Here is a 70973-nt window from a genome sequence, read left to right on the forward strand (position 1 = left end):
CGATCACAGAATGAAGTCTTTTGGAGGAGTTAATCTGCCTAATCTCGCCCTAACGTCGCAGCTGCAACCTCTCCCTATACTGATCATAGCAGAGTGACGTGCGGCGCTACGTGACTCCAGCTTAAATAGAGGCTGGGTCACATGGTGCACTGGCCAATCACAGCCATGCCAATAGTAGGCATGGCTGTGATGGCCTCTTGGGCCAAGTAGTATGACGCCTGTTGATTGGCTGCTTTGCAGCCTTTCAAAAAGCGCCAAGAAAGCGCCGAACACCGAACCCGAACCCGGACTTTTACGAAAATGTTCGGGTTCGGGTCCGTGTCACTGACACCCCAAAATTCGGTACGAACCCGAACTATACAGTTCGGGTTCGCTCATCCCTAGTCATAACAAATGTTACTATTATAACATATACTTCATATGTATGTTTTACATTTTTCTCAATAAAAAAGAATTAAGACAAGGGGAATCCGAAGGCAAAGAAAAGGCCCATTCCTGGGGGTCCCCTTAAAGCAGGGAGATGATAATACCAACCCTCTGTGGATCAGGACCAGAGGAATGAGGACGTAGTCGAAAATAAAGTTTACAGCTTTCCTTGAAAGCTAAAAAACTTTGGCGGTCACCCGAAAACCGATCGGGTAATTTAATGTGTGGTTCCACCTGAATGGTGGCGGGAGCAATAATAGGGGGAGTTCGGACGGTCTCTTGAACCTGTAGTCTCTCCCCAAGTTCCTGTACTATTTCAGCAAGACCCTGCACATGTTCGGTGAGACTCTGTAGAGAGTCCATGCTACATTAAGGCCTGTGATTCTGTCACGGGGTAGCGTTACGGGTATAAAGATAGAGCGGAGGTGCACCCCCTGAGCTGCCACCCGGTCCCCTGTCCCTGCCTACTTGCACCACCCGCCCTAGGTGACGGGGCGCAACTGGGCGACAGTCCCTGACCTGAGTAAGTGCAAGCAGAGAGATAGAGACAGCAGGGAAGCGGACAGCCAATGAGAGGTAGCACTCGAGCGGACAGAGAGGTGGAACAAGCAAGGTACCACCAAAAACGGAAGGGCGAGGCGGGTCAACAAGCCGGGGTCAGTCCAGAAGGTCACGTCAGTACGAGGGAGGAGACAGAGACAGATACGAGAGCGGGCCGAGGTCAAAATCCGAGAGGTAGCGTCAAGGTTCAGGGAGCAGGCAGAAGAGGTGTCAGGAAGCAGATCAAGGGTCAAATCCAAAGGTAAGCTTAATAACAATAATAATACACAGCCTAAGGGACCAAAATCACAGGCAACCTGTAGCCAGCAGGTTGCCTGTATTTATAGTGGGGAGTGAGGGTCATGTGACGTGGCCAGCGTCACATGACCGACAGACAGACAAGTCGAGCACCGAGTGATCAGCTCAGCGCTCAAGGCAGACCTAGGAGCAGGGAGTCTCCCAGCTAGCAAAAGCCGCCCTGGGAACGAGGCCGAACACAGATCCTCGCTCCCGAAGCTAAGCAGCAGGTCTGTGGCTGATGGGAGACAGAGTGCGCTTTTGGCGTGGTTCTGGGGAGATTGGGGGGCGCAGCGGAAGAGGCGGTAGCAGTGAAAGAGGAGGAGTCAGCCGAGGAGGAGACGGAGGATGGAGTAGAAGGAGGAGAAGAAGAAGCAGCAATTTGTGGCGGTAACACCAAATCCACACGGGTGCCACGGGTTGCATGCTTGACGGCCATCAGAAGGTTCACCCTGTGGGCAGTAAAAGTTATGTACCTTCCCTGCCCGTGTTTGCTAGACCACGTGTCTGTGGTCAGATGTATCTTGGCACAGACACTGTGTGCTGGAGATACATTCACTTGCCGCTGAACGTGGCCATATAGCTCTGGGATGCCCTACTGGGAGAAATATTTCCTTCCGGGTACCTTCCATTGCGGTGTGCCAATGGCCACAAATTTTCTAAAGGCCTCCTAGTCCACCAGTTTATATGGCAGTAGCTGGCTAGCAGTTCTGACAAGCCAGCAGTTAGCCGTTGGGCAAGAGGGTTATCTAGCGTCATCTTTTTTCGCTCGAACATTTGGGCCATGGAAGCCTGCCTTTTGCCAGATGAACACGACAACGGCATGGTGGAAGGTGGAATGGAGGACAAATGGGAGGAGAGAGGAGAAGGGGAAGGAGAAGAGGCAGGACGTGGAGCACCAGGAGTGTGTCTTTGTGGGTTCTGACGGTGTTGCTCACACTGGGCTCGGTGATAGGAGACCAGGTGCCTTCTTAAGGCGGGCGTCCCAAGGTGAGTGTTGGGCTTACCGCGACCTATGCGTTGACAGCACAGGCTGCAGATGGCAACATTATTGTCAGCAGCGGACACGTTAAAAAAAAGCCCACACTGCGGAGCCATGTGTCGGTGTCCTGGGAGCGCCAGATGTGACCGTGCATGGTGGATGGCTCATTTCAGATACACTAGCAGTCTGCTTTTTGCCTCCTGTGCACTGTAAGTTCTGCCTGCTTCTCCTCCCTCTCTGCTTCTCCGTCTCTCCATCTGAACTCCCCTCCGCTTCCTCTCTTGTGGGCACCCACGTGACGTCCATAGACACGTCATCATTGTCCCCTTCACCACCACTAACATTAGAGATCTCGGAGTAGGCAGCAACAGCGGGGACCACCCTCCTTGGGCTGATCTGGGTACTGTCGTCAGACTGCTGGGTGGCGACCGTTGATACCTCCACTTCCTGATCCGATGCCAAGAATGGCTGCGCATTGGTAAGGTCTTGGAATGGATGGGAAAATAATTCCTCTGACTCGAGCGGAGGGGATATGGTGGTGGTGGTGGTGTCTTTGGGGGTGCACACAGCATAGAGTGAAGAGGGTGCAGATAGAGAGGATGAGGAGGGTACAGAAGCGGAAGGCTGAGTGAGTCACTAAACCAAGTCTGGTGCGTCCTTTGACGTAATAGCACGCACCTTCTGCAACTTCCCACTTAGGCACCAGCCTGGTGCACCTGCCTGACCCCTACCACCCCTGTGGAATGGCCTGCCTCTTCCTCTGCCTGTCATTTTCAAAATGACCCTGTGACAAAAGTACTTATAGAAGAGCAGTATTTGTGGAAGAAGGTATATCACACCCCTGCTTCAATCACTTTTTTTGGGGGAAACTGGTATATTACACCAGTAGAAATTATTTGTTCCAATGTGGTTTGTCACTATCTGTAGCTGAGGTAACGCAGCTAAACCACAAACAAATGCTGCACTACCCAACTGCTTTATATAGAAAGTATATAATTGGTATATAACACCCCTGCTTCAATCACTGTTTTGGGGGGGCAACTGGTATTTGGAATCGCTGGAGTGGAAAGAGGTTTGGTTGTTGGGCACTCTTGATGTGAGCTCGCTTTATGCGGTGATTGAACACAAATTGGGTCTAGAGGCCCTAAAGAAACAATTTCAGGCGAGTAACACACTGACGAACGAACAACTTTCGTTCCTTTTGGAAGGAGTGGATTACATTCTTTCGCACAATTATTTCTCATATGAGCGGGACTTCTATGTGCAACTTTCCGGCACTGCCATGGGCACCAGTTTCGCCCCCAGCTATTCCAACTTATTTTTGGCATAGTGGGAATCCGAGACCATATGGCCGAGGCTGGGGGCAGGTCTGGTGTTATGGCGCCGGTACATAGACGACAATTCGAGGAAGAGGCTAGGACCCTGAGTCAGCAATTTTTAGAGGAAGAGGAAGTAATGAGGATGATTCTACCCTATCACTCCCAACATCGACAGGTAGAGAGAATCATCAGAAAATATTGTCATCTCCTCCTAAAGTTATAGGATCCTCTCTTACCAAAGACCCTAAGATCACCTACACAAAAGCGGTGAATTTGGCAGCAAAGGTGGCACCTACACTGAAAATGGACAGAATGGGCAAACAAGAAGGTCACAATTGGTTGACATCAGGGGGCTTTCATAGATGTGGCCGGTGTGGAAATTGTAGATCCACCAGTTTTCCAAGAAAAACAACGAGGGCCACTTCTACTCAAAATGCTTTTAGGATAGACATAAAAGAGTGTCTGACCTGCGATTCGACGGATGTGATCTATTTGTTACAATGTAGCTGTTGAAAGCAATACATAGGGAGGACAAAGAGAATGTTAAAAAAGAGGGTGGCAGAGCATGTTGCTGATATCGGGAAGGGATACATGTTACATTCACTCTCCAAACATTTTAAAGAAGTGCATAATTGCGATCCTTCCTCCCTAAAGTACATTGCATTGGAACGGGTTAAGAGACCTTGGAGGGGTAGGAATCATATAGCTTCCATGTCCAGACAAGAGTCTCGTTGCATTTTTGAGTTTGATTCCCTCATTCCAAGGGGCCTCAATGCCGAATTGGAGTTATTTGGGATTCTATGAATCATGGGGGGTGAGCCAGGTGGTGACGTAGGATCAGAGTCTGGCTGTCTATCAGCACTCTGTTCCTTCCTCCCTGTCTGGTTCTCCTCCCCCATTTATCAGATATCTCTATCTAATTTTATGACGGTGGACCACTACCAACGCTTTGATGCCTTTGAGGCAAGAGACCTGAACCCCTTAGGGGCCATTTGGGTGTTTTTGATAGAAAACGCATCAAAAACACAGTGAAAAAGCATCAACAACGCAGCTGCGTTTTTTATGTTTTTTGTATATTTTGCCATATTTGGTTGCATATTTACATATGTTAGCCCAGATTATGTGTCTAGACATAGATGTAGGAGTATTGTTTGATAGCCTGTAGCTGCATATAAATCTGGGCAGAGCAATGGTGACAATCTATCTAGAATTGTGATGGCACTTTGATTTGTCTGATTTGAGTACTGAAATGTATACAGAGTTCCATGAAAACGCAATTGCGTTTCTTCCGAGCTGGTTTTCGCTCCATTGGAGTTCATATAGTAAAGAGATCCGGATTCCAGACCAAGCCTTCTATCTCTCCAATTAGCTCAGTCCCACCCAAACTTTGCCTTATAAAAGGTACAAAAAGGTACTAAGTGCTCACTGTTACCACCACTGAGGAAGGGGTGTATACCCTGAAACGTGATTGGTTCTTTGGGACAGTGAGCTCGATTTACATTTAAGGATTCGCATACAGGATTTACCCACTTTGTCATCAATTGCACCTTTATGGACTAAAAGATTCATATACAGGATTTATCATTGACTGCCTTCAAACCGGATGCGCTGGAGTACGATATCCAGGACAGTAGAAAGTGCTCGACACCGTACCTCTGAATAGCTGAGGAGTCACGTGAAACGTCACGTGGAGACTCCATACCACGTGGGATGCCGCGTTGGGCAGAGCGGCAGGAGAGGCGAGCGGACTGTCCGGCGGGTGACGAAGAGTGGTAAAGTATCACCTGCCACTGTCATTGCATTTGGGTGTCCTGCTGGGACAGATATACACACCAATGTTTGCCACAGCTGTGTTGGGCCATTGGATAGCACTGCTGGAAAGAGGCAGGAAGTGTCAGTCTTTTCATCCAGACACACCGGAGTATATTGCTCGGTCAGATATATGGGATTGTGACACACGCAGTACCATTATCCCTTGCAAAGATTTGCGGTCATTATATGCTATAGAGGCTGTACCGGGACTTTCATCACTTGGTGTCCAGATGTCCATCTGGGATATGGTTTTATTGCATATTTGATTTTATTTACTTACAGTTGTTTTTATTGTATTGGTTTTATCCATATTTCATTTTATAAAATATTTGGCTCATCCGCCTAGTGCTGTCTACAATTTCCTAGATTTGGAGTGCCCCTCATTCTTCTTCTTCAGTTTTTACTCCCTGTCGGTTTGGGTGGACCGAGAGGTGAGCACCCTGTATCTATTTGTTCTATAGAAGCAGCCGCTATTTACATTTCAACTGGTATATCACACCAGTAGAAATTATTTGTTCCAATGGCGTTTGTCACTATCTGTAGCTGAGGTAACGCAACAAACCCGCAAACAAATGCTGCACTACTCAACTGCACTATATAGAAAGTATATAATTGGTATATAACACCCCTGCTTCAATCACTTTTTTTTGGGGGGGGGGGGGGGGAGAAGGTATATCACACCCCTGCTTCAATCACTTTTTTTGGGGGGGCAACTGGTATATCACACCAGTAGAAATTATTTGTTCCAATGTGGTTTGTCACTATCTGTAGCTGAGGTAACGCAGCAAAACCGCAAACCAATGCTGCACTACCCAACTGCACTATATAGAAAGTATATTATTGGTATATCTCACCCCTGCTTCAGTTTTTTTGGGGGGCAACTGGTATTTCACATCAGTAGAAATTATTTGTTCCAATAGCGTTTGGCACTCTATGTAGCCGCAGTATCGCAGCAGAACCGCACACAACTTCTGCACAATTCAAATGCACTATAATATACTTTCCATGTTAGAAAGTATATTATAAGTATATTACACCCCTCTGTAAGTCATACCTATCTATAGCACACCTATACCAGTTCTTAAAAGGACTTTTGTGGCCCTATTAGCTAGCGTTTGGTGTCCCTAACAGTCTGTCCCTGCTCCACAAAGCAACCTCTCCCTACACTGGCAAAAGACAGAATGTAAAATGGCGGCCAGATCAGGTTTATTTATAAGGTAGGGGGTATTTCCATGTGCTGAAACGTCTCAATTGGCTGTCCTGTATCACCTGATTGATGTGTCATGGGTCAAAGTTCTTCACAATGTAAAAGTATATGGCGCCAGCGGACATCGCCATATGTTCACCCGTTCGGCCAACCGCGAACAAGCAAAGTTCGCTGTGAAACGACCGCCGGGCAAACAGCAAGGCCATCTAAGCCTCAGCCTCTGTTGTCACCAGACGAGCCTTTGGTGGTGGTGGTGTTACAGTTTGGGCAGGTGTGTCTAGTCAATACAGAACTGCACCACTGTGAATGGTACTACTTGAATAACATCATTAATACAGTCATTGTGTCTCTGCATGAACAACACAGGCCTAATTTCATCTTCATGGATGACAATGCGTCAGCTCATCGAGGTCGCATCTTTAGGGAATGGCCGCTGGAGACTGGGGGACCTCAAATCGAGTGGCCTTCAATTTCTCCAGACCTGAATCCCATTGAAAACCTATAGGATCAGGTGAGTCGTCGTGTAGAGGCTCGTAACTCTGTACCCCAGAACCTCAATGACCTTCCTTCAAGAAGAGCGGGATTCCATGCCTCAGCAGACAATAAGTCGACTTGTGAACAGCTTGAGACGTCGTTGTCAAGCTGTAATTGATGCTCAAGGCCGCATGACAAGTTATTGAGACATTGCCATTTTTGTGGGGTAGCCACTGTTGTTGGCTTTTGCTTTAATAAATTGTTTGAGATGAGGAAATCATCATTGTTGCTTCTACTTAAATGCCTGACTTTCATGATATAATATCACTGGAGCGTGAACTTTACATTTTCCATAAATTTTACCTGAAAGCCAAATATCCCTAACTTTTTGTGAATAGTGCATATCTAACATCTCTAGTTACTGAATTGGATAAAAATGATGTGCAAGTGGTTTTCATGCAGTAAGATTAGTTACGTACTAATTTACTGTCTGTAGCCGAGAGGCCCATGTAAGCCCATGCTCCCCATTTGTTTATTTTCTGATTCTCTGACCTCCATTACACTCAACACATTATCTCCCCTCTCAACCTTACGAGAAGTTACACTTCACATGCGTCTCATCGCCACTGCTCCCTTGCTCTCCCTCTCTGTATCTGAAGTGATCACATTTTACATGTTGGCAGCAGATTGTGCACTGAGCAACAGAACAGCGTAGCTGCAGTGATGTGTGTGATGCACCAATTACAGCACTGCCTCTCACTTTAATAGAGGGACTTGTGTAACACCCCAGAGTTGTGTTATGAAACTCTTCTACCCCGCTGCAATCTGTTAAGAGCTTTCAATTTGTCATCTGATGTAATTTTACATTATATCTTCACAGATGTGCATAAAACCTTGTTAACTCTAATAATTGCTGTAATTTCCATGTTCACCAGCAGGTGGCAGCAATGTGTTGGTAAGAACTTAGGTTCAGTTTAGTACATCTAAGATGGAATAGTTTGTTCCAGCTTAGATCCCCCTCTGTGAGCAGAGTGGGCTGTGCCCACATCCTGCAGCACGGGGAGAGAAGGAAATTAGAAGTAGTGTAGCCCACCCCCTGCTAGGGGTAGGGTGTGCATGTTTGGAGCTCCCTGAGATAGAGAAGAAAGCCAGGATCTTGTCTCAGCTGAGACATTGATCAAATCCCCAGCTTAAGCCCTGCGGCCTCAGCTGGATGAAGCAAGCAGACAAACTCCAGTTCCAGGAAGAAAGCATACCCTGAGAAGATAACTGTGAGTAAAGTCCAGAGATCCAGGAGAAGCCATATTCCTCCTCAGCTAGTCAGTCCCCATACAGCAGAAGATAGAAAGTGCAGAAGCCAAATTCCTGCCACATGTTTATAGCTACAAAGCAGACTTCCTTTCCTGCAAGCTCCAGGTTGATAGAGTAGAAGATAAATTCCTGCCAAACATTGCCAATACCTGCTGGGACCAAAGACTAAAGCTGTATCTTGCCTGGATGAAAGTTACAATCAGTAAAGACAAGTTTGAACTTTACCAAAGGTCTGGATCTCAATTTCTGCTGCAAAATTCCTCTATTACTCCTACTAGCACTACACTCAATTTATTGCTAGTGAGCCAGGAGCCAGGAGTCCAGCCGTACCCATGTAGGAGACACCGTTGACACCATTATCACCACCATACAGAGACATTTCACCACTCTGGCATTCCTAACCTGGGGTGTGAGTTATAACACCTTGGAGGGCCCTGTGACAATACCCTGCGCACGCTTCAATTGGCGTCACGACAAATACAGAACATTAAACAACCCATATCCTGATCCATTGCTTAAGTGGCGTCAGCGTACCCGTTCCTGGTCACGGCACTTGCAGGCAGCTGTAATAGCGGCAATGTCTGTGAGAGGAATCATGGGAATTGTAGTCAGTTATATGGTAATCCCATCCGCCACATGCCCTGGAGCATCAAAACCAAAAGGTGTGGCACAGGGCTGTACAAAAGTGATAAAAGTACAAAATAAAAAATAACTACTACATCACCTAAGTGAGTATTCAGCACACATAACTGTATTATTCTATATTTTAATGGCATGAAAAAATTTTTTTAAGTGTAGTAAGTAGATAATATAGTAGATCATATTTATACATAGTATAGTTTCCCTGATACACTGACCAGTGCAATTTCACTGTTTAGATGATCATCAATCTATTAACTGCTTGATGGAGTAAAAGCATAATAATTATTTAGGATACATGCCTAATGCTGCCATATCCCTGTACGTTAATATCACTAATGGTTTCGGTCATACCTGACCATTAAGATGTACTGGCTATTTAAAGGAGATGTACTGTAATTTCTGTAAGAGGATTTCAGTGGCTTTTTTATGAAGTCATTTGTCCTGGATAAAGACGACAAACACCCCGGTGCCTGTATAATCCATAGTGGTTTATTAGAAATTGTACCATACAACGTGCAAAACAGAATGTAGCATGTATATCATGGGCGATGTTCACTGAGGATACAAGAACACAGTTCAATACATTGTTATAAACATGAAAAACAACACAGAAGCAAATGCCAATATAAATACCCACTCTGATGCTGTACAATCCACAGGCAAGCACATACGTTAACTGCACTGCAACCATGCTGCATGTGTGCTTAATGTATAACAGATACAAGATGTGGTCTGACTACTTTCAATACTGTGCAAGCGGATGGAATAACCTCTCATGCTCCTGTGAACTTCTGTCGCATTCGGCCCAATGCTAAAAGAATATATCTATATCTGCAAATGCAGAGAGAAGAACAGCTACACGATCAAGTTCCTGCATGCAGTTTTGGAAGCTAAAACCAGAAGTGAATTAAAAAACAGAGAAGTTGTATTAGACTTTCTTTACTATTATGATCCTCTGCTGATTGTCTTCCAAAACTGCATGCAGAAACCTGATCATGTGGCCGTACTCTTGTTCCTGCATGATATTGGCAGTATTGAGCTCACACTCTGGATACATATATGAATCATGCAAAATCTTGACTGCCTATATAGATAATGTAGTGTAATTCATCTATACAGATTTTTGGAACCAATTTTTTATTTTAGAAATAGCAGTGTCTTACAAAATATTACAAAAGGTAGCAATGAAGTACCCTGCCAGCAACGTTTAAGTAGAGTCAGACTAACTCCATGGCCCAGAATCGTCAGTAAACCTTATTGTAGTTTCTTTTTACAAAGCCCTAACTCTTTATTGGAATGCATTAGCAAAGTCAGTGCGATTTTGTTAAACTGTATATCAATTTTAGTGAATATACAACAATGTGCAACAATTTTAGGAGTTGTTTCACCTTGAAAGCCAAGCTGCGCTTTACTTATTGGTACAGTAAAAATATGGATATACAGCCAGGTGAAGAAAGGAGTAAATCAAAGCAGCCTGTCAGATGTCCAGTATGTTTTCATGATTTATTAATGGAAGTGAGACTATAGCTTTAAAACATTTTAAAATGCCATCAATTCAGGATATTGAGGCAGCTTTATTAAGCAAAATGCAGCTTTTAAAACACTTTTTGGGCCTTGTTCGATAAGAGGTGTTTTTTTTTTTAGCACTAATGGGGTGTTTCAGTGGAAAGTGGTGTAACTTAAGATGCAACACCATGTGGCAAAATTGCAACAACATTTTGGCATAAAGTAAGCCAACCAAAAGGTGACAGAGCTAGACAAAACTGTGTAAAGATGTATCTTATGTATCATACAGCCTGAGTCACACTGTCTGTTAAATAGGATTAGTAAATCTGCCCCGTTGTCCGCTTTAGTCCTAGTCTTTAATGTGAACTATTAGACCATGCTGAGATTCCTTACTCCTTTACATCTCTGCTCTGGATGATTATATAAATTTATAGAAAGTAATGGGTAAACATTAAAGTTCAAAAGGCATTCTGCAATAGTTACACCAAAGCTCTTCTAGACAAAAACTAACAGAAGGTCCTATCCGTGGCCTAGGTCACCACATATGTAAAAGATGTATTAAATTACACTAAAGATACAAGATTTCCAGGGAAGTAGGGTAAACCTTTTCTATTATTAAATGTATATTAAAACTTGTATCGTTCTAGATAAAGACAAAAAAAATGTATCCGTCAAATACATCCCTATTTTCTTTACAATCTCCCAATAGGAAATTGGGAAGGTCAACTATTGCCTACCAAGAGATTAGCCATGAAACCATTGTGGTCAACAAACTTGATGAGGCACACAACTGCAATATAAGTGTGCCTTTTACATACTGTAATACCATAATCTTGGTTTAGAGGTGGAGTTTCCTTGCTGAAGACCTGGATAAGCTACTATTCTCAGGGGTTGGGGGTGGTCCTCATTGAAGAAGCAATTTTCTCATATTCTCCGTGGTTAGGGGGTTCTCACTGAAGACCTGGACAAGCAATTATCATATTCTTCAGGAATGGGGAGGTCCTAATTGAAGACCTGGACAATCATTATGATTATGATATTGTCAGGGGTTGGGGTCCTCTCTAAAAACCCTGATAATCTACTCATCTCAGGAACTGTAGATAGGAATCTTTGTGACCAAATATTTAACTCAAAATGTTAAGATGCAGGATAGATTTTCCAACTGATTAGAGTTGCATTTTCCATTCTGTTCTCCTATTGTTCATCAGTTTAATGATCTTGCTTTTACTTTTACGTCCTTTGTGATGCTGAGATTTTCTGATATTGCTTTGTTGTTTTTTTAAATTAATACGACTCAAGGCAACTACTAAAAGAACTATAGCAATAATAAGGGAACTCAATGTAATTATGGCCTCAATGTCTACTAATCAGATCAGTGGATGTTTAGACATTAATATTATAACCATGCAATAAAAATGGGCCTGGGTGATTGAAGCTGAAAAAAATACAAAAACAATAAAAGAAAACTAAAAACACAATGAAGGCAGTTTTTGATAAATAATAAAAAAAACTACACATTACTAACATGGTGGTTAAGATCTGCATCCAAGCAAAATGGACGAACGGCTTTTTGTAAAAAATATTATACAGCTCTGATGTGAAATTTGTACACTAATATAGGACACAGCATATGTTATAAGGGGGTCCCATTACAGTCCAGTGATACAAGGAATCAGAAGAAAACATATTGGTTTAGGCAGTGGAGCAGGACATCTGTATTGATTTCATCTATATATGTACAGAATGCTTTTCCACTCGCATTCGTTTCTCACATCATTCCACCACAAAGTATACAAAAAGTGTGATGAAGAGGATGAGCTTTGGGCTAAAAAGCAGATTTAACTCAGAGCCATTATAATATTCAGGTCCCCTTTTGAATTCGCTAACACATAACTGCCGGACGATGGTGCTCTTAACTCTGTATTCTGCTGGGTCTACGTCTGAGCCATTCTTCCCATCGCTTGGTTTCATCACATATTCGGTCATGGTCATGTTGTAGCAGTCAGTGACAAATCTGTCTTCCGTTACATGTGGATTGCCTACGTACGATGGTCTATATACTTGATTGGGCATTTGATTTTGGTAGCTGTTGTAATAACGACGGTCCATATCATTGTCAAAACTGTACCTCATGTTGCTTACTGCATTTCCTAACACGAAACCTCCAACAGCTCCTGCAACAGCTGCACCAGCCACCATTTTCATGTTGGTCTTGGTTTTGGGAGGCTTAAACTGCTTATTATAGTTGCTCCCTCCTGGATTATAATTATTTCCCCAGCTGCCACCTTGATTCCAATTGCTCCCAGGGTTGCCTGGCTGGTTGGGTTTCCAATTGCTTCCAGTATTGCCTGGGTTATTTGGGTTCCAGTTACTTCCAGTGTTGCCTGGGTAACTTGGATTTCGGTTGCCTCTAGAATCCCATCCGCCACTTTTACCCTTCCCTTTCTTTGAGGCTACAGTTAATATGAAAAAGGAGGAGATCAATGCAATGTAAATCCAGAAAGATTTTGCCATCTTGATCAGTCTGCAATAAGAGAAACAAATGATGTTACTGAATATCTTCCGATTTCATTATAATTCATATTTCTTATGAAACCTAGTCATAGATAAGCATTCTATTTCAAAAGGTCTCCGTATGTAATAAGTAGATACACTATTGTTTTTATGTACGGCTCATATATACTATATCTCAATGCCATTTTACAAGTACTTTAAGAAGATAGAATATCCAATGTAATTAAACATAGCATAAATAACATGATTACCTATGTAGATCACTTGCTTATGATAGATTGGCTGTCTTTGGAGTCAGTAAACTACCACTATGGTCTTTTCTTTGATTAAAAACCTGTTAGCCTTTATTAATGATACAGGGGTTGGGCCTCAAGGATAATTTCCTCCAGTGGGCTTAAAGGGAACCTGTCATCTGGATTTTGGGTATAGAGCTGAGGACATGGGTTGCTAGATGGCCGCTAGCACATCCGCAATACCCAGTCCCCATAGCCCTGTGTGCTTTTATTGTGAAAAAAAACCCTGATTTGATACATATGCAAATTAACCTGAGATGAGTCCTGTCCCTGACTCATCTCACGTACAGGACTCATCTCAGGTTAATTTGCATATGTATCAAATCGTTTTTTTTCCCTCACAATAAAAGCACACAGAGCTATGGGGACTGGGTATTGCGGATGTGCTAAATGCCATCTAGCTACCCATGTCCTCAGCTCTATACACAAAAACTCGGTGACAGGTTCCCTTTAAGAAACCCCAGTTTGACACTGTATCCACCTTTGAATAGTCACTGTACTTTTGTACTCTTTGGAATCGGATAATTTAGGCATTGTAATAGCAGTTATAGATTAGTGTACAAATGGGAAAGGTTTAAAACTTGGATGCATTTTGAAAACTTCCGGTTATACCAACTGTGTTTTATATGCTGGCATGTTATTGCAGTTAGTAACCAATCTGTCTTCTGTTACATATGGATTGCCTTTGTAACCCGTGCTATAGTGAAATACATAGAGGAAGAAATAAAATCTACCCTTGCAGCAACCCAGTATAGGTTAAAGGGAACCTGTCAGTAACTTTATGCTAACCTCACTGAGGGCAGCATAAATTAGTGACAGAAATGCTGATGTCAGCGGTGTGTCGCTCATGAGCTAAAAGTAAGTGGTTGCTGAGAACCAGCATCATAATCATTGCAGCTCAGGCCTGGAAAAGAGTCAAATCTACCTGAGAAGAGTCCTGGTTATTCATAATCTCCTGCTCTCTCACCCTTCTGCTGAGGATTGTCAGTTCTCTCCTAGAGAGAAAGGGAGAAAACTAGGTAGAAGACTGTCAGTCATCAGCAGTGGGCAGGGAGAGCAGGAGATTATGGATAACCAGGACTCTTCTCAGGTGACCGGGACTCTTTTTCAGGCCCAGTCTGCAATGATTGTGATGTTGGTTCTCGGCAACCACTTACTATTAACTTATAAATGACAGACCGCTGAAATCAACTCACTTGTCTCTACTTTATTCTGTCGTTACACAAAACCTACAAAAGACGGAGCTCACCACGTACTGTTATCAAAATATAGAAACACTTTGTTGAATTCATAACATGATATGTATGAGCGACATAGTCATTAAAAACAGGTAGACAGAGAAAAACACCACACTGATGGGACATAGGCTACACATACGTGTTGGCATGTAACTATGCATAGACAGTATACGCTATATGGATAAATGAATAATACAACGGTGGATCTCATATGGTTGTATGGTGCATATCTATGGGAGACAGCAGGCCTGCAGAGTAGTTACTACTGATACAGCAAGACAACAGAAAATGCACCATGATTGCAACCCATAAACCCAAAGTTTTGTGTATTCAATGGGATCTGGTACTTATGATTTTTGGTAGGTTGACCCTCGTAATGTTGCCGCAATATGTATTGTATACGCTGATTTCAGCCTGGGTATGAGGGCCCCTCTTGGTTTTTTTGTATTTATTCTGCCGTTAGTATGGGCAGCATAAAGTTGATGACAGGTTCCCTTTAACCACAAAAGCATAAATTGTTGTAATGTATTGTTAAATGCAATGTTCTGATTGACTGTTTTGTATATTCAATAGTATTGCATGGATAAGTAAGGGTTAAAACCTTGACTCAACCCCCTTAGATTGCTAGGAGATGGACCTGGCAATCTAAGGGGGTTTTCGGCTGGCCAATTCTCAGCATATTTTCCGCGTTGCATCCAAATCTCCAAATCCCCATTACAGCCATTGGGGCCGGACGGTGATGTGATAGCTTCTGGGAGTGCCAGATCCAGACATCCCTGCCGGAAGAGCACGCCAAAGATGGTGAAACTAGCCTAAGAACCTCATTGCCAGCCTTTATTGGAGAGACAGAGCAGAAGTACAACAACTCCCATCATTGCAGCTATTCATACATTGCTATTGGGTAAGATTTGCACTGTAAACTGCTTGGAACAGTTCCTACTGTTGGATGTACTACTAATCCCATCCTGCACTTTACTAAAGAGAGACTTATTTATTTACTACCAATGGCCTGGTTACAACAATCTGCCGGCCACTTCATCCACACTCTTGCCTTGCACCCTGCCAAAACACCTAACAGCAGGTACCCCAGTCACCACCAGGCAGAATCCTCAGCATCAGGGTGTGCCCCGAGGGATGAAAATGGCACCCTCCTGTCAATGCACGGCCATAGGAAGCACCAGTGTGAGGGTTGCCACACTGTGTGTACAGCTACTATTGCTAGCGTTACTACCTCTACAATCCTCCACTGGTATCTCTTAGGAACCTGGCATCATGAATACGATACAATCCTTTGTGTCCTGCTGAACAAGTGACCATATTGCTTTGTTGGAAACCCTGAAGGGACTTTATTGTGCTATCAGATTGTATTTTGTGGAACTAATGGCAACCCTGCTTGTTGTCATTAAATTGAGCTGTGCTATAGGCCGTGCACCATCCCACCGGGAAATTAACCACAGAATTGTAGTTGCCCCATATTCACCATAGCTCCACCCAGCCAAGATTAGAGTGTATGCACCTTCAGCTTTATACCATTTTGACAGAAAAAGCTTCAAAAAGTCCACCAAGAGCCCAAGTAATAAAGGGGACAGAATGAGAACTGCGACACAATATAAGCAAGATAGCAGGAAGATGCCAGCCAGACTGGTGCAGCATGATGTGGGAAGATGAGGCCAAACTCCTAACTGAATTGGAAGAGCTCTGGGTCATGCTAGCTAAAATCCAATTGGCGCCACCACAACCATGGCCTGTACCCACTAGCATACCAGAACCGAACGTGGCTTTTGCTATACCACCCAGTCTGGATTAAGTTCTGGCATTTTTCCTACCCCCAGCGGGCCAAGGTCATAAAATGGCCCAGTCCATTACGACCCGATTACAAGAGCTTCTGGACCAGAACGCCTAGCAAGAGCTGGAAATCATCAGGATCCTGGATTATCCTTGTCTAGCATATCCAGTGCTAGAGTGGCATACTACAGCCATCTGTTGATTTTGTACGGCCTGTGGATACAGCTTTCTCTAAGATGATGAGGCCACAGAGGAGATCTTGGTAAGCTGGTGATCTGTTAAGAGGGTATACCTCCCTGAACACCTCCACAGTTTATATTTGAGAGACCGGGTAGTGTATACTCCAGTCTACGGCCCGAGGGAATGGTACGCAGCAGTGACCAGCCACAGAAGCCAGAGAAACCATGGAGAGACTGGGGTAAGAGTCTGGCCCTGTCTGTGTGCATTGTTGGCCTTCTAGAGCATGCTGCAGAGACCCCCTCCTTATTACATGGGTCTATTAACACCCTTATATCCGAGTTGTGCCATTGCACCATCCTTTCCCCTTCAGATTAAACACCAATGCCTGAGACACTTTAGAACATTCAAGCTATCTATCCAGAGAAAAGACTCAGACACACAAGTGCTCTTTAAGAATACGTTTCTGTAATATTCAAATAATGCACCCAAAGAAAGTGCTGCAGCGGAGCATTTAACCATGTCCGTGTTGGGTCAGATGTCTACACTGTGGGAACCAGAACATAGACATGGTAAGGGAGCAGTGGGGAGTATGGATCTTTTGTTTAGAGAGTTAGGCTATGGTCACTTGCTAAAATCTGATTATTCCCAGAGTACCCCTTAAAGGGGTTTGTCCATTTTAATAAGACATGGCATATCACCAGCATATATAATTGGTGGGGTCTGACTGCTGGGACCTCCACTGACCCTCAGAATAGAGCAGGTCTCAGCACAGAGAGTCCTGGCATGTGAAGAAAATAAGCTGCAAGGACCTGTCATGATTGGCAGGGATCACGGACGTCAGACCCTACTGATTGTTAAGCTAGTGTTTAATATCATTATTTCGTAGAATAGGAGGTAGGTGTGGGTCTGACCGCTGGGGCCTCCGCTAATCACTGGAACGGGTTTCCCCATTTGAATGGAGTGGTGCACACTGTCACTCCATTCTACTCTATGGGGCTGCCGGTGATAGCCGAGTACAGTCCCTGCAGTCCCATATAATTGAATGGAGAGCAGAGCATTCAAATAGGCAACATGGGCCGCCGTTCTAGTGATCACAGTGTGTCCCCATCTAATTAACCCCCTCTGATCAGACACGTATCCCCTATCCTGTGGATAAGGAATAAGTTGTTGTAGTGGGACAACCTTTTAAATGGATGTAAATTGAAGCTCATGGGCCCCAATGCAAAATCTGTTTATGATACAGAGGGGCCTTTGAACCCCCTCAGACACTAGGGCTACTGCTACTTCTGTACTTCCTATAGCTTCATCCCTAAGAACACCTATTTAAAAGTAGGCATTCATTATTTTTATAAACTTTGGTTTAAAGTAAAAGGTAGAGATGGCCAGTGGAGTGATTTTATCTCCATCTTTTTAAGTAATATAAAATCCCACCAGCTATATAGCTATAAAGTTACTCGGGATTATGTGGCAGCCAGGCATATTATTAGAATGGATCCTGACTATATTTAACCGCAATGTCACACATCCCATGGTACATCCCACTCCCTGCCTCGTGCTTTCTCGGGCACAATACTTCTTTTTTCTTACTCCTGAACTGAAACATTTCACACTTTACCCACACTGCCATAAAAACATCTCCACAAAAGCCATAAGATCAAGGTGGTTTCCATTTCTATTATACTTTGATGACAGCCAATCAGTTTATTAAATATTTTACTTGTTTGTCTAGATAAGAATAAAAAAGTACAGTAAATGTAAGATCAATTCCTACTAAAGGGCAAAGCAACTGTTAGAGTTGATTGCACATGTTTGCCCTGTTCTATATGCCCCGTGCTATTATATTTATAACACTGAACGCTTCCCGATCTTTTATTTCAGTGCATTCACATGTCTTCTTTTTTGTTTCAAAACATTTGCAAAAATTTTAACAGCTAAGCACATGCAATCGCAAGGGACATCGTACACTTTTCCCACCCTGCAAAGACTTTCCCACCCTGCAGGACTGTTCTCCTGAATGTTTGCACACAGGGTAAGCTGATTATATTACATCCGTGTTAAAAGAGTTATCCTATGAATGATGCAAAATGCAAAAAACAAACAAAAAAAAACTGAAAATCAGTCATCATACAGGCATGGCACTTGACAATCTCTTTCTAACAAACCTAGATCCACCCCTGTACCACAGATGGTTTTGGAGCTACAGCCATTTATTCCTCCAGATGCTCTGCTAGATTATCTTCAACCTGGGAGCTCAGGGCCATGTCCTTTCTTCTGCAGTTCTCTTCCTGTCGCAGCTCAGAGTCTCCTTTCTAAGGAGGCATGTCTTTTCTGCTTCAGATCTCTCCCTGTAACTATCACAGCTTCTAACAGAAGATATGGCAGGTGGCAGCTAAAGGGTGAAACTGAGTATGTGCGTCCACCTTAGTGATGTAACTGTGATGTCGCCGAAGCATGCATAGGGGCTGGCGCCATCGTGGACGGAGATACACTATGGGTAACATTTCTTTACAGCCATTACTTGCACTGTGTTTTGGTATCTTTACATTTGATATATGTTATTGCCTGTGTGCTCTCCTTCAGAGATGTCGCCAATTTTCCTGCACTGTTCTTTTTAAACTTTTCAAATTATCTAGCTTAATTGTTTAATAAAGCATTTTCCTGATTATTATACAGACTGGCAATTTTTGTTAGTTTAGTCATTTTACAACCAGCAATGGAAAATATTCAGTTCTAAAAAATACCAGGCTCCCAGATGTGGCTGAAGCTGAGGATGCAATTCACTAGCAGCGACCCTTGGTTCATTGTGTGAGGCTGTCTGCTCCAATGCTGCTGTGACCGCCCTTAGAAGTTTCACAACCGACTTCGCCAGGGCCGGTGCAAGGATTTTTGCCAACACAAGCAAAGCTACATTTTGGTGCCCCCCCCCCCCCTTTAGAACTCGGTGGGGGTGATGTAAAAAGGAGGGGGTGATGTAACATGGAGGGGGAGAAATGTGGCATGGAGGGGGAGAAATGTGACATGGAGGGGGGAAGAAATGTGACACAAAGGAGGTGATGTAAAAAGGGGTGATGTGACATGGAGGAGGATAAATGTGACATGGAGGGTGAGAAATGTGACATGGAGGGTGAGAAATGTGACATGGAGGGTGAGAAATGTGACATGGAGGGTGAGAAATGTGACACAAAGGGGGTGATGTAAAAAGGGGTGATGTGACATGGAGGGGGATAAATGTGACATGGAGGGGGAGAAATGTGACATGGAGGAGGAGAAATGTGACATGGAGGGGGAGAAATGTGACATGGAGGGGGAGAAATGTGACATAGGGGGTGATGTGACATGGAGGGGGTAAGAAATGTGACACAAAGGGGATGATGTAAAAAGGGGTGATGTGAAATGGAGGGGGATAAAGGTGACATGGAGGGTGAGAAATGTGACATGGAGGGTGAGAAATGTGACATGGAGGGGGAGAAATGTGACATGGAGGGGGAGAAATGTCACATTTCTCCCCCTTCATGTCACATTTCCCCCCCTCCATGTCACATTTCACCTCCCCTTCCATGGCACACTTCCCCCCTCCCATGTCACATTTTACCCCCCCCCCCCCTTCCCTGGCACACTTCCCCCCTCCCATGTCACCCCCCCCCCTCTATTAATGTTGTGTAAAAAGCATTATGCTCACCTGGCCCTGGTCCCGTCTGCAGCAGCTCCCCTTCTCCTCTGTGTGGTCCTGGTATCTTCTCTCTGGGCTCCCGACAAGTTTGAGGACCTTTCCCACTCAATCAGTGGCCGCAGCAGTGTCACGTGTCAGGGCAATGATTTCCCACTGAGCCAATCACTGGCCTGACACGTGACACAGCTGCAGCCACTGATTGGCTGAGTGGAAAAGGTCCTCAAATTTGTCGGGAGCCCAGAGAGAATATACCAGGACCACACAGAGGAGAACAGCTGTGGGCAGAAGGCCGGCGGCGCGCAAGGGATTTATTTAAAAAAAAAAGTTGTCTGCATCTGCATTTCACGAAGCGCGCCGCCAATCTTCTGGTCCGCGGCTCCGGAAGAAAATAGAACATGTCCTATTCTTGTCCGCAATTGCAGACAAGAATAGGCATTTCTATGGGGGTGCCGGCCGGATGTATTGCGGATCCGCAATGCACTACGAACGTATGAATGGACCCTAAGGCAGCCGCTTGGTCTGCCTTATTATAGCGCCGGGCCTGGACTTCGCCATTACTGCATAGACATGCAGAAAGAGGTCATTCTGCCGGAGGTTCAGTGGCTTTAGACCTGCACTTGCTTGGGGATGCAATGCTTTTTTCACTGAAGACCCATTCACTTCTATGGGGCCAAGGCTGCGTGAAAAACGCAGAATATAGAACATGCTGCGTTTTTCACACAACGCAGAACTGATGCGTGAAAAAAGAATGCTCATGTACACAGACCCATTGAAATGAATAAGTCCGGATTCAGTGCGGGTGCTATGCGTTCACGTCACGCATTGCACCACCCGTGCGGAAAACTCGCTTGAGAGAAAGGGGCCTAAATCAACAGAAGGTTGCACTTTTCATTTTGGCATGTTCACGGCTGTAAACTGAATCTAAAACTGTCACTTTCGACTTTATGCATTTTTAATTTGCATTTGGATGTTTTTAACATATATAGCATATCACAGTTGAAAAGGAAAAGCTAAATGCATATGGTGTTTTATTTTTGACACATTATGAAGCACATGAAAAAAATACCATAGCCAAAGTGAGGTTTGAAGTGAAGTTTTCTTTTTACATTCAACTTTTTATTTTATTTGAGATTTGACCATGAATTACCATTATGGTAATGAAAATGAGAAAAGGCTTTTTTTATTTAATTTTTTTTGTCACAAATTACACATACTTAAGTGAAAAATTCTATTGCAAATTAAATAATTCCATTTAATTTTGTCATGACATTTTCACATGTGTGGCAAAAAAAATGTCCAAAGTATTTGTGGTTTTATTTTTTCTGGCTGGATTTGCCTCCCATAATGACCCATACATAGACTGTGTCCATTCCTATTACCATTGTATATATGTAACTAAAGTAATGTCTGTACTGATGAGGAGCCGTACTAGTGATGCCACATAGCTTTTGGGTCTTCACTGACATGTAGGCCATGAATACTGATTAGTTGTTGGGGCAGTCAGCCTCATGACCTGACTGGCCCACCATGATTTCTACCTGTAGAGTCGATATGCCCCTGGCCAGGTCCTACTTCTTCCTTTATTTGACTACAGGATCAGGCTACTTTCACATAGTCATCAAAGCTATCCGTCAGGCTGTTGGGGTAGAGGAACAACCTCTGGAGTTCATTGTATCCATAGCTGGAATGGGCTGGAGCACAGTCAGACCCCATTCACTATAATAAGACCCGGCGGGGATCGGCTGTTTTCCGGCATGTGTGCCGAGATCTGGCTGGACAAAAAACTGGTTCTTGCATTCATGACGGAAACTGGCATTATAGTCAATGGACTGTGGCGGTGAATGGCAGTATCCGGCTACGCTGTGTACAGTGAACTCCAGCAGGGTGTTCTTATCACATAGCAGGTATCGAGATTGTGTGCTGGCACTCCATTCAAAGACAGCCGAGCACAGTGCTGTAGCTAAAACAGGGAACCATATCATTTTCTAATATAATAGTATTTTCAAATAGTGCTTATTCGTATTATACCAGCCCAGTAGACACATGTGAAATGCTATAGCCCAAGATGCCAGTGGTGGGACAAGCTCTTTGTACAAAAATATGTCCCTCTCCCTTAGCCTCACTCCATAAAAGTTCAGCATGATAAGCGTCAGAAGGACAATCATTCATCTAATTTTTCCCTCTTTATACTTGCTTATTTACACAAATTACTAATTACTAACACTGCTTTTTCCCCATACATTTCCCCCTTGGCAACCACCTACTCAGCCTACCCTTAGGCCCCTTTCACACGAGCGAGTTTTCCTCGTGGGTTCAATATGTGACATGAACGCCTAGCACCCGCACTGAATCCTGACCCATTCATTTCAATGGGTCTGTCTGTGTACATGAGCATTGTTTTTCACGCAACATTTCTGCGTTGCATGAGAATCAAAGCATGTTCTATATTCTGTGTTATTCAAGCAGCCCTGACCCCAAAAAAGTGAATAGGACTTCAGAGAAAAACGCATTGCATCCGGAAGTAATCCAAATGCAATGCGTTTTTTACCGATGGTTGCTAGGAGATGTTTGTAAGGCCTCTTTCACACGGGCTTCTCGGGCCAGATGCGTTGCGGGTGGCAGTCAGTTTTGTCTGCGATCGTGTTTCGCTGTTCCGTTTTTTCTGCGTGAGTGCAATGCGTTTTGCACGCGCGTGAGAAAAAACTGAATGTGGTACCCAGACCCGAACCCGGACTTCTTCACTGAAGTTCGGGTTTGGGTTAGGTGTTCTGTTGATTGTATTATTTTCCCTTCCCTCCCTAAAATGTCCATTGAGGGGTTAAAAAAAATAAAAAAAAATAATTCACCTCATCCACTTGATCGCGCAGCCGGCATTGACTTCTTTCTTCTTCCAGCAGTACCTGCGTGTGACCCCCCCGTATCGGCGATCGCAGCAAACCGCAGGTCAATTCAGACCTGCGGTTTGCTGCGTTTTCGGTCCATTCGGGTGACCCGATGAGCCGGAAAAGGACTGATCGGTGGTGTGATTACACACCACCAATCACAGTCCGAGCATTTGGGAGAGGCGGTGCTGGCCGTGGTGCTGAATGCCGCTGTCCAGGGTGCTGATTGGTGCAGGGAGAGATGCGCGAGATTCAAACTTACAGTGCTTCTCTCTCCCCTCCTCTTCCTGTTCAGCACCTGCACCGTCCAGCACCGTCCTCACCAGGCTCCTGCGATCCCCCCCATCGGCAGCCATCACCCTCCTGCACCCATCACCCTCCAGGTAGGTTAGGGTCAGTGAGGGAGAGGCACCGTTAGGCAGGGATAGAAGAGAAAAGTTAGTTAGGGGAAAAAAACAAAACTTTATCTAAACTTATTATTTTCTAGCTTTGAGAGCCTAGACCCCCCCTGCCACTTGCCCCCCCACCACCAGCCCCCTCATCTGATGATGATGAGCCCCCAAGGCGGCGGAGATGCCGCCAGGTGGAGCCAGGGGCCCCACATGCTAGGGACCCAGTGGCCCACCCTAGTACGAGCCGCCCTGGGGCTCGTACTGGTTTCCCGGCCCACCAAATAAGCCCACCGGAGCCCCCTGCTGGTGAACTTAGCTGGTGTCCCCAGTGGATTTTGAGCCCGAGATTCTGGATTTTGTTGGCAATCCAGGAATCCAGATTCCCACAGTGGGGTTTACGGAAATTGACTTTTTTAGTTTTTTTTTCAGTGACCCATTTGTGAATCTGATGGTGGAGCAGACTAACCTGTACGCCCAACAGTTCGTTGCTCAGCACCCGGGCTCCTTTTTGGCTAGACCCGGTGGCTGAACGCCGGTCAGTGCAGGCGAGATAAGGACATTTTGGGGCCTCGTGCTGCACATGGGTCAAGTGGAAAAACCCAGTGTCAGGCAATACTGGAGTGGGGACATCCTCTACCAGACCCCACTTTACAGTATGGTCATGACACGTCCCCGGTTTGAGGCCATCCGGAAATGTCTGCATTATTCAGATAATGCAGCATGTCCCCCCCAAGGTGATCCTGCCTATGACCGTCTGTATAAGATACGGCCGGTCATCGATCACTTCGGGGCCAAATTTGCGCAGGCCTACGTACCTGGAAGGGAGGTCGCGGTTGATGAGTCTCTCATTGCGTTCAAGGGGAGACTCAGTTTCCGCCAATACACTCCCACTAAGCGGGCGAGGTATGGCGTGAAGCTGTACAAAATTTGTGAGAGTACCTCAGAGTACACTTACAAATTTCGTGTGTACGAGGGGCGAGATTCCCCTATTCAACCCCCAGAATGTCCCCCTACTCTGGGTGTTAACGTGAAACACGTTTGGGACCTTATGTACCCACTGCGAGATAAGGGTTACCACTTGTACGTAGATAGCTTTTATACTAGCATTCCCTTGTTCAGGTCCCTTGCCGCCAGATCCACGTCCGCTTGTGGGACTGTGCGGAAAAATCAGCGCGGCCTCCCTGCCCACCCCCTCCAGGTACCTATCCCCAGGGGTGCGACCCGTGCCCTTACCAGTGGAAACCTGTCGCTGGTCAGGTATAAGGACAAGAGGGATGTCCTTATACTGTCCACAATCCACGGTAACAGCATAACCCCTGTCCCTGTGCGAGGTACCGCGGCGACGGTCCTCAAGCCCGATTGTATCGTTGACTACAATCGGTATATGGGAGGAGTTGATCTCTCTGATCAAGTCATCAAGCCATATAATGCCATGCGCAAAACCCGGGCATGGTACAAAAAAGTTGCGGTCTACTTGGCACAGGTTGCCTTGTACAACGCTTTTGTACTATCCCGAAGCGCTGGCAGCACAGGGACATTCCTCCAATTCTATGAGTCAGCCCTCAAAGACCTGATTTTTTCAGACCGGGAAAGAGCAGGCCGGAGTACCTCGGGAATTGGAGGCGTCCGGATCGTCCCTGGCCAACATTTTCCAGGTGTGGTCCCCCATACTGGAAAGAAGGGACGAACCCAAAAAAGATGCAGAGTGTGTCACAAGAGGGGGATACGGAAGGACACCACCACAATGTGACACTTGCCCCGATCATCCGGGCCTCTGCGTTATCGATTGCTTCAGGGAGTATCACACTTCCATGGAGTACTAAGTTTTTATAATCCCCAACAGTCCACTAGAGAACATAAAAAACTATGGCTCTCAGACTTTCCTCCCCCCTCCCTTGTCACTCTCATTCTTCCCCCCACTCCCTTGTCACTCTCATCATTTCCTCCCCACTACCTTGTCACTCTCATCATTTCCTCCCCCCCTCCCTTGTCACTCTCATTCCCCCCCCCCCACTCCCTTGTCACTCCACAAAACAAAATTGCGAATGTAGGAACAATTTTAGAATTTAAATTTTTTGTTACCTTGCCTCAAAAAAGTGTAATATAGAGCAACCAAAAATCATATTTAGGGCTCTTTCACACTTGCGTTGTTCTGTTCCGGCATAGAGTTCCGTCGTCGGGGCTCTATGCCAGAAGAATCCTGATCAGGATTATCCCCATGCATTCTGAATGGAGAGAAATCCGTTCAGGATGCATCAGGATGCATCAGGATGTCTTCAGTTCCGGAACGGAACGTTTTTTGGCCAGAGAAAATACTGCAGCATGCTGCGCTTTTTGCTCCGGTCAAAAATCCTGAACACTTGCCGCAAGGCCGGATCCGGAATTAATGCCCATTGAAAGGCATTAATCCGGATCCGGCCTTAAGCTAAACGTCGTTTCGCCGCATTACCGGATCCGACGTTTAGCTTTTTCTGAACGGTTACCATGGCTGCCAGGACGCTAAAGTCCTGTTTGCCATGGTAAAGTGTAGTGGGGAGCGGGGGAGCAGTATACTTACCGTCCGTGCGGCTCCCGACACGCTTCAGAGTGACGTCAGGGCGCCCCATGCGCATGGATGACGTGATCGCATGGATCATGTCATCCATGCGCATGGGGCGCCCTGACGTCATTCTGGAGCGCCCCGGGAGCCGCATGGACGGTAAGTATACTGCTCCCCCGCTCCCCACTACTACTATGGCAACCAGGACTTTAATAGCGTCCTGGGTGCCATAGTAACACTGAACGCATTTTGAAGACTGATCCGTCTTCAAATGCTTTTAGTTCACTTGCGGTGTTACGGATCCGGCGGGCACTTCCGGCAAATGGAGTACACGACAGATCCGGACAACGCAAGTGTGAAAGAGGCCTTACCCTAAAATAGTCCCAAAACAACAACCACCTTATCCCGTAGTTTCCTAGATGGGGTCACTTTTATGGAGTTTCTACTCTAGGGGTGCATCAGGGGGCTTTAAAGGGTACATGGTGTAAATAAACCAGTTTAACAAAATCTGCCTTCCAAAAACCATATGGCGTTCCCCTTCTGTCCTGTCTTGTCGTTTAGCCAAATAGTAGTTTACCACCACATATGGGGTGTTTCTGCAAACTACAGAATCAGGGCAACCCATATTGAGTTTTGTTTGGCTGTTAACCCATTTTTTCCCAGTAATAAAGTAAGGGTTAAAATGGAAAATTTTCCCAAAAATTTAAATTCCAAAATTGTTTCTCCATCTGCCATTAACTCTTGTGGAACACCTAAAGGGTTAATAAAGTTTATAAACCCAGTTTTGAATACCTTGAGGGGTGTACTTTCTTAGATGGAGTCACTTTTCTGGAATTTCTATTCTAGGGGTGCAACGGGGGGCTTGAAATGGGACATGGTATAAACAAAACCAGTCCTGCAAAATCTGCCTTCCAAAACCCATACGGCGTTCCCCTCCTTCTATGTCCTCCTGTTTGGCCAAACAGTAGTTTACGACCACATATGGGGTGTTTCTGCAAACTACAGAAACAGGGCAACCCATATTGAGTTTTGTTTGGCCGTTAACCCTTACTTTATTACTGGAGAAAATGGGTTAAAATGGAAAATTTTCATAAAAATTTAAATTCCAAAATTGTTTCTCCATCTGCCATTAACTCTTGTGGAACACCTAAAGGGTTAACAAAGTTTGTAAACCCAGTTTTGAATACCTTTAAGGGGTGTACTTTCTTAGACTTTTTTGGAATTTCTATTCTAGGGGTGCAACGGGGGGCTTGAAATGGGACATGGTATAAACAAAACCAGTCCTGCCAAATCTGCCTTGCAAAAACCATATGGCGTTCCCCTCCTTCTATGTCCTCCCGTTTGGCCAAACAGTAGTTTGGTGATGGACCATGTGATTGGACCATGTGATCTGACGTCACCACGGGTCCTTTAGCCGGCAGCTCATGATTAAAGAAGTAAGAAGAGACCGGCAGCTACGCGATCAAGAGGAGAAGGTGAGTTAATTATTATTATTTTTTTAACCCTCAATTGACCACCTACTAAGCATTCTGTATTAAAGAATGCTATTATTTTCCCTTATAACCATGTTATAAGGGAAAATAATACAGTGAATAGACTGTCACCTAGCAACCGTGCGTGAAAATCGCACCGCATCCGCACTTGATTGAGGATGCTTGTGATTTTAACTCAGCCCTATTTACTTCTATGGGGCCTGCGTTGCGTGAAAAGTGCACAATATAGAGCATGCTGCGATTTTTACGCAACGCATAAGTGATGTGTGAAAATCACCGCTCATGTGCACAGCCCCATAGAAGTGAATGGGTCCGGATTCAGTGCGGGTGCAATGCGTTCACCTCACGCATTGCACCCGCGCGGAAATCTCGCCCGTGTGAACTCAGCCTTATTCGCATTGCGATTGCAACTTAGATCTGAGTTCCTAATGGTTGTATTGCTAGAATTGACGAATATAGCACTATATTCTCAATCTGCGTTATATTCTAGCAATACAACCATTAGGAACCCAGCTCTAAGTTGAATTCACAATGCGATTAATATAACCTGTATTAATCGCATTGCGATTACAACTTAGTCAAATTTGTGACACTGCAGCTTCAGAATGAATCTAAGATGGATGCTGTCCTTGCTTTTTGATAGGAGGTGGGAGGGTCTGGGAGGGAGGGTCTGCTGATTGGCTGGAATGTGTCTGCTGACTGTGAGGTACAGGGTCAAAGTTTGCTCAATGATGATGTATAGGGGGTGGACCGAACATCGCATATGTTCGCCCGCCGCGGCGAACAAGCTATGTTCGCCGGGAACTGTTCGCCGGCGAATAGTTCGGGACATCACTATACACAATACACATCCATTAACTAAGTGAATAGAACCAATGTTGGAATAATTATTATTGTTGTTATGATTGACGATTTGGATGGCTTAAGAGTTAGTACAATTGCTCTGAAGCACCAGGGTCGGGTTTAAATCCAACCAAGGTCAATATTTGCATGGAGTTTGCATGTTCTCCCTGTGTTTGCATAGGACTGACGTGAATGACAACAATTTGTACAGCACTGTTAAATATAATACCGCTATTTAAAGCAGTTGTGTCACTTCAGCAAATTGCATTTATCACCTAGAGAACTTATCACCAAGACACTTACTAATGTATTGAGATTGTCTATATTGTCTCCTTTGCTGTCTGGATTCATTTTTCCCTCACATTATACACTGCTCGTATTCAGGGGTTACGACCACCCTGCAATCCAGCAGCGGTGGACGTGCTTGCACGCTATAGGAAAAAGCGCTGGACACTCTGGTGCCCGGGACCGTGGGTGCGCACATAGAAATGCATGCACAGCAGCTCACATTACGGCCACCTTGTATCTGCGCTGCAGCGGAGGCCTTAACCCCTGGAAACGAGCAGCGTATAACAAGATAAAAAAAAAAAAAATGTATCAAGCCAGCGAGGGAGGAAATATGAACGATCACAATGCATTAGTAGGTGCCTTGCATTAACTTTATCTACATGATAAATGCCATTTGCTGAAGTGAGACAACCCCTTTAAAGGGGTTATCCCATGACTAATGTAAAAAATTAAAATCAGATATCATATAATACATGTGTAGCACCCCAGAGTTGTGTTACTACATGCCTCTACCCTGCTACTATCTTCTAAGAGCCTGTACATTGTCATCTGGTGTAATTTATATTATGTCTTCACAAATGTGCATCTAAAACTATGTTAAATACAATTGTTCCTTGTAATTTTCCAGGTGTACCAGCAGGTGGTGACAGCAATGCATTGGCCAGGTACAAGTCCTAGTTTAGTGTATCTAGGCTGGAATTGATTATTCCAGCTTAGCGCCCCCTCTGTGGAGGTATGGACTGTTCCCACATCCTGCAGCATGGGTGGAGAAGGAAGTCAGTATGCCAGCCACCCCTGCTAGGGGTAGGGTGTGTGTGTGTGAGGAGATCCCCTGCTTAGGGAAGACAGCAAGGATCTTGTCTCGGCTGAGACCTGATCACATACCCAGCTGAGCTCCTTCAGCCTCAGCTGGATAAGAAGAAGCAGAGAACCACAGACAACCTCCAGAGTTCCAGGAAGAGAGCATCCCCTGAGAAACCATCTGAGAGATAAGTCCAGAGACCTAGGAAAAGCCATTCCTCCTCAGCTAGTCTGTCCCTGCAAAGCAGCAGTTACAGAAAATTGCAGAAGATTAATTCCTGCCACAGTTACAGAGCTACCAAGCAGACATCCTATCCTGCACGCTCCCCAAGTTTAAAGCAGAAGCATGTATTCCTGCCAATGATTGCCAAAACCTGCTGGGAACAGAGACCAAAGCTGTATACTGCTTGGATACAAGTTATCTTCAGTAAAGAAACGTTTGAACTTCATCTAAAGGTCTGGACATCATTTCTGCTGCAAAGTTCCTCTATTACTCCTACTATCACTACACACAAATTTATTACAAGTGAGCCAGGGGCCAGGAGTCCAGCCGTACCCAGGTAGGAGACACTGTTGACACAATTATCACCACCCTATAGAGACATTATAGGCCATTACACCACTCTGGCATTCCTAATCTGGGACGTGCGTTATAACACCTTGGAAGGGCCCTGGGGTAGTCCCCTGCGCACGCTGCAATTGGCGTCACGAACAAATACAGACTATTATCCACCCGTATCCTGGCCCACTGCATAAGTGTCGTCAGAGTTACCCCATATCCTGCTCATTGCACATGACAATCTCTTTCTAATAAAACTAGAAGCAGCCCTGTACCAGAGATCTCCCAATCATTGCTCTGCTAGATTTATATCAAGCTGGCAGCTCAAGGGGAGTGTATTTTCTGCTGCAGCTAAGGGGGCGTGTCTCAGCTCTCCCTATCACAGCTCAGGGGGCGTGTCTCAGCTCTCCCTATCACAGCTCAGGAGGCAGATGAAGGATGAAACTGGGCATGTGCGGCCATCTCAGTGAGCAGGTCAAAGAAATAAGAAAAAAGGACAAACAGCAGGTGGCGCTATACAGATACATTTTATTGAATAATTCAGTGGCTATGCTAAATTACAACATTATTAAGATCCAGGTGCTGGTTTGAAAACTGTAGAATATATTTCATGGGACAACCCCTTTAAGCAACATATATTAGGTTAATACACACAGTGTTTATATATCATGGATGACAGTTTCTGTGTGATATTTAGAAGGTGTGACTTGATGCTAAAATGTGAAAAGGGTCCCGAACTATCATTAATGGAGATGACATGGAAATGTACCTTTTTGAGATCTGCTCACATGGGGCAGTGCTGTTGTTGCTATGTTGGGCTGCTGGGTCTCTCCTCCAGCAGGTGCTGAGTTGCAGCGGCAGTGGTCGCCATGTGGAGCTGTGCTAAATTAGAGTAGGGACCCATTCAAAAGACGCCACTTTGCTGTGGTGACTGGGCCTATGCATTTTGATCACAATGTATACAAAGTGCCTTGAGTAAAGCTTATAAATGATGCTGAGAAGCAATAGATCAATGCATGGCATGTGGACGTGTGATGCATGTCTTTTTTTCTCTACAGATAAAAATAAAAAAATTACATATTTATAGATTGGTATCTTAAAACAGATCAGAGGGGCCCTTTGGCCCCCATCAGGCTCTAGACCCGGGTGCAACTGCAACCTCTTCACTCTATAGTTATGCCCCAAGGTTGCTTCTCAACAAAAAAGTGTTCTGGGCAGTGCCCTGTATAATCTGCTCCTTACAACTAAAGATGGTGGCAGTCACATCATATGACCCAGAACATTTTCCATGTCATGTATTTGTGTTTTTTTTTCATCAGATCTGCTATATTACTAGACTCAAACCAACCCATAGTGGAGCAGATGAATCTCGCAGTGGGCCCCTGAGCCAATAGTGGGGAAGAAGACTATAACTCCCAGCATGCCCTGGTAGCTGCTGATTTTCAGGATGTGCTGGGAGTTAGCGTCAGACTAAAGTCTGATAGGCCCACCACTGGAAATGATTCTTAGGGCCCACTCTCTGTGTATACAGGACCTTAATGGGGTTGTCCCATAAAAAATATTCTACAGTTTTCAAACCAGAACCTGAATGTTTTTATAATTGCATGTGATTAAAAATTTAGCATAGCCACCGAGTTATTCAATAAAATGTATCTGTATAGCGCCACCTGCTGTTTGATCTTTTCTTATTTCTTTGACCTGCTCACTGAGAAGGCCGCACATGCTCAGTTTCATCTTTCAGCTGCCTCCTGAGCTGTGATAGGGAGAGCTGAGACACGCCCCCTGAGCTGTGATAGGGAGAGCTGAGACACGCCCCCTGAGCTGCAGCAGAAAAGACACTCCCCTTGAGCTGTCAGCTTGATATAAATCTAGCAGAGCAATGAATGGGGAGATCTCTGGATCCATGTGAGGTACAGGGCTGGTCTAGTTTTGATTTTTTACATTAGTCATGGGATAAACCCTTTAAGGGCCTTGTTTTATTAGGGGGTCCAAATGTCAAAGCTTGGGCCCAACAGAGGATCCTCGGGTACTCTGGTGGGCCAGCCTGACCGTGCTTGAAGTCATAGTTTTCCCCAAATATTACATTCCACAAAGAATTGTAAGTTCAGACATAGCGACCACATAGCTGACGTGGGTTTCCTGTAAGGGCTCATACACACTAAAGTTTTTTGCGTTCCGTATACGGACCGTATTTTGATTCCGTATACGGTCTGTATACGGAACCATTCATTTCAATGGGTCCGCAAAAGATGTGTGCTGTCCGCATCCGTTGCTCCGTTGTTCCGTGACCCTGCAAAAATCCTGTCCTATTCTTGTCCGTTTTGCGGACAAGATAGGCATCTCTATAATGGGCCTCCTGTTCCGTTCCGCAAATTGTGGAAGGGACACGGGCGGCATCTGTTTTTTTTGCGGATCCGCAATTAGCGGACCGCAAAAAACGTCACGGTCGTGTGCATGAGCCCTAAATTAGTGTTTTCGAATAGTTTTTTCATGGTTTTATGGTTTTCACCATTCAACTGTCCTCAGGACACAAAGACAATTGAATGGGGGGCATACCTCAACCCTTCTGGGACCAAACGGAGGCATAAAATGTGATGTGAACCCACCCTTATGTATTGTTATATACCCTTCCTAATTTATACTTACTTTATTTAACATTAACTACAGTGACTTGATATAATGTAATAATATAAAGGGCATAGATTGTTGACTTTGTAGACAGGGCCTTCCTCCTCCTCCTCCTCCTCCTCACTGGAGGTATTCCTAGCTAAAGAGCTCTTTCCGTGAGAAGCAGCTTCATTGCCTTGGTGAGCCATCGCTATAGCAACCAAAGGCCCAGCCATCTGCTGCCTCTTCCTCGGTCTCCTCCATCCATACAAACAAGCTGAAAAACTGAACGTCATCGCAGCCACAGCCCGAGTTCACTACAACTAATTGCTTTCACAGCAGCCACCCTAGAGAAAATCACTCTCATCTCTCTGTAATCTTTTCCGAACGGCAGTAGTTTGGACTAATGTGACCCAATTAAAATCAACCTCTTCCATTACATCAAATTTGTTAGTTCACAGAATGCAATGAGAAAATATACAGTGTTCATGTATTTTCTTGTCTTTATGTTTAAAAGTAGATCTTAAAGGGGTTGTCTGGTTATAAGTAAATCACCGACAGCAGGCAGGCAGTGTATCCGGTATCTCAAGAATCCTGACTGCGCCACATGATTGCAGCTTCAGATCAGCAAATCAATCTGCAATCAGGATGCAATGGCTAATTGATTTAAAGGGGTGGAGCAGTAGCATTAAAATATAGGTATGCAGTAGGGTGCGGGAAAGATAAATAAAAAACCCTAAATTACCCTTTACCTGCAAGTGATGTGCTTTGCTTGCACACCTGACTGCTGGAGCCAGTGAGTGGCTGCAGAGGCCTTATGACAAAGAATGGGTCCCTGCCACTTCCCATCTAGTGGGGAAACCATGTGGATGGAATGGAGGGCTTTTAGGAAGGTGAATTAGGTTTTTCTTATTTTTTTTTTTCACACTTCTGTATGCCGTTGCTGTTTTATTTATGCCGACAACCCATTTGAAATGATTATTCATTGCATTCTGATGGCAAATCGACTCATGGATCAGCAAATACTACATCTAAAACCACAATGATCTGGCAGTCAGGATTGTTGAGATACCAGATCTTCATATTTTCCTGACCACCAGAAGGTTTTTTGGATTCAAGCTCAATGGGCCTTTCACACGACGCAGCAATGGCTCTTACAATGACAATGGGATTGATACCAGGACAATTCCATCAACTACTGTACGAAACCACGACACTATGCTGTAATCATGGGAGCAACATGGTGGGTCAATGGTTGCCTTGGGTGTCTTTATATAGGTTCCTGTATTTGAGGATGAAGCATACACTACAGAACTGGGATTGTAAGAAACTAAAAGAAAACTACAGCTTTTATTTCTTAAAGGGCTTGTGCAAAATGAAAGTTGAGACTACTTGAGATCATAAGAAATGAAGGATATGAAAACATCTATAGCAATTAGTCATCCTTAGGGTGTAGCCAGGGACTGCAGTTGTACACTGGCCTTGTTGCCTAAGGGTGCTCTAAGTTCCCTCTGCCACTAAAAAGGCATCAGATTTATAAATGGCATATAAGAGATAGTCAACCCTACATTAGGACCTAGGAGCTTCAAGTAAAGGTCCCTTTTTATGGACCGATGGAGCAGGTGATTAGGAAGACAAGGAAGGGTTCTTTTCTGACAATTGTCTGCTCGTCAGTGGAGGAGACCACTGCATTTACCTGCTGAGATCTTCTCCACAGTATGGGGAGGAGCAATTGCTAATGCCATTGCTCGTCCCAATACAGAATCATTGTTAGCCAGCAGCAGAACCCGCTTCCGGCCAACAATGATTTAGGCAACCGCATGAAAGATCCTAATACATTATGCTCGTTCATCAAGTAATAGGTGGCACCTTTACACCGACAGATTATCGAACCTTAGGCAGTGTAAAGGGACATTTACGCCTATGCTTCTTTCTTAAGTATTATTCTAACAAGCATACTGACATCTTGCAGGGTGCCATAGCTCATATCAACATAAGGGCCCTCTAGTGATATTGTTTTGCATCCCTATATTTCCTAAGTTAGGACAAGAAAAAACTGGGAGATTTATCAAAATTAGTGCAAAGGAAAACAGGTTTAGTTGCTCATAGCAACCAATCAGATAGATCCTTTCACTTTCAATAGGAGTTCTGAACAGTGAAAGGTGGAATCTGATTGGTTGCTATGGACAACTATGCATGTTTTTCTTTGCATCAGTTTTGATAAATCTCCCCCTTAGGGCTCATTCGCACAACCGTTGTTCGGCCGTTCCGTGCATTGGAGGCCGCAATTTGCGGTCCCCAATGCACAGAGCTACATCTGTATGGCTGCCGCAACAGATCCAGCCCAATTCAACTTGAATGGGCCTGTGATCCGTCCGCACTGCAAAAAAATATAAATTTTTTTTGTGGTGGAGGCACAGACAGAAACCATGGAGTTCTTCCGTCGGGTTCCGTGCCTCCGTTCCACACCGACCTTCCGGTTTGCGCACCCATTCAAGTGAATGGGTCTACATCCGTGATGCAGGGTGCACACGGCCAGTGCCCACATATTCCGTAAACGCTGTTTGTGGGCCGCAATACGGGTACGGCCGAACAATGGCCGTGTCAATGAGCCCTTAAAGAGTGCTTGTTCATCAATTTTCCTCCATTGCTAACATTTGGGTTCCTGAGAGGAGGAGGGCACAGAGAAGGTTCATTTGGTCCACAGAGAAGAAGGATAGAGTACATTTTTACAAGCCACATCCTTTCATGGACCCATAACATAGATAGGACGTAGCCTGGAGCCAAGACAATGCAGGGTATCTAATAAAGTGTTTACGCCACTACTGTGATGTAAAAAGGTAGCAAATTATGGCTCATGTCATGTTTGTGCCATAGTTTGTGACTGAGTTTCTCAATACTGTTCTAAAGTGGCAAGAAAATGGGCATGGCTTATCAGGAGAAGTGGGGCTTCACACGGCCCGCTGGATTTTCTATAACTCATGTCAGAAACTATGCCAGCCCCTAGCTGGCAAAGACTTCAGTGTCTGGCGCATGGACTGCCAGAGATGCTACCAATTTATTAAGAGAGCAGTGCATCTCACTGTGGCCCTGTCACGCTTCGGTGTGGGAGGGAAACACCACACCGAGCATAGGAGGGAAGGGGGGGGGGACAGGGAATCAGGCCTGAGAACTAGGGAAGGAATATGGACACCTCCTAGTGAAAACCCTAACCAAAATCCTGACTGACTACCAGCATGAACAGACCCCAAAGCTAGGCGAGTTAATACGCTGGAATACCTAGAGTCCTATCTAGCCCTATAGGACCCTGGTACTAATGGCAGGGAGTCTATTTCAGGCCTAATACAAACAATAGGAAATGCAACACACAGAACCCAAACAAAATACAAAAGGGAAAGGAAATACTTAACTTCAAAGGGGCTATGGAAGCAGCAGGAACTCAGCCGAGATCCAACCACAAACTATCCACAGGTACAAACGCTATAAACCGCACAGCATTGTGGGAGAAGTAACTATAATTATGGAAGGTTAAATGACCACATTAGCAACACCTGGAGGCAAAGGGTATGGCCATTACCAGAAACACAGACGCCTATTGTTCCACAAGAAAAACCTCTCAGATCAAACCATGTGTTGCCAGTCTCCCAGATCTCCTGCCACTCACTGTCGCCGGGACGTCCGTATGTCTTGGTACGTCCGTGATAGGCACACAGTTATCAAGACTGGCATTTGTTGATTCCAGTCCAAAATGAACATGCTACTATCACACCCATCCTTAAAAAGCCTTCTCTTGATCCATCCTCTTTGCCCTGCTAGGCATATCCCATATGCCTCAAAAGCTACTTGAACAACAAGTCCACCTGGAACTGTCCTCTCACTTCTCTTCCTACACCTTCTTTGACCAGCTACAATCTGGCTTTCGACCCCATTACTCAAATGAAACCGTCCTAACTAAAGTCATCAACAACTTACTAACTGCCAAAGCCAAACAACATTACTCTGTCTATCTCTTCCTGACCCTGTCCTCTGCCTTTGACAAAGTTGAGCATTCCCTTCTGTCCCAATTTCTCTCATCTCTTGGCATCACAGACTTAACCTTCTCCTGGATCACCTGATACCTTATAGACTGGACATTTAGGGGGACTTTTTTTCAAATGAGACACGTCAGTTTTGTGGTCTAAAAAAGTCGCAAGTCATGGCAGTTGTGAAATTTCCGGCGACATTTGGTTAAAGTTGAGACATTTTGTGATCCTAGCCACTTTTTACAGTGGTCTATGTTTAAGAGCTAAAAGGGAGATTAGACCTGGATTATGGCGCATTTACTATGTGCAACGTTTGCAAAAGTTGCAACGTACGAAGGCAACCGCCTGTTCTACTTTTACACCTAAGTTTTAAACCACATTGCACTTACTCCACATATATAATTAAGATGCACTATTAAGAAAAAAAAAAATCACTTAGGAGATAATAAAGTATAAATATTGTAGATCATCAATAATTACAAAAAGCACGCTAAAGGAGTGATCCAAAAGTAGTTAGATACAGTTGTGCTCATAAGTTTACATGCCTCACAGAATTTTCGATTTATTAACCATTATTCAGAGACCATGAATGATAACACAAAAACTTTTCTTTCACTCATGGTTAGTGGTCGGCTGAAGCCATTTATTGTCATTAACAATTGTTATTAACAATTGTGTTTACTCTTTTTAAATCATAATCCCAACACAAACTACCCAAATGACCCTGATCAAAAGATAACATACACTGGTGATTTGGTGTTATAACATGCACACAACTTGACACAATAGGGTTACAATGGCTATTAAAGGTAACCATCTTCACCTGTGATCTGTTTGCTTGTAATTAGTGGGTGTGCATAAAGCATCAATGACTTTGACTCCTGACAGACCCTTGCATTTTTCATCCAGTGTTGCACTGATGTTGTCCTTATCATAGTAGATCTACTAGGATAGGGCCAACTAGGGTCAGTTTATCTAGGGAAAGGTTCCGGACGGGGTTGCCCTTGTAATAGCCCCATCTTTTTCCAGGGACAGCTTCATTTTGTTTCCTTGGACAATTGATGCATCGTGGAACCCATCGACGGAGTGGTAGGACGAATGGTTTTCATTTAAGTGTGCCGCCGTGCACCATTGTTTCTACTACACATAAGCTTCTTGCCTTTGTCGGTTCATCTATTGTGACAAGAAGCCTTTTTTGTCTATCTGTATTATTTTGATTTATCTTGAGGGCCATCAGTTTTAAAAGTGGTATTAAAAATTACATTTTATACATATCTAATTAATTTTGGATCACTCCTTTACTGTGCTTAAGCTGCACCATTTCATAAATTTGGTGCTGGCACATAAAACAGACAGACTTAAAACTGACACAAACAATCTCAAACGATAAATGACCACCTTAGAATCTACTACTCTCAAACCACCTTCTTGTCTCATTCAAGGCTCTAACCTAGGGCCCTTGCTCTTATCAATCTGCCTGGGAGTCCCGTGGCTTTCAGTATCACTTCTATGCTGACAACATGCAAATTTGCCTCTCTGGGCCATTTGTCACCTCTTTACTATCCAAAATCCCACAATGTCTATCAATTTATTATCTTTCCCCCATCTCAGTGAGCTCCACCAACAGACCTATCTATTAAAGTCAATGGCTGTATGCTTTCCTCGGTCCCACAAATTCGCTGCCTTGGGGTAACCTACGATCTGCACATTCCTCTACCAGGAGTCTGCAAAAATGCTTGTACATGCCCTCATCTCCTACCTAGACTACTGCAACATCCCATTCTGTGGCCTCCCATATAGCACTCTTGCATCTCTCCAATCTATCCTCACTTCTGCTGCCCAACTAATCCAATTCACCTCTACCCTTGTTACTCTTCTGTCTCTTTTGTCAGTCCCTTCACTGGCTCCCCATTGTCCAGAGAATCCAGTACAAAACCCTTACCATGATATACCAGGCTGTTCACAACCTGTACTCTCCATGCATCTGTGACCTGATCTCCCAGTATCTATGGAATGGAATCTACCATCTTCGCAAGACCTCCTTCGCTATTCCTCTCTTATCTGCTCTTCCCACAATCACCTCCAAGATTTCTCCCGTGCATCCTCCATACTCTGGAACTCTCTACCCCAACATATCAGATAATCACCTACAGTGGAAACCTTCAAAAAACCTGAAAATTAACCTCTGCAGATAAGCCTACAACCTACAGTGACCCTGCTGCCACTATAGCGCCATATGAGCAGCTTCTATCTTCACCTACTATATCTTTTCCCCATCCTTGTAGATTTTATGTCCTTATGGGAAGGATCCTCACTCCTTCTGTACCAGTTTGTAAATTATATTTTTCATAGTTTTTGTACTTATTTTGTATTTTGCATGTAAACTCATTTTCCATATGGACATCATTATGGAATAAATGATGCAAAAAAAATAAAATAAAAAATAAAAACCCTTCTGTATTCATGAAAATTGAGGAAGACAATGAGGAAATATATGAAACTGTCCAAAATGAAAATCTGTCTTTGTTGCCTATAGCAACCAATCACAGCACAACTTTAATTTCTTATAATGCTCTTCAAAATTGTAAGCTGTAATGTGATTGGTTGCCATGGTCAAAGACAGTTTTCCTTTTAGGCAGTTTTCATAAATCTAATAGGGCAGATTTATTACAACTGTTCGTATGCCAGAAACTGAAATCAGCAGGTGTAAATTTCAGATGTTCCTTCCAATAAGTCCTTTTTCCCCTTTTGAAGAGTGGTGAGAAGCTGAAAAAGTCACTAAATAATTGTGGAGTAAAACCTTCAGGGGTGGACTAGGAATTTAAAGTGGGCACTGGAAAAAAACCTCAAAGTGGCAAATCCAAACTGGCAGAAGGCAGGGCCAAGAGAAGTAGCTGGGGGCCAGCAATACCTTAGTGCAGGACCAAATACCAATCCAGAAGAACCAAATACCACAGTGTAGAACAATGTACTGCCCAAGCAGATCCAAATACCACAGTGCAGCACCATATGCTGCCCCAGCAGAACCAAATACCACAGTGCAGCACAATATACTGCCTCAGCAGAACCAAATACCACAGTGCAGCACAATATACTGCCCCAGCAGAACCAAATACCTCAGTGCAGCACAATATACTGCCTCAGCAGAGCCAAATACCACAGTGCAGCACAATATACTGCCTCAGCAGGACCAAATACCACAGTGCAGCACAATATACTGCCTCAGCAGAACCAAATACCACAGTGCAGCACAATAAACTGCCTCAGCAGAACCAAATACACAGTGCAGCACAATATACTGCCTCAGCAGAACCAAATACCCCAGTGCAGCACAATATACTGCCTCAGCAGAACCAAATACCACAGTGCAGCACAAAATACTGCCTCAGCGGAACCAAATATCACAGTTCAGCAGTGAAATACTGCTGCCCCTCCTTGAATCCAGGACAGTTCCTGTGGCAGCCGTCCATGTCCATATGTACAGTCAGATCCATAAATATTGGGACATAAACACAATTCTAACATTTTTGGCTCTATACACCACCACAATGGATTTGAAATGAAACGAACAAGATGTGCTTTAACTGCAGACTGTCAGCTTTAATTTGAGGGTATTTACATCCAAATCAGGTGAACGGTGTAGGAATAACTACAGTTTGCATATCTGCCTCCCACTTGTTATGGGACCAAAAGTAATAGGACGTAATAATCATAAATCAAACTTTTACTTTTTAATACTTGGTTGCAAATCCTTTGCAGTCAATTACAGCCTTAAGTCTGGAACACATAGACATCACCAGACGCTTCATCCCTGGTGATGCTCTGCGAGGCCTCTACTGCAACTGTCTTCAGTTCCTGCTTGTTGTTGGGGCATTTTCCCTTCAGTTTTGTCTTCAGCAAGTGAAATGCATGCTCAATCGGATTCAGGTCAGGTGATTGACTTGGCCATTGCATAACATTCCACTTCTTTCCCTTAAAAAACTCTTTGGTTGCTTTTGCAGTATGCTTTGGGTCATTGTCCATCTGTACTGTGAAGCGCCGTCCAATGAGTTCTGAAGCATTTGGCTAAATATGAGCAGATAATATTGCCCGAAACACTTCAGAATTCATCCTTCTGCTTTTGTCAGCAGTCACATCATCAATAAATACAAGAGAACCAGTTCCATTGGCAGCCATACATGCCCACGCCATGACACTGCCACCACCATGCTTCACTGATGAGGGGGTATGCTTAGGATCATGAGCAGTTCCTTTCCTTCTCCATACTCTTCTCTTCCCATCACTCTGGTAGAAGTTGATCTTGGTCTCATCTGTCCATAGGATGTTGTTCCAGAACTGTGAAGGCTTTTTTAGATGTCGTTTGGCAAACTCTAATCTGGCCTTCCTGTTTTTGAAGCTCGCCAATAGTTTACATCTTGTGGTGAACTCTCTGTATTCACTCTGGTGAAGTCTTCTCTTGATAGTTGACTTTGACACACTTACACCTACCTCCTGGAGGGTGTTCTTGATCTGGCCAACTGTTGTGAAGGGTGTTTTCTTCACCAGGGAAATAATTCTTCGGTCATCCACCACAGTTGTTTTCCGTGGTCTTCTGGGTCTTTTGGTGTTGATGAACTAACCGGTGCGTTCCTTCTTTTTAAGAATGTTCCAAACAGTTGTTTTGGCCATGCCTAATGTTTTTGCTATCTCTCTGACAGTTTGTTTTGTTTTTTAAGCCTAATGATGGCTTGTTTCACTGATAATGACAGCTCTTTGGATCTCATCTTGAGAGTTGACAGCAACAGATTCCAAATGCAAATAGCACACTTGAAATTAACTCTGGACCTTTTATCTGCTCATTGTAATTGGGATAATGAAGGAATAAACACACACCTGGCCATGGAACAGCTGAGAAGCCAATTGTCCCATTACTTTTGATCCATTAACAAGTGGGAGGCACATATGCAAACTGTTGTAATTACTTCACCGTTCACCTGATTTGGATGTAAATACCCTCAAATTAAAGCTGACAGTCTGCAGTTAAAGCACATCTTGTTCATTTCAAATCCATTGTGGTGGTGTATAGAGCCAAAAATGTTAGAATTGTGTCGATGTCCCAATATTTATGGACCTGACTGTACGTGGTGCTCCTAGCATTAATGAATACTGAGAGCATCAGGTTATGTACCTGGCTGGAGGCCATCAGGAGGGTATGGATGGCCCTATGGGCCTCAGCCCACCGGGACATTTCCTTGTAGGGTCTATGGCCATTCAGCCCCTGAAAACCTTTGATAACTGTGCCACGATGTGTCAATAAGCTCAAGTGTTAATCTCATATCTGCACGTGCTAAGAGCAACATGTTCTTGTCTGCAGAATAATGGAATCTATGACAGCCTGCTTACTAATCAGTGGACATGCCAGTAACATAACACACAGTGACAAAGCACCATACGACCATTTCCCTGTTACATAAATAATCCATCAAGTCTGAATTAGGTAACAAGCATTTAATTAAGAGGCCTAATGATTTAATGATGCATTATGTCCAAGATTTCATTTGCAGGCAGTTTTTATTCCTTCTATAATTAGTAACTTTAATTTGCCTACAGTAAATAATTCAAGGACCACATCTTAAGCCATCAGTATGCCATGTTATGTCGTCCGCCATTGCTGGATGGATACCAGATGGAGTACATTGTGTCTACCTGAAATACAATTCTACATACACAATCATAGAATGACAGACAGAGTCATTATCAACCGACAGTAAGTAAGACAATATCAAACACAACGTAAGAAATTAATATATACCAATACACTGTATATTCATTGAGGCATAATAGCAGGATGATGCAGCCGTTGCAGAACAAAACTAGACATTCCCATCACTCCTACATGCCTTGCCCCTGGATGGTACCTCGCCGTGAAACAACATCAAGTGACATAACAATATAGGGTTCTCTAATGACAACCATGGCTGAGGACTTTGAGTAATGATACTCATCTATACAACCACATGGATACACATGCATGTACACATGAAAACACACACATACACACACATACATAGTAATACAGCTCAATTCAACATTTGGGCTTCAGTATTTCTGCCTGTGATCTCTTAATAGAGATAATACAGGATGTGTACCTGCGGTGTTATGGGAAAAAATGCAGATAAGTGTGAACTGAGCTGTATCCAAATAATGACAATGTCAGCTTTAGTACATCTGAAGGACTCGGCCATACTACAAGTACATATTATATACAACATATATCGCAAAATGAGCCTTTTCTCACCCGTCTGTTAAATTAGGCCTAATAATGCTCCTGGTAATAGCCCCGTCCTTCCAAACCCATACAGATCCCTTCTTCTGTACCGCTATCACAGCATGATCAACGGTATAAAACATAAAGCAATGCAAGAAACCTTCAATGACAACAACATAATACAGCCACCTATGCGATTAGTCTGGAGCTGTTCAGTGAGCGAGCATGACACTGCCTTCCTATAATACGCATGTGAACAGATGCAATATATTTTGCGATGAGCTGTTTCATGGAGGGTGCTGGCCTTTGCTTCTTCCAAAAAATAACCAACCCTTACAGCACCCTCTCTCCAGTAGAGATTTTTTGAGAAAACGTATAGTCAGCTTACCTTAGCTAGAAGCAGAGTAGAGGCAGAGCTCTTCTGTATGTAGGCTTGTCTCTGAGGCTTGTACTGTGGACTCAGTGTTCACTGAGAGGGGGTTGGGAGGAGTAGGCAGAGCTCTCTTCCATATGGGGAGGGAAGGATTGTGCTGTGTGTGTTCTAAAATGGATCTAACATCCGTCTGAATGCAAGTGAGAGGGATTAAAGGCTATGCATTATTCATCCTGTGGTTAAGGGGAAAACTGACAGGTTAAATTGTAAGGGGCGTAGGCATCTGACTTATCCTCACCAAGACCTCCACCTTTTGCCTCATGTTTTCCATTGGCAAAAATATCTCCTTTCTTGTTTTGAAAGCTAGAAAAAGAATGTTACATTTTGCATCATAAGGGCTGGTGAATACAATTGTGTCCTATTCTTTTAAAATATTTTTAAGATATTTTTAAGGTCGGTCAAAGAACATAGAGGTTCAATAGCGGGGTTCAAAAAATGAGCCCTCAAAAAATGAGCCCTTCACACAGCTCGGTAGACATAACTATAAAAAAAAGTTAAGGGCATTAGAATATAGCGATGAAAAGAAAAAACACATTTATTTTCAATGTTTGTTTACATTTTCTTTTCAGTATTAAAACATAAGAAAAACAGTATAATTGTGGTATTGTAATTAGGGATGAGCGAACTTCTGTTTTCAAGTTCGGCGTACAAGGTTTGGGTTATCTAAGAATTCTGTTATTGATTCCGTAACTTATGATCCGTGGTAGCGGAATCTACAGTCAGGTCCATAAATTTTGGGACATTGACACAATTCTAAATTTTTGGGCCCTATACACCACCACAATGGATTTGAAATGAAACAAACAAGATCTGCTTTAACTACAGACTGTCAGCTTTAATTTGAGGGTATTTACATCCAAATCAGGTGAACGGTGCAGGAATTACAACCGTTTCCATATGTGCCTCCCACTTGTTAAGGGACCAAAAGTAATGGGATGGAATAATAATCATAAATCAAACTTTCACTTTTTAATACTTGGTTGCAAATCCTTTGCAGTCAATTGCATCCTGAAGTCTGGAACGCATAGCCATCACCAGACGCTGGGTTTCATCCCTGGTGATGCTCTGCCAGGCCTCTACTGCAACTTCCTTCAGTTCCTGCTTGTTCTTGAGGCATTTTCCCTTCAGTTTTGTCTTCAGCAAATGAAATGCATGCTCAATCGGATTCAGGTCAGGTGATTGACTTGGCCATTGCATAACATTCCACTTCTTTCCCTTAAAAAAACTCTTTGGTTGCTTTTGCAGTATGCTTTGGGTCATTGTCCATCTGCACTGTCAAGCGCCGTCCAATGAGTTCTGAAGCATTTGGCTGAATATGAGCAGATAATATTGCCCGAAATACTTTCAGAATTCATCCTGCTGTTTTTGTCAGCAGTTACATCATCAATAAATACAAGAGAACCGGTTCCATTGGCAGCCATACATGCCCACGCCATGACACTACAACCACCATGCTTCACTGATGAGGTGGTATGCTTAGGATCATGAGCAGTTCCTTTCCTTCTCCATACTCTTCTCTCCCCATCATTCTGGTACAATTTGATCTTGGTCTCATCTGTCCATAGGATGTTGTTCCAGAACTGTGAAGGCTTTTTCAGATGTCGTTTGGCAAACTCTAATCTGGCCTTCCTGTTTTTGAGGCTCACCAATGGTTTACATCTTGTGGTGAACCCTCTGTATTCACTCTGGTGAAGTCTTCTCTTGAGTATTGACTTTGACACACATACACCTACCTCCTGGAGAGTGTTCTTGATCTGGCCAACTGTTGTGAAGGGTGTTTTCTTCACCAGGGAAAGAATTATTTGGACATCCACCACAGTTATTTTCCGTGGTCTTCCGGGTCTTTTGGTGTTGCTGAGCTCACCAGTGTGTTCCTTCTTTTTAAGAATGTTCCAAACAGTTGTTTTGGCCATGCCTAATGTTTTTGCTATCTCTCTGATGGGTTTGTTTTGTTTTTTCAGCCTAATGATGGCTTGCTTCACTGATAGTGACAGCTCTTTGGATCTCATCTTGAGAGTGGACCGTAACAGATTCCAAATGCAAATAGCACACTTGAAATTAACTCTGGTCCTTTTATCTTCTCATTGTAATTGGGATAATGAGGGAATAACACACACCTGGCCATGGAACAGCTGAGAAGCCAATTGTCCCATTACTTTTGGTCCCTTAACAAGTGGGAGGCACATATGCAAACTGTTGTAATTCCTACACCATTCACCTGATTTGGATGTACATACCCTCAAATTAAAGCTGACAGTCTGCAGTTAAAGCATATCTTGTTTGTTTCACTTCAAATCCATTGTGGTGGTGTATAGAGCCAAAAATTTTAGAATTGTGTCGATGTCCCAATATTTATGGACCTAACTGTATAACGGAATTCTTAGATAATCCGAACCTTGTACGCCGAACTTGAAAACAGAAGTTCGTTCAACACTAGTTGTAATCGTAATGACCCAGAGACTGAAGGCAACAGGTCAGTTTTGCTGCACAGGGAAGTCCATAAAAACAAAACCCATAAATGCGTTTTTTTCAGAATACCTATTTAGAATTTTTTCCAGCTTCCCCCTATATTGTATGCAATATTGAATGGTGCCAATAGAAAGTACAACTTGTCCTACAAAAAAAAATTCCTCATATGGCCATGTGAATGGAAAAATCAAAGTTATGGAGTAAAAAAATGGAAACGCAAAAACGGAAAGGGTTAAAGGTCGTATTACACTGGCGGATAATCGGTAAGATTGCTAACAAGCGTTCTTCTGAATGCACATTAGCATTGATCTGGCAGTGTAATACTACCACCGGAGTCTTTCAACATGTTTAAAAATAATCATTTGCCGGCGGTAGATGATGCCATGTAATCAGCACTCTTCTGCCAGCAAACAATGAATCAGTATGGGAACGAGCACTGGTATTAGTGATCGCTCCTCCTTCTACTGAGGAGATGATCGGTCTCCTCCACTAGCATTTACTTCCCGACAATCACCTGCTACATTTTTACAGTAGTCTGTTGATTATTTAGAGCAATCATGATAAATTCATAACTGTTATCAGGAGACGGTAAATGAAGTCAGGTTTCCATAAACCTTTCATTATTTATGTGGGTGGTTAGAGGGATTGGCTTCATTCCAGTGTTTATCAACCATCGCTGACGGCATTTCCACTTCATTTCTGAGGAATAATTAAAATCAAAGCATAACCTTTATACAAGGCATTCAATGACCTTCGTACTTGGAGCTCTCCTCCCAAGCATTGGCCTAAGCGACACTTATTCAATTAACTAAATATACCTAAGACAGGCACTCTACATCGGAAACCATTCAGAAGGATTATATCCTAAATTAATAATAATTCCCCACACTACATTCATATTAAATAAAACCAGTTCATAAACACAATAAAAACATCAATGGTTAAAGTACATATAAGATGCTTGAATAAGTGTAGCAGCAGTTCACCCTATTGTCAATTTGGAAATGGTGCTCTGTCAATTTAACTCACCACTAGAGATGGCCTTGTGGTTCGCCCGGCGGCCAACTTTGCTCGTTCGCGATTCGCCGAACATGCAAACATATGGCGATGTCCGCCGGTGCCATATTCTTTTGCATTGCGCCCAACTTTGACCCATGACACATCCATCAGGTGGGACAGGACAGCCAATTGAGACATTTCAGCACATGGACACACCCCACCCTATCAAAGAACCCGATCTGGCAGCCATTTTACATTCTGTGTTTTGCCAGTGTAGGGAGAGGTTGCTTTGTGGAGCAGGGACAGGCTGTTAGAGACACCAAACACTAGCTAATAGCGCCACAAAAGTCCTTTTAAGGACTGGTATAAGTGTGCTATCGATAGGTGTAATATACTGAGGGGTGTGATATACTTACCCTTTCTAACATAGAAAGTATATTATAATGCATTTGTATTGTGCAGCAGTTGTGTGCGGTTCTGCTGCGATACCGCAGCTATATAAAGGGACAAACGCTATTGGAACAACTAATTGCAACAGGTGTGATATACTTCTTGCCCCCAAAAAAACTGATTGAGGGGTGTGATATACCTATAATATACTTTCTAACATAGAAAGTATATAGTGCATTTGTATTGTGCAGCAGTTGTGTGCGGTTTTGCTGCGATACCGCAGCTATATAGAGGGACAAGCCCTATTGGAACAACTATTTGCAACAGGTGTAATATACCTGTTGCCCCAAAAAAACTGATTGAGGGGTGTGATATACCTTCTTCCACGAAATACTGATTGAGTGGTGCGATATACCTGTTGCCCCAAATAAACAGGGTGGTGTGATATAACTGTTGTGGCAAAAAAAATAATTGAGGGGTGTGATATTTATGCTTCCACAAAATACTGATTAAGGGGTTTGATATACCTGCTTCCACAAAATACTGATTGAAGGCTGCGATATACCTGCTTCCACAAAATACTAATTGAGGGCTGCGATATACCTGCTTCCACAAAATACTGATTAAGGGGTTTGATATACCTGCTTCCACAAAATACTGATTGAGGGCTGCAATATACCTGCTTCTACAAAATACTGATTAAGGGGTTTGATATACTTGTTTCCACCAAATATTGATTGAGCCCTGCGATATACCTGCTTCCAAAAAATAATAATTGAGGGCTGCGATATACCTGCTTCCACAAAATACTGATTAAGGGGTTTGATATACCTGCTTCCACAAAATACTGATTGAGTGCTGCGATATACCTGCTTCCACAAATACTGCTTTTCTCTAGGGACTTAGGAACAGGGTCATTTTGAAAATGACAGGCAGGGGTGGTAGGGGTCGGGCAGGTGCACCAGGCAGGAGCCTAAGTGGGAAGTTGGAAAAGGCACTGCAATTACTTCAAAAGGTGCACCAGAGTTGGTTGAGTGGCTCACTCACCCTTCCACTTCTGCACCCTCCTCATCCTCTGTATCTGCACCCTCTTTACTCTCTGCTGTGTTCACCCCCAAACACACCACGACCACCACCACCATTGCCCCTCCACTCGAGTCAGAGGAATTATTTTGCCATCCATTCCCAGACCTTAACGATGTGCAGCCCTTCTTGACATTGGATGAGGAAGAGGAGGTAGCAACGGCCGCCAACCAGCGGTCTGACGACAGTACCCAGATCATCCTACGGAGGGAAGTCCCCGCTGTTGCTGCGTACTCTGAGATCTCAAATGTCAGTGGTGGTGAAGGTGATGATGATGACGTGTCGATGGAAGAGGAGGGGCATTCAGAGGGAGAGACGGAGAAGCAGAGAGGGAGGAGAAGCAGGAAGAGCTCGCATGGCACAGAAGGCAAAAAGCAGACTGCAAATGTATCTGGAGTGATCCATCCACCATGCACGGTCACTTCTAGCGCTCCCATGACGCCTGCACATGGCTCCGCAGTGTGGGCTTTTTTAAACATGTCAGCTGCTGACAATAGTGTTGCCATCTGCAGCCTGTACTGTCAACGCATAAGTCACGGTAATCCCAACACTCACCTATGGATGACCGCCTTAAGAAGGCACCTGGCCTCCCATCACGAGCCCAGTGGGAGCAACGCCATTATAACCCACAAAGCCACACTCCTGGCGCTCCACGTCCTACCTCTTCTACTTCTCCTCTCTCCTCACATTTGTCCTCCACTCCATTGTGCCATCGTCGCGCTCATCTGGCAGAAGTCAAGCTTCCGTGGCCAAATGTTCGAGCTTAAAAAGTTGATGACGCCAGATAACCCTCTTGTCCAACGGCTGACCGCTGGCTTGTTGGAACTGCTAGCCCGCCAACTACTGCCATATATACTGGTGGACTCGGAGGCCTTTAGAAAATGTGTGGCCATTGGCACACTGCAATGGAAGGTCCCCGGAAGGAAATATTTCTCCCAGAATGGCATCCCAGAGCTATATGGCGTTCAGCGGCAAATGAATATATCTCTGGCACACAGTGTTGGTGCCAAGATACATCTGACCACAAACACATTGTCTAGAAAACACGGGCACGGAAGGTACGTAACTTTTACTGCCCACTGGGTGAAACTTCTGACAGCCGTCCAGCATGTAACCCGTTGCTCCCGTGTGGATTTGGTGTTACCGCCAAGGATTGCATGCCCTGCACTGCTTTAAGCACTGTGGTTACAGGCTGATCAGTGGCCAACCCCGCTCAATTTGACAGTTGGTAAAGTGGTGTGCGACAATAGTGCCAATCTGCTGAGCTCGCTGAAACAGGGCAAAATGACACACGTGCTGTGTATGGCACATGTCCTGAACTTAGTCGTGCAGAAATTCGTTGCCAAATACCCCTGGGTCCAGGATGTCTTGCTGCAGGCTAGGAAAACTGCCATTTTAGAAGATCTTACACGGCCAAGGCTCGCCTTGCTGACATTCAGGGGAGACACCACTTGCCAGTCAGACATCTGATTTGTGACAGCCCGACGCGCTGGAACTCCACCTTGTATATGCTTGATAGGCTGCTCCAGCAGCAACGTGCAGTTAACGACTACCTGTACAAACTCTGCGGCAGGACAGGTTCTGGGGAGCTTGTTTTTTTTCCACTGCACCAGTGGCTGCTCATGCACGATGAATGCAGACTTCTGCAGCCATTTGATGAGATCACCAAACTGGTCAGTCGCAGCCAGGGCGCCATCAGTGACATAGTACCTTATGCCTTCTTTATGGAGCGTGCATTGCGTCGTGTCATTGATAAGATGAAGAAGTCACAATGCTGAATGAATTCCCAGGGGGGCTACTCCATCTGAGACAAGTCAGTGGGAGTCTGAAGAGGAGTCAGAGGAGGATGGTGGCTGGGGGGAGGAGGAGGAGGAGCAAGAAGAGCAGGCTTTGAGGGGGACTTTAAACTTTTCGGGGATCCCTGGTGTTTTCTGTGGCTGGGGGGAGGAGTCCGAGGACGACATTCTCCTGGGCGATGAGCAGGAGCCAGGGTGCTCCACCGCTTCCAATTTAGTGCAAATGGGTGCTTTCATGCTCCAGTGTTTGAAGAGGGACCCCCGTATAAAAAGGATAAAGGGCAAGGACCAGTACTGGGTGGCAACGTACTTAGACCCCTGGTACAAGTACAAAATGGCTGACATGTTACCAGCATCACAGAGGGCTGGCAGAATGCAACATTTCCAGGCCTTGCTGTGAGAGATGCTGAATTCTGCTGTTGCGGGTGCTTGCAGAGGAATTTCCACCCACAGCGAAACAGGTGTGGGTACCAATCCTACCGTGCCTGAAGAATAGGGCGGTTTGAAGATGTGTTGGTCACTTGTGATATGAGTTCATTCTTGCAACCAACCCATTGAGAGCCGCCCTCCAGATCCAGCCTCAGGGAACGCCTAGACCAACAGGTGTTCGAATACATTGGGTTAACGTCCGATGTGGACGCTCTGAGAAGCGAGGAACCCCTGGACTACTGAGTGTGCAGGCTTGACCTGTGGCCAGAGCTGGCACAATTTGTCATGGAACTCTTGGCTTGCCCCTCGTCGAGTGTCCTGTCCGAAAGGATGTTCATGGCAGCAGGGGGGATCGTGACCAATAAGTGCACTCGCCTAGCTCACGACAGTGTGGACTACCTCACATTTCTAAAAACTAATGAGGCATGGATCTCGGAGGAATTCAACATCTGTGACGACCACGTGTAATTGAATTTTCTCATGCCACCACCCAGAACAAAGAATGTTCCCTGTCTTATGTATATACAGCGGCCTAAAAGGCATTTTCTGTCAGGTGAATGCCTAATTTTTGGGGCCTGTAATCCAGTGGCCTACAGTAAAATTTTTAGCCAGTGACCGCCTAATGTACCTCCAGCCACATAATCACAAGTTCTTTTCTGTCAGGTGAATGCCTAATTTTTGGGGCCTGTACTCCCGTGGCCTAAAATAATTTTTTTCTAGGCTCCAGCAGGGCACATTTTTTAGAGATTTTCCCTTAAGACGCATAAAAATGGCCCCTGATTAAAATGCATATTTTTGTGGGAATTTTTGCCAATGATCCCCCTATGGTATGTCACTGTCCATGTTGTGGGACTATTTGTGCACTTCTAGTAAGTATTTGGTGGCTACAAATATGACCTGAAGGTTTTTCAGGTTCCCCTGCCATTAAAGTCAATGGGGGCCGCCGCGAACGAGCGGTTCGCGAACATTTGATCGCGAGCTCGCGTTCGCGAACCGTCCTGGCTGATGTTCGTCCATCACTACTCGCCACTTCCAATATGGCAATTAGCTACCGTATATATAACTGGGGCAAACGCTCTGCATTTGAAACCAACCAATAAGGGTATCTCTTTATATAGACATTTATTATGTCACAATTCCATTAACAATCTGCATAAAATTTCGTCAGAGAAAATATATAAAAAAAACATAAAAATAAAAATACAAAATGAAAGAACAATCAAAATCAAAAACAAAAGCAAAAAAATAAATGAAAATTAGCACAATCAGGGGCAATATCGCGCTATAGGTTGTGTGTGCACTAGATCTACTGAGCATTTATTGAGCAACAGAAATTCATACAGCAGCCATCTAATACATATGTGATTAGTATCTATTGCACATAGAGCCATAGTTGCATCCCATGGCAAATATCACATTTGCATATTGCTATTGCTACGGTAAGATATAGATAGTAGCTTTGCTTCTTTCTATTTGTTCATATAAGCAAGCGAAGATTCTGTTTTTAAGCAGTGTGCAGGAATTCTGATTTTTAAAGGTGAATAGTCCGCGCTACTTGAGCTTAGGGTACTTTCACACTTGCGGCAGAGGATTCCGGCAGGCAGTTCCGTCGCTGGAACTGCCCGCCGGATCCGGCAATATGGACGCAAACTGATGACATTTGTCAGACGGATCAGGATCCTGATCCGTATGACAAATGCATTGAAATGCCGGATCCGTCTCTCTGGTGTCATCCGGAAAAACGGATCCGACATTTTTTTTTTCGGTCTGAGCATGCGCAGACCGCAATGCCGGATCCGTTTTGCCAGAACACTCTGGCATTAATGCATTTGCCGCATCTGGCATTCCAGGCAAGTGTTCCGGAATTTTGGACGGAGATAAAACCGCAGCATGCTGCGGTATTATCTCCGTCCTGAAAAGTCAAAAAGACTGAACTGAAGACATCCTGATTAGCGTTGAGCGAACCCGAACTGTAAAGTTCGGGTTCGTACCGAACTTTAAGATTTTTTGACCCTGGACCCGAACCCGAACATTTCAGTAAAAGTTCGGGTTCGAGTTCGGCGATTTAATGGTGCTTGTTGAAAAGCTACAGGGGCAGCCAATCAACAAGCGTCTTACTCGTGTGCCCTTAGAAGCCATCACAGCCATGCCTGCTAATGGCATGGCTGTGATTGGCCAGTGCAATATGTGACCCAGCCTCTATATAAGCTGGAGTCACATAGCGCCGCATGTCACATCAGCTCTTACTAGTGTAGGGAGAGGATGCTGCTGCTGTGAGGGAGAGATTAGGAAACAATTCTGGTGTTCTTGGTGTTAAATCTGCAAACTACAGCGATTATTTTTGTGGGCGCTATGCTGCATTTTTGTACCCCTGAGCCCAATGCCACAGAGAAATAAGCTTTAATCAATCTGTTTTTTAGGTGGGCGTCGGCGACCATTTTTGCAAGTGCAGTGCACCTGCAACGGCAATTGTGCCAGGGACATTACTTTAATCCTGTTCTGGTAGCTCAGTGGGCGACATCTAGGCATTTTTTAAGGACACCTGCACTGCATATGTGCCAGGGGAAGGGAAAATAATATAGGTAATCCGTCTGTGACTTCAGGGCCCCAGGGGAGGGACATATTCCCTTTTTTTTCTGTGAAGTACCCCTGTGCTGAATATCTGCCAGGGAAAATCTATTCATTAAATCTGTTAGATTCCAGGGGGACAAATTCCTGACCGTGAAGTAATTGTATTAAATTCGCCTGTCACACTGTTGTGTGATATTTATGACACCGGCACAGCCTTACTGTCGGTAAACTTAATTGTTGACTATTGGCGGTTACATTGTCGCCTGACATAAACCATCTGTTAGTTTGGTGGGTGAACGCAAAGAATGAGGAGAGCGTCAAATAAGGGACATGGCCCTGGTCATGGTGCTGCTGGTGTTGGTGGGGCTCTCCTGTTGCAGGTAGAGGACGTGGTCGATCTGTGCCAGCTACACGCACAAGTGAAACCCCTTCCTCAGGTGCGAGTAGGCGACAGAACCTTCAGCGTTATTTGGTAGGGCCGAATGCCGCTCTACGAATGGTGAGGCCAGAACAAGTACAGGCGATAGTAGATTAAAATAACATAAAATACAGAAAAAATAAAAATAACAATCTGGATCTAGGAGTAGGAGGTTGAGGAGGCGGTGGATGGGTGGATGTGGCGGTGTAGGTTGACGTGGCGGTGTAGGTGGAAGCGGCGGTGAAGGAGGAATAGGTAGCCAACACTGATTTGTGTTATTTTTTATTTTTAAATTGGGGTATCCCCCAAAATGGGACATATAACAAAATAAAACAAAGAATAAGTGCACTTGAGTACAAGAATGGATGGTTGAGGCTGGTATAAATGTCTATTCTGCACAAGGTACGGACAAGTCCCGTGGGATCTATGCCTGGTTCATTTTAATAAACGTAAGCTTGTCCACATTGGCTGCGGCCTGTGATAATGCTCTCTGCCGTACTAAACACACGTTCACACTATACACTGGCTGCAGGGCAGGTCAGCACCTCCAAGGCTGACAAAGCTTTTCCACATTTTGGCCATGCTAACCCTGCCTTCTCAGGTGCTGGTGGTGCCCCAGCTGCGTTGGCGACCTCTTCCTCCTCCTCTGCCTTCGCCTTGTGCTTCCACTGTGCCCCCGCTGTCAAGTTGGAATGCTATCATCAGCGTGCGCTTGTAGTCGCGCATCTTCCGATCAGTAACAGATGCAGTGCTCCAGACAAAAAAAAATGACCAGGAGCCATTGGCTCCTAAACTAAAAAATTTAGGAGCCAAAGTAAATTTTTTAGTCGCCAAATTCAAAATGCATATAATAAAAAAATAAGGACTTTGAGAAGATGAGACGCAGGTGACAGTAGTGAGCCAGCACTACATATAGGAGAATACAGCACCACATGCCTCTCACATCCAGGGACATCTTCTGGGGGACAAGGTGACTAAAAATGGCGAATTGCGTGGTATAGAGTTTTTTTTTTCTGTTATGGCCTTCACCGAGCGGAAATATTTTTTTATATTTTAATAGCTCACACTTTTTGGGACGTAGCGATATGTAATATGCTTATTCTTTATTGTTTGTAAATTTTTTATGTAAAACTGAGAAGGGGGCCATTTAAACTTTTAGTATTTTGGTGTTTTTTTAAACTTTTTATTTAATAACCATTTCTTCCCTTAGGGACTAGAACCTGGATCTTTTCATCCCTTGTCCTATTCACCCTGATAGAGCTCTATCAGGGTGAATAGGAGCTCACACTCTCCCTGATGCCCTGTGCATGGTACACACAGCAGCAGGGAGCTGAACATGGCAGCCAGGGCTTCAGTAGTGTCCTGGCTGCCATGGTAATGATCTGAGCCCCAGCAGTGTAATCTGCCACTGCCACCACTGGAGGGGATGGGACCCTGTGGCCACCATATAACAATGGGGGGGAACGACTTGTGGCAAGTGATAATGGGGGGGGGGAAGGCTTTGGGGGGGCGCACTGCGCCACCAATGAATGAAATTAAAGAGGACCTTTCATAGGTCCAAAGAATATGAACTTAGTAGCAGGCTGCATAGAGCGGCGCCCAGGGATCTAAGTGCACTTACTATTATTCCTGGGCACCGCTCTGTTCGCTTGCTGTGGCCCCCGGTATTTTCAACATTCAGAGCAAGGAGGAGGAGACGCCAGTGTCTCTCTTTCTCCCTGACAACAGAGCTGTCCAATCGCAGCTCAGAGCTCAGAGCCAGGGAGAAAAAAAACCTCCCTGGCTCTGAGCTGCGATTGGACAGCGCTGCTGTCTGGGAGAAGGAGAGACACTGGCGTCTCCTCCTCCTTGCTCTGAATGTTGAAAATACCCGGGGCCACAGCGGGCGAACGGAGCGGCGCCCAGGAATAATAGTAAGTGCACTTAGATCCCTGGGCGCCGCTCTATGCAGCCTGCTACTAAGTTCATATTCTTTGGACCCATGAAAGGTCCTCTTTAACTCCTTCATACAATTGTCTGCAGCGGTATCACAGACCCAGCACCCGGCCTCAATAACAGGGCATGCGATCTGTGGCACCTGAGGCTTTATTTGCCACGTATCGCATGCCCGGGTGCTGGGTCTGTGATACCGCTGCCTATACTTATGTTTTACATTCATCGGTGGCGCAGTGGCGACAGCTCCTCCCCTCCTCCTCCCCTGCTATCTGCCCATTTGTGGTAGTGGCGGCCGCGTCACAGTGGAGAGGGAGGGACTCCTTCCTTCTCCACTGTGCTACTGAAGAGAACTTAGGCTGCGCAGGAGCGCGGCGGTACAGTCGCAAATGGCGACAAGACTAAAAAGTATTTTCGCCATCTGCAAATTTGGTCGCCATCTGGAGCCCTGAGATGTTTTCACTAACTAACGTTCATACGAATGGTATTGTTGCGGTTTTTATCGTTTCCATGTGGTTTTAAATCTTTTTTCTTTTTTTCTTTTCAAATTGAATGAGATCTATGTGTTATATTGACTCTCAGTCGTAGTTGGCATTATTTTTATGGAGAAAAAGTGTACCTGCATTTCTCATTAGTTTTTTTTTATTTTTTATTTTAATTTCATTTTGTCTAATATCTTAGACAATTCTTCTGATTCATATATTGTAAAATAGAGCACGATACATCATGGGATAGATAAGATAGTCTTATCTATCCCATGATGTATCGTGCTCTATTTTACAATATATGAATCAGAAGAATTGTCTAAGATATTAGACAAAATGAAATAAAAAAATAAAAAAATATGAGAAATGCAGGTACACTTTTTCTCCATAAAAATAATGCCAACTACGACTGAGAGTCAATATAACACATAGATCTCATTTAATTTGAAAAGAAAAAAGATTTAAAACCACATGGAAACGATAAAAACCGCAACAATACCGTTCTTATACAGAAAAAACGCAACATTATCGCAAGTGTCGAATGTGTTTGTATTTTAGAATAAAAATGAAGACGAGAGAGACATTATTAATGAGTATATTTATGATGCGATTAAAACTAAATTATGCACAGTGATAGGGATATATTGTGATATTTTTATATAGGATTTTATTTGTGATATTTTTATATAGGATTTCAATTGTATCACATTTTATACTTTCTTTGAAAAAAAAATTCATACAATTTTTTTCATATAGTTGTTTTAACAATGTAACATTTTAATATTATATTTGGATATTGTTATAATTTAACTATAATTTAAGTATATATATATATATATATATATATATATATATATATATATATATAGGAGATATAGATGTCTGGTACACAGCACTGTGAGTTCCCAGGGATTCCATTACATGACTTCAGTATAGCACAATTTAATCAGAATGAAATACACCTGGATAGCTATGTATAAATTTGTATCTGGGCCATCTGCTGGATGAATACGGTAATACAATATATCTATACAGAGTTATAGAAAGCTACAATTAAATTGAGGAACTCACCAGGACTTATTCATCTATAATTTTATTTCATTCATTGATCTCATTGATTTTATATGTATTATTTTATTTTATAGTACTATATAGCATGCTAAATATATATGTTTAATAACGATTTTATGTAATACTATACACAATTTAGTTTAAATAAAATACACTGTTTGCATAAAAAACTCTCTATGTGCAGCTGATTGCAGGTGTGCCCTACTATTTCTTAAATTATATCAATATCCAAATCTACCATAAAGAGAAGACTGCATGAAAGTAAATACAAAGGGTTCACTGCATAGTGCAAGCCACTCATAAGCCTCAAGAATAAGAAGGCTAAATTGGACTTTGCAACAACAAAAAAAAAACATAAAAAACCAGCACACTTCTGGAAGAACATTCTTTGGACAGATGAAACCAAGATCAACCTCTACCAGAATGATGGAAAGAAAAAAGTATGGCGAAGGCATGGTACAGTAAAACACAGCAGAGGCAGTGTGATGGCTTGGGCATGCATGGCTGCCAGTGGCACTGGGTCCCTAGTGTTTATTGATGATGTGACACAGGACAGAAGTAGTTGGATGAATTCTGGGGTTTTTTAGAGACATACTGTGTACTCAAATCCAGCCAAACTGATTGGTCTGCATTTCATAATACATGGACAATGACCCAAAACATAAAGCCAAAGCAACCCAGGAGTTTATTAAAGCAAAAAAGTGGAATATTCTTGAATAGCCAAGTCAGTCACCTGATCTGAACCCAATAGAGCATTTCACCTGATAAAGACTAAACTTCAGACAGAAAGGCCAACAAACAACAGCAACTGAAAACCGCTGCAGTAAAGCCTGGTAGAGCATTAAAAAGGAGAAAACGCAGCGTCTGGTGATGTCCGTGAGTTCAAGACTTCAGGCAGCTATTGCCAACAAAGGGTTTTCAACCAAGTATTAGAAATTAACATTTTATTTACAATGATTTAATTTGTCCAATTACTTTTGAGGCCCCTGAAATGAAGGGACTGAGTTAAAAAAAATGCTTTAGTTCACAGGATTTTGCAATTATTTTGTTCAACCCACTGAATTAAAGCTGAAAGTCTGAACTTCCACTGCATCTGAATTGTTTTGTTCAAAATCCATCGTGGTAATGTACAGAACAAAAATTAGAAAAATGTTGTCTCTGTCCAAATATATATGGACCTAACTGTATGCTCATCTTTCCTTAACCCCTTCCCGATATATGACGTACTATTACTTGTCATGGAAGTCAGTGACGTCCCGCATTTTGACGTAATAGTACGTCATGGTGATCGGACGGGAACCTGAGCGGTGCATGCCAGATCACTGCAGGGGTCCGGCAGTCCCTTGTAGCCGGGCCCCTGCTGTGTACGTCGGCATCGCTGTTTACAGCGACATAGTAGTGATTTGCGGCGGGTGAAGGAGCGCATCGAGTCCCCGCGCATCTTTGGCGGGGACCCGATGCATGACAAGGCAGCCTGATGCCGTGCAGAGGCTTCCCAATGCCTTCTACGGCATCGGGACCTGCCTTCTATTGGTGCCCAGTAGGGATGAGCGAACCCGAACTGTATAGTTCGGGTTCGTACCGAACTTTGGGGTGTCCGTGACACAGACCCGAACCCGAACATTTTCATAAAAGTCTGGGTTCGGGTTCGGTGTTCGGCGCTTTCTTGGCGCTTTTTGAAAGGCTGCAAAGCAGCCAATCAACAAGCGTCATACTACTTGCCCCAAGAGGCCATCACAGCCATGCCTACTATTGGCATGGCTGTGATTGGCCAGTGCAGCATGTCACCCAGCCTCTATTTAAGCTGGAGTCACGTAGCGCTGCATGTCACTCTGCTCTGATCAGTGTAGGGAGAGGATGCAGCTGCTGCTGTTAGGGCGAGATTAGGCAGGGATTTATTTACTGAAGTGATTGATATACAGCTGTGTATCATACAACCTCTGCTATTCAATTGCTCACTGTTTTAAGGCTGCCCAGAGAGTTTTTCAGTCACTTTTGTTCTGGGGTGATCGGCGGCCATTTTGTGTCTTGTGGTGCGCCAGCACAAGCTGCCACCAAGTCCATTTTTAACCATCAATAGTGTGTTGTTGTTTTTTTTGCTATATTCTACATCAGGGGCTTGGCTGTGCTTGCTATTTTATTGAGGGGTAAAATACAATTGCCAAAATAGTAGTACCCTAAATCTGGTGTTTTAGCTGTGGCTAGCCAATTGTAATACTGTCTGCTGTCTGCCGAAGCACAGTTTTTGTTCTGGGTTAAATACAATTCCCAACTTAGCAATCCCCTAAATATTTTTTTTCTGCTGTATCAGGCCAAGTTTAAATTGATCCATAAAAGGGTATATTAGATTGAAGGTGCGGATAGTGTCATCCTCAATAACTTCACACGCTACCGTGCATTTCCAAGTTTAAATAATTCTGACCATAAACGTATACCTGTCACCCAGCGCCTAAATAATAGGCCTAAAATTTATATTCAGCTCAATCTGTGTTTATTGCTGAGGCTGGTCAATTTATTTAGTGTCCGCCAAAGCACAGTTTTTGTTCTGGGTTGAATACAATTCCCAATTTAGCAATCCCCTAAATAGATTATTATTTCTGCTGTATCAGGCCAAGTTTAAATTGATCCATAAAAGGGTATATTAGATTGAAGGTGCGGATAGGGTCATCCTCAATAACTTCAGACGCTACCGTGCATTTCCAAGTCTAATTCTGTCCGTAAAAAGGAAACCTGTCATCCAGCGCCTAAATACTGGGCCTACAATTTATATTTAGCTAAATCTGTTGTTACTGCTGTGGCTGGTCAATCTATTTAGTGTCTGCCAAAGCACAGTTTTTGTTCTGGGTTGAAATACAATTCCCAACTTAGCAATTCCCTAAATTTGTGGTTTCTGCTCTATCAGGCCAAGGTTAAATCTATCCATAAAAGGGTATATTAGATTGAAGGTGCGGATCGGGTCATCCTCAATAACTTCAGACGCTACCGTGCATTTCCAAGTCTAATTCTGTCCGTAAAAGGGATACCTGTCATCCAGCGCCTAAATACTAGGCCTACAATTTATATTCAGCTAAATCTGTTGTTACTGCTGTGGCTGGTCAATCTATTTAGTGTCTGCCAAAGCACAGTTTTTGTTCTGGGTTGAAATACAATTCCCAACTTAGCAATTCCCTAAATTAGTGGTTTCTGCTCTATCAGGCCAAGGTTAAATCTATCCATAAAAGGGTATATTAGATTGAAGGTGCGGATAGGGTCATCCTCAATAACTTCACACGCTACCGTGCATTTCCAAGTCTAATTCTGTCCGTAAAAGGGATACCTGTCATCCAGCGCCTAAATACTAGGCCTACAATTTATATTCAGCTAAATCTGTTGTTACTGCTGTGGCTGGTCAATCTATTTAGTGTCTGCCAAAGCACAGTTTTTGTTCTGGGTTGAAATACAATTCCCAACTTAGCAATTCCCTAAATTAGTGGTTTCTGCTCTATCAGGCCAAGGTTAAATCTATCCATAAAAGGGTATATTAGATTGAACGTGCGGATAGGGTCATCCTCAACAACTTTACACGCTACTGTGCATTTCCAAGTCTAATTCTGTCCGTAAAAGGGATACCTGTCATCCAGCGCCTAAATACTAGGCCTACAATTTATATTCAGCTAAATCTGTCGTTACTGCTGTGCCTGTATTAGTGTAATACGGTACCTAAATAGATAGCCAGATAGTGTTAGGTGCCTGTAAAAAAAGGCCTGAATTTGAATTCAATACATTGGGCCAAATAATTTTTTTCTTATTGTGGTGAACGGTAACAATGATGAAAACATCTAGTAAGGGACGCAGACGCGGAGATGGTTGTGGTGGTGTTAGTGGACCCTCTGGTGCTGGGAGAGGACGTGGCCGTTCTGCCACAGCCACACGTCCTAGTGAACCAACTACCTCAGGTCCCAGTAGCCGCCAGAATTTACAGCGATATTTGGGGGGGGCAATGCTGTTCTAAGGATGGTAAGGCCTGAGCAGGTACAGGCATTAGTCAATTGGGTGGCCGACAGTGGATCCAGCACGTTCACATTATCTCCCACCTAGTCTTCTGCAGAAAGCGCACAGATGGCGCATGAAAACCAAGCCCATCAGTCTGTCACATCACCCCCATGCATATCAGGGAAACTGTCTGAGCCTCAAGTTATGCAGCAGTCTCTTATGCTGTTTGAAGACTCTGCTGGCAGGGTTTCCCAAGGGCATTCACCTAGCCCTTCCCCAGGGGTGGAAGAGATAGAATGCACTAACGCACAACCACTTACAGTCATGTGAAAAAATTAGGACACCCTTTGAAAGCATGTGGTTTTTTGTAACATTTTTAATAAAAGGTTATTTCATCTCCGTTTCAACAATACAGAGAGATTAAAGTAATCCAACTAAACAAAGAAAACTGAAGAAAAGTCTTTTCAAGATCTTCTGTAAATGTCATTCTACAAAAATGCCTATTCTAACTGAGGAAAAAGATAGGACACCCTCACATGTATTCCCTCTTAAATTGGCTCAGATCTCACACAGGTATATCACACCAGGTGCACATAATTAGTAGATCGTTACTCTGCATGTTGAATGAGGCTTGCCCTATTTAAACCTCAGACATTTAGTTTGATGTGCTCCTGACTATTGAAGTGAGAGTGAGCACCATGGTGAGAGCAAAAGAGCTGTCAGAGGACTTCAGAAAAAAGATTGTAGCAGCCTATGAGTCTGGGAAGGGATTTAAAAAGATCTCAAAAGATTTTGAAATCAGCCATTCCACTGTCCGGAAGATAGTCTACAAGTGGAGGGCTTTCAAAACAACTGCCAACATGCCCAGGACTGGTCGCCCCAGCAAGTTCACCCCAAGAGCAGACCGCAAGATGCTAAAAGAGGTCTCCAAAAACCCTAAAGTGTCATCTCGAGAACTACAGCAGGCTCTGGCTACTGTTGATGTAGAAGTACATGCCTCTACAATCAGAAAGAGACTGTACAAGTTTAACTTGCATGGGAGGTGTGCAAGGAGGAAACCTTTGCTTTCCAAGAGAAACATCGAGGCCAGACTGACATTTGCCAGAGATAAAGTTGACAAAGACCAGGACTTCTGGAATAATGTTCTTTGGACAGATGAGTCCAAAATTGAATTATTTGGACACAACAGCAGAGGACATGTTTGGCGTAAACCAAACACAGCATTCCAAGAAAAGAACCTCATACCAACTGTGAAGCATGGAGGTGGAAGTGTCATGGTTTGGGGCTGCTTTGCTGCAGCAGGACCTGGTCAGCTCACCATCATAGAATCCACGATGAATTCTACTGTGTATCAGAAGGTGCTTGAAGAACATGTGAGACCATCAGTTAGAAAATTAAAGCTGAAGCGGAACTGGACCATGCAACATGACAATGACCCAAAACATACTAGTAAATCAACCAAAGATTGGCTGAAAAAGAAGAAATGGAGAGTCCTGGAATGGCCAAGTCAAAGTCCAGATTTGAATCCCATTGAGATGCTGTGGGGTGACTTGAAAAGGGCTGTACGTGCAAGAAACCCCTCAAACATCTCACAGCTGAAAAAGTTCTGCATTGAGGAGTGGGGTAAAATTTCCTCAGACCGATGTCGAAGACTGGTAGATGGCTACAAGAACCGTCTCACTGCAGTTATTTCAGCCAAAGGAGGTAACACTCGCTATTAGGGGCAAGGGTGTCCTATCTTTTTCCTCAGTTAGAATAGGCATTTTTGTAGAATGACATTTACAGAAGATCTTGAAAAGACTTTTCTTCAGTTTTCTTTGTTTAGTCGGATTACTTTAATCTCTCTGTATTGTTGAAACGGAGATGAAATAACCATTTATTAAAAATGTTACAAAAAACCACATGCTTTCAAAGGGTGTCCTAATTTTTTCACATGACTGTATGTTTCCTAATGATGAGGACATGGGAATACCACCTCAGCACGTCTCTGATGATGACGAAACACAGGTGCCAACTGCTGCGTCTTTCTGCAGTGTGCAGACTGAACAGGAGGTCAGGGAGGAAGACTGGGTGGAAGACGATGCAGGGGACGATGAGGTCCTAGACCCCACATGGAATGAAGGTCGTGCCACTGACTTTCAGAATTCGGAGGAAGAGGCAGTGGTGAGACCGGGCCAACAGCGTAGCAAAAGAGCGAGCAGTGGGCAAAAGCAGAACACCCGCCGCCAAGAGAATCCATCTGCTACTGGCCACCGCCTTCTGGGACCGAGCACCCCAGAGGCAGCTTCAAGGAGTTCCCTGGCGTGGCAGTTCTTCAAACAATGTGCTGACGACAAGACCCGAATGGTTTGCACGCTGTGCCATCAGAGGTGAAGCAAGGCATTAACGTTCTGAACCTTAGCACAACCTGCATGACCAGGCACCTGCATGCAAAGCATGAACTGCAGTGGAGTAAACACCTTAAAAACAAGGAACTCACTCATGCTCCCCCTGCTACCTCTTCTGCTGCTGCCGCTGCCTCGGCCTTTTCCTCTGCCTCTGAAGGAATGTTGGCACCTACTGCCCAGCAAACAGAGGATGTACCACCAACACCACCACCTCAGTCACCAAGCATCTCAACCATGTCACACGGCAGCGTTCAGCTCTCCATCTCACAAACATTTGAGAGAAAGCATAAATTCCCACCTAGCCACCCACGATCCCTGGCCCTGAATGCCAGCATTTCTAAACTACTGGCCTATGAAATGCTGTCATTCAGGCTGATGGACACAGACAGCTTCAAACAGCTCATGTCGCTTGCTGTCCCACAGTATGTTGTTCCCAGCCGCCACTACTTCTCCAAGAGAGCCGTGCCTTCCCTGCACAACCAAGTATCCGATAAAATCAAGTGTGCACTGCGCAACGCCATCTCTGGCAAGGTCCACCTAACCACAGATACGTGGACCAGTAAGCACGGCCCCAGGCGGAGAGCTGTTTGGCGCACGTCCTTCCGCCGCCAAGGATCGCAGGCCAACATTCTTTGCCTCCTGTTGCCTCCTACTCGGCTTCCTCCTCCTCTTCTTCCACCTGCTCATCCAGTCAGCCACACACCTTCACCACCAACTTCAGCACAGCCCGGGGTAAACGTCAGCAGGCCATTCTGAAACTCATATGTTTGGGGGACAGGCCCCACACCGCACAGGAGTTGTGGCGGGGTATAGAACAACAGACCGACGAGTGGTTGCTGCCGGTGAGCCTCAAGCCTGGCCTGGTGGTGTGCGATAATGGGCGAAATCTCGTTGCAGCTCTGGGACTAGCCGGTTTGACGCACATCCCTTGCCTGGCGCATGTGCTGAATTTGGTGGTGCAGAAGTTCATTCACAACTACCCCGACATGTCAGAGCTGCTGCATAAAGTGCGGGCTGTCTGTTCGCGCTTCCGGCATTCACATCCTGCCGCTGCTTGCCTGTCTGCGCTACAGCGTAACTTCGGACTTCCCGCTCACCGCCTCATATGCGACGTGCCCACCAGGTGGAACTCCACCTTGCACATGCTGGACAGACTGTGCGAGCAGCAGCAGGCCATAGTGGAGTTTCAGCTGCAGCACGCAAGGGTCAGTCGCACTGCGGAACAGCACCACTTCACCACCAATGACTGGGCCTCCATGCGAGACCTGTGTGCCCTGTTGTGCTGTTTCGAGTACTCCACCAACATGGCCAGTGGCGATGACGCCGTTATCAGCGTTACAATACCACTTATATGTCTCCTTGAGAAAACACTTAGGGCGATGATGGAAGAGGAGGTGGCCCAGGAGGAGGAGGAGGAAGAAGAGGGGTCATTTTTAGCACTTTCAGGCCAGTCTCTTCGAAGTGACTCAGAGGGAGGTTTTTTGCAACAGCAGAGGCCAGGTACAAATGTGGCCAGCCAGGGCCCACTACTGGAGGACGAGGAGGACGAGGATGAGGAGGAGGTGGAGGAGGATGAGGATGAAGCATGTTCACAGCGGGGTTGCACCCAACGCAGCTCGGGCCCATCACTGGTGCGTGGCTGGGGGGAAACGCAGGACGATGACGATACGCCTCCCACAGAGGACAGCTTGTCCTTACCTCTGGGCAGCCTGGCACACATGAGAGACTACATGCTGCAGTGCCTGCGCAACGACAGCAGAGTTGCCCACATTTTAACGTGTGCGGACTACTGGGTTGCCACCCTGCTGGATCCCCGGTACAAAGACAATGTGCCCACCTTGCTTCCTGCACTGGAGCGTGATAGGAAGATGCGCGAGTACAAGCACACATTGGTAGACGCACTACTGAGAGCATTCCCAAATGTTACAGGGGAACAAGTGGAAGCCCAAGGCAAAGGCAGAGGAGGAGCAAGAGGTCGCCAACGCAGCTGTGTCACGGCCAGCTCCTCTGAGGGCAGGGTTAGCATGGCAGAGATGTGGAAAAGTTTTGTCACCACGCCACAGCTAACTGCACCACCACCTGATACGGAACGTGTTAGCAGGAGGCAACATTTCACTAACATGGTGGAACAGTACGTGTGCACACCCCTCCACATACTGACTGATGGTTCGGCCCCATTCAACTTCTGGGTCTCCAAATTGTCCACGTGGCCAGAGCTAGCCTTTTATGCCTTGGAGGTGCTGGCCTGCCCGGCGGCCAGCGTTTTGTCTGAACGTGTATTCAGCACGGCAGGGGGCGTCATTACAGACAAACGCAGCCGCCTGTCTACAGCCAATGTGGACAAGCTGACGTTCATAAAAATGAACCAGGCATGGATCCCACAGGACCTGTCCATCCCTTGTGCAGATTAGACATTTATAACTACCTCCCCTTAACCATATATTATTGTACTCCAGGGCACTTCCTCATTCAATCCTATTTTTATTTTCATTTTACCATTATATTGCGGGGCAACCCAAAGTTGAATGAACCTCTCCTCTGTCTGGGTGCCGGGGCCTAAAAATATCTGACAGTGGCCTGTTCCAGTGTTGGGTGACATGAAGCCTGATTCTCTGCTATGACATGAAGCCTGATTCTCTGCTATGGGACCTCTCTCCTCTGTCTGGGTGCCGGGGCCTAAAAATATCTGACAGTGGCCTGTTCCAGTGTTGGGTGACATGAAGCCTGATTCTCTGCTATGACATGAAGCCTGATTCTCTGCTATGGGACCTCTCTCCTCTGTCTGGGTGCCGGGGCCTAAAAATATCTGACAGTGGACTGTTCCAGTGTTGGGTGACATGAAGCCTGATTCTCTGCTATGACATGAAGCCTGATTCTCTGCTATGGGATCTCTCTCCTCTGTCTGGGTGCCGGGGCCTAAAAATATCTGACAGTGGCCTGTTCCAGTGTTGGGTGACATGAAGCATCATTCTCTGCTATGACATGAAGCCTGAATCTCTGCTATGGGACCTCTCTCCTCTGTCTGGGTGCCGGGGCCTAAATATCTGACAATGGACTGTTCCAGTTTTGGCTGACGTGAAGCCTGATTCTCTGCTATGACATGAAGCCTGATTCTCTGCTATGGGACCTCTCTCCTCTGTCTGGGTGCCGGGGCCTAAAAATATCTGACAGTGGCCTGTTCCAGTGGTGGGTGACATGAAGCCTGATTCTCTGCTATGACATGAAGCCTGATTCTCTGCTATGGGACCTCTCTCCTCTGTCTGGGTGCCGGGACCTAAAAATATCTGACAGTGGCCTGTTCCAGTGTTGGGTGACATAAAGCCTGATTCTCTGCTATGACATGAAGCCTGATTCTCTGCTATGACATGAAGCCTGATTCTCTGCAATAGGACCTCTCTCCTCTGTCTGGGTGCCGGGGTCTAAATATCTGACAGTGGCCTGTTTCAGTGGTGGGTGACATGAAGCCTGATTCTCTGCTATGGGACCTCTCTCCAATTTATATTGGTTAATTTTTATTTATTTTATTTCTATTTTAATTCATTTCCCTATCCACATTTGTTTGCAGGGGATTTAACTACATTTTGCTGCCTTTTGCAGCCCTCTAGCCCTTTCCTGGGCTGTTTTACAGCCTTTTTAGTGCCGAAAAGTTCGGGTCCCCATTGACTTCAATGGGGTTCGGGTTCGGGACGAAGTTCGGGTCGGTTCGGATCCCGAACCCGAACATTTCCGGGAAGTTCGGCCGAACTTTTCGAACCCAAACATCCAGGTGTTCGCTCAACTCTAGTGCCCAGGAGATCCAGCCCCAGGCTCGTCTCCTAGGCAACCTGTTAGAGTATTACTTAGTATCATACACTAACAGGCAATGCATTACAATACAGATGTAAGAATGGCTTGGATTAGTAAAAGTATTCCAAAGTTATTACCACATAAGGCTACTTTCACACCTGCGTTTAGGTGTGGATCCGTCTGGTATCTGCACAGACGGATCCGCACCTATAATGTAAACGCTTGTATCCGTTCAGAACTGATCCGTTTGCATTGCATTTTTTTGTTCATGATTATGCAAACGGATCCGTTTTGACTTACATTGAAAGTCAATAGGAGGCGGATCCGTTTTCAATTTCATCATATTGTGTCAGTAAAAACGGATCCGTCCCCATTGACTTACATTGTAAGTCAGGACGGATCCGTTTGGCTCAGTTTCATCAGACGGACATCCAAATGCTGCAGGCAGCATTTTGGTGTCCGCCTCCAGATCCTTATCCATTCAGAATGCATTGGGGCTGAACTGATCCGTTATGGGCCGCTTGTGAGAGCCTTGAAACGGATCTCACAAGCGGACCCAGAAACGGCAGTGTGAAAGTAACCTAAAGTGACACATGTCAGATTTGCAAAAAATGACCTGGGCAGAAGGGCGAAAACTGGCCCGGGTAGAAGGGGTTAATGTGTTTATTTTTACTTAGCAAAAACATTAGACTTCCTGGCAACATGTAGAGGGCTCTGGAGAAAATGTATTCTTAAGCCACTTAAGCTAAGTGGCTTTCTTCTGTGTTGTTTGAGTATATTACATTGTGTATAGTAAAGCACATCATCAACATCAAAGTAACTACAAAGACATCACCTTAACCCCTTCCCGACACATGACGTAATAGTACGTCATGGCGGCAAGTGACTTCCCACATTTGGACGTACTGTTACATCATGGTGATCGGGCGGGCAGCTGTAATACACTAACAGACAATGCATTGTAATACATTGCAGAGGGGATCAGACCCCCAAAAGTTCAAGTCCATAAGTGGGTCAGAAATAAAGCAAAAAAAAAGCGTTTTTAATAAAATAAAATAAAAACGTTTCAAGTAAAAAAAATGCCCCTTTCCCCAAATTTTATAATAGAAAAATAGAAAAAAGCAAAAACAAATGACACATAATAGGTATTGCCGCGTCCATAACGACTGGCTCTATAAATATATCACATGATCCACCCCGTCTGATAAACACCATAAAAAAATAAAAGCTGTGTCAAAAAAAGCAATTTTTGTCACCTTACATGACAAAAAGTGCAACACCAAGCGATCAAAAAGGTGTATGGCCCCCAAAATGGTACCACTAAAACCATCACCTCATCCCGCAAAAAATTAGACACTACCTAAGACAATTGGTTTAAAAAAAGAAAAAACTTTAGCTCTCAGACTATAGAGACACTAAAACATCATTTCTTTTTGGTTTCAAAAATGCTATTATTGTATTGAAGTGAAATAAATAAAAAAAGTAGACATACTAAGTATTGCCGCATCCATCAAAATATCACATGACCTATTCCCTCAGATGAACACCTCGTAAATTTTTTTTAAATAAAAACGGTTCCAAAAAATTCTAACTAAGACAATCGGTCAAAAAATAAAAAAGCTATGGCATTTAGAATATGGAGACACTTAAACATCATTTTTTTTGTTTCAAAAATGCTATTATTGTGTAAAACCTAAATTAATAAGAAAAAGTATACATATTTGGTATTCCCGCATTCATAACGATCTGCTCTATAAAAATAACACATGACCTAACCCCTCAGATGAACACTGTAAAAATAAATACATAAAAACTGTGCCAAAACAAGCAATTTTTTGGTCACCCTTCCCTATAAAGTGTAATATTGAATGATCAAAAAAAACATATGTACTCAAAACTGGTACCAATAAAAACATCAACTCTTCCTGTAAAAAACGAGCCCCTGCACAAGATGATCGGCAATATAATAAAAAATAAATATGGCATTCAGAAAATCGAGACACAAAAACAATTTTTTTTCAAAAATGCTTTATTATGTAAAACTGAAACAAACTAAGAAAGTAGACATATTTGATATCATTGTGTCCAAACAACCTGCTCTATAAAAATAGAACATGATCTAACCTGTCAGATGAATGTTGTAAAAAACAAAAAATAAAAATGGTGCTAAAACAGCATTTTTTGGTTACTTTTCCTCACAAAAAATTTAATATAAAGTGACTAAAAATTATATGTACCCCAAAATAGTACCCATAAAACTGTTACCTTATCCCGTAGTTTTGAAAATGGGGTCACTTTTGGGAGTTTGTACTGTAGGTGTGAATCAGGGGGGCTTTAAATGGGACATGGTGCCTAAAATCCAGTCCAGCAAAATCTGCCTTCCAAAAACCATACGGCGCTCCTTTTTTTCTGCGCCCTGCCGTGTGCCTTTTCATCATTTACGACCACATGTGGGGTGTTTCTGCAAACCACAGAATCAGGGTAATAAATATTGAGTTTTGTTTGGCTGTTAACCATCGATGTGTTAAAGAAAAAAAATGGATTAAAATGGAAAATTAGCCCAAAAAGTGAAATTTTGAAATTTCTTCTCCATTTTCGTTTAATTCTTGTGGAACAGCTAAAGGGTTAACAAAGTTTGTAAAATCAGTTTTGAGTAATTTGAGGGGTGTAGTTTCTACAATGGGGTCATTTATGAGGGGTTTCCACTATGTAAGCCCCACAAAGTGACTTCAGAACTGAACTGGTCTTCAAAAAGTGGGTTTTTGAAATTTTCATAAAAATTTTAAGAATTGCTTTTAAAATTGTAAGCCGTCTAACGTCTAAATATTTTATGAGGTATCACTTTCTGTTTTAAAAGCAGAGAAGTTTAAATTTTGAAAATTGCAAATCTTTTAAAATTTTTAGTAAATTTGGGATTTTTTCATAATTAAAGGGGAAATATATTGACTCAAATATATGACTGTCATGAAGTACAATGTGTCATGAGAAAAAAAAGTGACACGTCAAATTTGCAAAAAATGGCCTGGGCAGGAGGGTGAAAACTGGCCCGGTGGAGAAGGGGTTAAAGGAGTTTTCACAAGATTTTTATATTGATGGGCAACATTTCAGGAATGTGCTGTGCCCAGAGACACGTCTATTGGAATTTATATATAAATTACTATACACTGCTTTGTTTTCTGTATTTATTTATTTAAAAATATTTTAACCATTCATTAGGAAGCACTGGATTGAGGTCAGTTTTTGAAACTTACTGTCCACACTGCAAAAGCCTCGGGATAGGTCATCGATATCAGATCGGCAGGGGTCTGACTCTTGATACCCCCGCCAATAAGCTGTGTGTAGAGGCCCCGACACTCCGTGACCACTCAGGCATTTTCCTAGGCCATGTGACATCACATTTATCAGTAACATGGTCTAGACGCAGTGCAGTCCAATTCAAGTGATCAGTTGATGGCGTTGTGCTTGGTAAGCTGCGAGGAGCTTCGGTGAGAGGTGTGGCTTTATCCAACACTCTCATATTAATGACCTGTGTATATATGCTAATACACAGAGCTTCATTAGTGGCCTAAAATGAAGACCATTTTATTATCATACAGTAACCAACATCCTTGATGTCCTTCCATCTGGCCTTGGTGCTCACATGAGGGTTACATCATTACATGCATTCCGTTCCCTTCTAATACCGGAGAGCACACCGCAGCATACTGCAGTTTTCTTTCCGTCCTGGGATGCGGAACAAGACGTCATGACCCACAATGCAAGTCACTGGGGACGGATCCTTTTTCTCTGACACAATAGGAAATGGATCTGACCCCATTGACTTTCAATGGAGTTCATGGCGGATCCGTCTTGGGTATTGTGGGGGGTTAGCTCTTCGCCGGGG

The 70973-nt window shown here is 44.2% G+C and overlaps 1 protein-coding gene across 1 annotated transcript; it reads right to left on the bottom strand.

Moving 5' to 3' along the window:
- Positions 1 to 9477: 9477 nt before the first annotated feature.
- LOC120986111 (prion protein) lies at positions 9478 to 43416 on the bottom strand. Its single transcript, XM_040414464.1, has 2 exons — positions 43258 to 43416; positions 9478 to 13040 (listed from the first exon to the last, which is right to left on the bottom strand). Exon 2 carries the CDS (start codon positions 13028 to 13030, stop codon positions 12290 to 12292), a length of 741 nt encoding a protein of 246 aa, XP_040270398.1. The 5' UTR covers positions 13031 to 13040; positions 43258 to 43416; the 3' UTR covers positions 9478 to 12289.
- Between the last annotated feature and the right edge of the window lie 27557 nt (positions 43417 to 70973).

This window comes from Bufo bufo, chromosome 1 (genome assembly GCF_905171765.1).
Source record: "Bufo bufo chromosome 1, aBufBuf1.1, whole genome shotgun sequence".
Lineage (NCBI taxonomy): Eukaryota > Metazoa > Chordata > Amphibia > Anura > Bufonidae > Bufo > Bufo bufo.

Coding starts and splice junctions, on each gene's coding strand:
- LOC120986111 (XM_040414464.1), bottom strand. CDS start 13,030: ATGGCAAAATCTTTCTGGATTTACATTGCATTGATCTCCTCCTTTTTC.